Genomic DNA, 72,089 nt, shown 5'->3' on the forward strand with positions numbered 1-72,089 from the left:
TTGCCTGCCTGCAGCTAGCAAAACCTTTTCCAAACATGGAAGCCATTTTCATGGACGATATGTCTTCACTAGGAAACTTGGTGTGTCTTCACCTGTGGTAACAAATGCCTAATAAATTCCTAATGAAGACAGGCCACTTGCAGCTTTCACACATTACTAATTTGCCATAGCAGATTGTGCTGCAGAAAAGGTCCAGCTTCATCTCCGAATTCATGTTGAAATTATGAACTGGCTTACCTTCATTAGGACTTCACCTCATACTGATAATCTTAGTTATCATATGCTAGCTAAACTGAGTAATGAACACCTTGAGTTTTTGGAGAAAACAACATGTATGAGATAGCTCATCTGTTTACCTGAGGTCTAAATTAGGGCTCATTGGAAAACAAAGAAGTCTGCTAACGATTACATTGAGAATAGTCTGGTGATCTTTATCATCTTTGTGTTACAAAAGAAGGAAGTTTCTCAAACTGTTAGGATGCAAATAACCCATAATGACTGCTGGGGTTGGTGGACTATATGTGGGGATAGATACTTGTCCTTTGTCATGGACCATTCTTGGCAAAATTTGCTAATTAGACTGAATCATATAGGGGTTTTCAAATAAAATAATTTTTTCCCTGGCAAGAAATCTGCAGGTTTACGTTCTTTTAAAAATCTAGGCCAGGGTTCTGGTGATTTGCCCAGTCTTCCAAATGAAACATACACACGTAATGTTCCTAGAATCCTGTTTGGTTTGGTTTAGTTTGTTTTTCAGTGAAGGTAATTTCCTGCTTTATTATTTTAGAAAATGGTAATTTGAGAAGGATTGGGCTTTGTTGTTGTTTTTGCTTTGTTTTGTTTTTACATCCAGTGTTACAGACCTACACTGAAGTAAAAGCTTAGTAGAGGAAAGATTCTACAGTTTTGCCTTTAGGTAAAACAGATTAGGTCAGCAGTATGCCTTCAGGTCTCTCATATTTTTTATATTTATTTACCTGGTAGAAAAACTGAAGCTCCTTGTCACTGCATGCATTTTGTTGGTAGTAATTACCCTGAGGTAAAAGCTTACTTAATGAAAGCCAGTCTAACGTTTTTACAGTTATGTTTTTTGGGGTGGTGGCTGCATGGAGTTGGTAAGAGTAAGAAGTCTGATGCCTGCTCTGGTAATAGTCTGAAATTATTACTGTTTGGTAAATACTAACAAGTTCTCTTTTCCCTTCCAAGAGAATCTGACATTGAACCAAGTTAGCTTCTGTGTTGCTTTCAGATAAAATTTTTCTCAAGTCACGTATCTAGGTACATTATGACTAAAAGTTTAAAGCAACTCTGTACTTCGTGATACAGTACCACACCTTTACCATGGTTCCTGAACAGAGCAAGCAAAGTAAGTATAAACCTAGAAGAAAAACCTGCACATAAAAACTTGTACGCAGCACAGACTGGGATCCACCTGGCTGGAGAGCAGCTCTGTGGAAAGGGACCTGGGGGTCCTGGTGGACAGGAAGCTCAACATGAGCGAACAGTGTGCTGCTGCAGCCAAGAAGGCCAACAGGATGCTGGGTTGCGTCACAACGGGCATCGCCAGCAGAGATAAAGAAGTCATTATCCCGCTCTACTCAGCGCTTGTCAGGCCACACCTGGAGTACTGTGTGCGGTTCTGGTCCCCGCTATACAAAAAGGATGTGGACAGGCTGGAAGGGGTCCAGAGAAGGGCCACCAAGAACACCAAAGGACTGGGAAGCCTGCCTTACGAGGATAGGCTGGGAGAACTGGGTTTGTTCAGCCTTGAGGAAAGGAGGCTCAGAGGAGATCTCATCACCATGTACCAGTATTTAAGAGGCAGCTACAAAGAAGATGGAGACTCCCTTTTCACAAGGAGTCCTATAGAGAGAACAAGGGGAATGGACACAAATTGCTCTTGGGGAGATTCTGATTGGACATCAGAGGGAAATTTTTCACATCGAGGACAGTCACCCATTGGAATAATCTCCCCAGGGAAGTGGTTGACTTGGCCACGTTGGACACCTTTGAGTCGTCTGGACAGGATGCTGGGCCATCTTGTTTAGACTCTGCTCTTCCCAGAAAGGTTGGACTAGATGATCCCTGAGGTCCCTTCCAACCTGTGATTCTGTGATTCTGTGAATCTATGGTATTTGGCAAAAGAAGTTTTCAGCATCCTTGGTCTCACTCTGAATTCAGGTAGCACAGAAAGCCAACAGCTGGGAAACACTGTGTCAAAAGCGACATCAGTTCGGTTAAAGCAAGAAGAGGTTATTTTGTCTGACACTATAGATATATGATAAAATAAAATGAAAAAATAACAGAAATAAACTCAAAAGCAAAATTAAAAATACACTAGAAGAACTGTAAGCCATTCCCAGCATAACTTCTTCTTGGCAATTTTGTAGAGAAGTGGAGGAGATTGGACCAGTGCTCCTCATACAGCTCGAGGCTCCAGGAAACAATAAAGTAGTAAGGGATTTTAAAGCTCTGTTTTAATTCCCATAGAATCAAAGATTCTTAAAGCTCATAACAGCCTTTCATTATGTGTAATGGTTATGAATATGCTGTGATTCTGATAGTCTTCAAAATAATTACAGACTATCAATTTTTATGTCCAGGAAAAAAGCAGTTGGACAAGTTTGTAACACAGCAGAGGTAAGAGGTGAGAAATTATGCATTTTGAAATACCAAAAGATATGTAGTCAGGTTGAATCAGGAAACAGGAATAGGAGACTTTAGAAAAGATTATCACAGATATTGATTTGGAAGGGAAAAAATTAATAGTCATTAGCAGGATCTTGCAAGACATAGGCACAGAAATAGAAATCTTGTCCCATCCTTACAGTTACTGCCAGCTCAAAGCATCATAGACAGTATCACAACATTTCAGAGTTAGAGGTTCCCTCTAAAGTAGTGTTCTATTTCAGACAAAAAGTGTCCTTGTGAAGCAAGTCCCCCAGTTGTCTCCAATTACTACATGCTGGTTTGCGTTGAAGGGCACTCTCATAGTCCATTAATTCATTTTCTTTTGGTTGAGACCATTGAACACCATTTAAGGTCCAGTCTTCAGCTCTTTGTCTCTCATGTTAGACAAAAAAACCACAATACCTTAATGCAAGTGTTGAGTATTAAGGCAGCCAGCACACACAAAAAAATCTGGCTGTATGATTCAAGAAGCCCTTGCAGGCCCATAAGTACACCAGCAGAGTACATATGTCAGTCAGTCGCTATTATCAAACTTGGCCAGAAAAATAGCCTCTTTGCAGGAGATACTCAAAATTGTACCAAAGTAAATGAGGGTCAAGGCCAAAATGAACATATCCACAAAGGTTTATCATTTAGTCACAGCTAAACAAACCTGTAATTTGTCTTAATCCCAGTCATTTTAACAGGTCTTTTCTAAGTATTTTCCATTTGTCCACAAACAGATGTTCAGCATAGATTACTCGGTGAAAACATATTTACTTTTCCAGACAAAAAAAGACTGATATTGGCAAGTCTGTTTAAATGAGGAATCATCTAGACTATGGAACTCCTGAGGCAGCTACAAGATAGATAACATCTAGCTTTTGGAATAAGAGTAATGAGGAAATTGTTTCAACAAAGCAACAGTGAAACATATGGGGTTATTATAGACATCCACATAATAGCTGGGGACATGATAATTACAGTGTCAATCAAGGTGGAACATGATCAGAAACAGAAGAAATGGAAGGCAGAGATCCAAGTAGAAAAAATTAATTTAATTCAAGTGAAGGCTGAAAGATGGTAAATACAAAAGGAATCCAGGCAGATGACAGCAAAGATGAAGACTTCAGCAGTAGCGCAAATGAAAATTTTATAGTGCAAGAAGCTCTGCAAAAGATCCTGCAGATAATTAGACTAACCACAGAGGGCACCCAAGGGAAGACAGCTCTGCTGAGACAACAGAATAACTTGGCAGTGGTCAGAGAAACATGATGGAGCTCTGCAGCAGCTAGATACAGTGCTCTGCTATGTGAGACTCCAGTGCTTGCTGTCCAATAAATGGACATAAATTCATAGCTTTAACTCTCCTACTGTCTGAATTTCCAATCACCACATTGTTTTTCATGCACTCTATACTTTTCTAGACTCACCCCCCTGGGCCAGTCATGTGAAGATAGCTTATTGTCATGGTTTAGCCCCAGTCAGCAACTGAGCACCACACAGGGTGTTGCTCACCCTCCCCCACCCCAGTGGATGGGGGAGAGAATCTGAAAAGCAAAAGTAAGAAAACTCATGGGATGAGATTAGAACAGTTTAATAATTGAAATATAATAATAACAACAATAACAGCAACAACAACAATAATAGTAACAAAAAGGAAAACGAGAGAGACAGAAAAAAAACCCAGGAACAAAACGAGTGATGCAATTGCTTCACCACCTGCTGACCAATATCCAGCCTGTCCCCAAGCAGTGGTCACTGCCCCCTGGCCAAATCACCCCAGTTTTATGCCGAGCATGACGTCATATGGTATGGAATATCCCTTTGGCTAGTTTGGGTCAGCTGTCCCAGCTGTGTCCCCTCCCAGATTCTTGTGCACCTAGCAGATCGTGGGAAGCTGGAAAAGTCCTTGACTAGTGTAAGCGCTACTCAGCAACAACTAAAACATCAGTGTGTTATCAATATTATTCTCATGCTAAATCCAAAACACAGCACTATGCCAGCTACTAGGAAGAAAATTAACTCTATCCCAGCCTAAACCAGGACATTTAGGAACTTCTTCAATACAAGCAAAGTGAGCTTGCACTGAAAAAGAATGAAATCTTATAGAAACCAAGAAGGAAAACCAGGCTGCCATGTTTGCCAGTAGGAACTATAACACACAAAGCTTCAGTAACAGAAAATGGGGCAGATGTAATAAAGAGGTGCTTTACTATTACATTACCATGAATGGCATCTAATGGACTACTGTACAGGATGCTAAAAACATTGATCTATCTTAGGAACTTCAACTCTCGCACGGAGTACAAATTAAGTGAATATGTATAAGGGTGCACACATAAAAATCCTGCAACACAAGTCTTACGGAAAACTGAGGCCAGGTTAGAGCAGATTAACAGAGGAGCCTAAATTGCCTGGGCCTGTGGAAAATACTATTTTATTACAACACAGACTGTAGGTAGCAGATGACTATGTGCTTCATAATTTCCATAGTTATAGTAAGGCTTCCAAAGCACAATATCTTGTACCGGGCAGACAATGTATTGATTAAGCAGGTATAACTCAAGAAGCAAATCAATTTATTGCTACATCAGAAGTAGCAATAGAAAAATATGTTTTGTTACGATGAAATTTCTAATTAACAACTATATAAAGCAGTATGTTTTCCCAACATAAACAACTCTAGTGATTAGCTTTTGGGGAGAAGGTTGGAACACTGTTCCACATTTCAGTAAGTCCATTTTCTGTTGAATAAATTAACACATTCCATCATTGCTGAAAATCATATTTAAAAGACAAAAGATTCCTATGAGTTACAAAATATTTATAACTCAGTTTTGAATGTTTACCTTTTTGAAGTCATAGGGAATTAAATGTATTCATTCCAGGTCTGGGTAATGATAATTCCCAAAAAACTGGTAAGATGCCAAGCCAGTGCTTTGTGAGATGGATACATAACATAAACATTTTTGAAGCAGAGGACTGCATCACTGAGAAAAATTTATTGTTTTCCTGAAAATCTCTTCACAAGTAGGACATAAAGAATTACTTATTCTGTGTGACACACACTGCTATGATTCACAAGGTTTCAGTAAGTTTACCTGAAAGTAGAATATTCAAAGGTATAAAGAGGGTACTATGCCAAAAGAAGCAGTCAAATGGTTTATGCGATACAATATAAAGACCTGCATGACAATCTTAGGCAGGGCAGGTATTTACAACCAGACTGAGCCGGTGATAAAAAGTGAGCTCAGATGAGTTAAGTGTTAACAATCTCTAACCTACACAGGTATAATCAGCAGGTTGTCAGAAGTATGCCTCAGGCCTGATGATGAGGACATTATTTGTCTGAGATATTTTTAATGGGAAATGGTAGATGTAGTGTATTGTGATACTATCTTTTAAAATTAGTCATGTATAATCATCAGAAAGCTTCCATTTGGGAGAGGTCTCATATGTGACGCAGAAACTGGCTCAGAGTCTGCAAGACTGGCATATATGTATGAGCCATTGTCAACCAAAATCTCATAGAAGAGCTCTGCCTGGAATGCTGCATTCTTGATCTCACTGCATGTGTGGTGATGCAACAGTTAGGAAGAGCAATTAGAAAGTATGGAAACCAATGGATCACATCCTATTTCCATAAAGCTGAATGCACATGTCCTGAGGGAAATGGCAGAAGTTGTTGCTAAGTCACTATCGGTGTATTTGAGAAGTCATGGCAGCTTGGTGAAGTTCCCAGTGACTGGAGCAGGAGAAACATAACCCCCATTTTTTAAAAAGGGAAAAAAGGAAGACCTGGGGAACTACAGGGTAGTCAGTCTTATCTCTGTGCCTGGCAAGATCATGGAGCAGATCCTCCTGGAAACTATGCTAAGGCACATGGAAAATAAGGAGGTGATTAGTGACAACCAACAGGGCTTCACTAAGGGCAAATCATGCCTGACAAATATGGTGCCCTTCTATGACAGAGTTATAATATTGGTGGACAAGGGAAGAGCAACTGACATCATCTACCTGGACTTGTGCAAAGCATTTGACACTGTCCTGCACAATAGTCTCTCTAAATTGGAGAGACATGGATTTGACAGATGGAGCACTCAGTGGGTAAGAAATTGGCTGGATGGTTGCACTCAAAGAGTTGCAGTCAACAGCTCGATGTTGACGTACAGAGTAGTGATGAGTGGTGTTCCTCAGGGGTCGTTACTGGGACCAGGCCTGCTTAACATCTTTGTTGGTGATATGGACAGGGGGATTGAGTGCCCCCTCAGGAAGTTTGCTGATAATACCAAGCTGTGCGGTGCAACTGACACTGTGTACAGAAGGGATGCCCTCCAGAGGGACCTTGACAGGTGGGCCTGTGCAAACCTCATGAACTTCAACAAGGCCAAGTGCAAGGTCCTGCACAAAGGTCAGGGCAATCCCAAACACAAATACAGGCTGGGAGGAGAATGGATGGAGAGCAGTCCTGAGGAGAAGGACTTGGGAGTGCTGGTTGATGAGAAGCTCAACATGACCCAGCAATGTGCACCTGCAGCCCAGAAGGCCAACCGTATCCTGGGCTGAATGAAAAGAAGCATGAGCAGCAGGTTGAGGGAGGTGATTCTCCCTCTCTACTCCACTCTTGTGAGACACCACCTGGAGTGTGGCGCTCAGCTCTGGGGTCCTCAGGACAGGAAAGACATGGAAATATTGGAGGGAGTCCAGAGGAAGGCCAGAAAGATGACTGGAATGTTGGAGTACCTCTCCTAAGACAGGCTGAAGGGGCCCTGCAAGACAGCTGAGGAGAGACCTTTTCCAAGAGCATGTAGCGTTAGGATAAGGGGTAATAGCTTTAAACTGAAAGAAGGTAGATTTAGGTTAGATGTAAGGAAGAAATTCTTCACAGTGAGGGTGGTGAGGCACTGGAACATGTTGCCCAGAGAAGTTGTGGATGCCCTAACCCTGGAAACGTTCGAGGCCAGGTTAGATGGAGGTTTGAGCAACCTGTTCTAGTGGAAGGTGTCCCTGCCCATTCCAGGGGGTTGGAATGGGATGATATTTAAGGTCTCTTTTAATTCAAACCGTTCTATGGTTCTATGAATTACAAAACGTAGTGGACAGACTAAGGAGCAAGCCATGACAGCTGGAATGGGCACAGATGTAAATCAAAAGCAATCCACCACAGGCTAGGATCTAAAGTGGAGTTATAATTAAGACCCATTCCTATGCATTACTGCCACTTAGCATCAGAAAACTCTAACAAAGTTGTTGTGCTTATCCTTCACAATTATTTCTGATAATTAAAGCACAGTGGTGCAAATAAGATAAGCATTATGGTCCTATTATAGTCTCTTTTCTGTGTTTGGCACTGCTTGTGTATATTATAGTGTGCAGTGGTTTTGGTTTTATTTTGTGACAACAGGTTTTTTTTTGATATAACATGAATTTCAGATAGTTGCATTGTAATTGGTGTCATAATAGGAAGAAAGAAGACGGTTTTACTTTATTCATTTTATGTTTGTCTTTTATACGAAAAGGCCAAGGGAAGAGGCATAAGCACTGTTTCACATCTCAGGAAACAAGCTGCTTCCTTGGTCTTACTAGATCTGGAAATTTTCCATGCCAATAGAAAACTTTTTTTTCTAGCACTGAAAGAATATTTGTGATTCCTGTGCTTAATACAATAGTTTATTTTAACTGAGTCCACCTTTCTGAAATAGGTTTAATTTTGCAATCTCAGATAAAATTGTAACATTAGCTGGATTTTTCATTAAAATATATTCTATACAAAAATAACACAGATCTTAAAAGAGCTGAGACTGATAGTCTTCTTTTCCTAACATACAAATTAATTTCCTAACATACATATGATTTTCTGACACTAAGCTAAAGAAAGTGAAGTGTTAATATTTATGCTGTATTTTTATTTCTTTCATGTTGTCACAGACATCTTAGACTAAACAAAACTGTTCTATTTTAAAGTAAGAGACTTTGTATATTTATTTTAAAGAATTAACAGTGCTTTTAGAATATTTGCTTTTAAGGAGCCTTATGGGAGAAACAAATATTAAATAAATATAATAAAAGATAAATGTATCTATTATGTAAATAAAAAAGTTAGAAGAATAGTTTGGCTATATATTTATATAAACATTCATACATAGCAAAGATGTTAACTATTTAAAATAATAACTGTCCCCATTATTTTATTGTTCAACATATTGTTTTATTTCACTTCCATTTCCACATATTATTTGTAAGGAATAAGGGTGTGCTATTTATGTATCTATATTTCCCCTTCAGTGCCAGAAATTTAATCAATCATAACAGGAGAGATAAATACATTCTTAACCACTGAAGTGAACTGAAAGTCTATACTTATAGTACAAGTACCAATGTCAGACTCCACATTGGCTTTAGTAAGGTTCCAGAAAATGAGTTCAGGAAAGCACCATGGTGAAAGATGATCAACAGAAAAAGATTAAACTGTTATCTATTATTTAATATTACAATTTTTTGTAATTTAGATATTTAATTTGAAAACATTTTAGCTTTTGTCAGCATGTTTTATGTACATGTGTGGTTTCAAAGAATCCTAAGATGTATCACACTAGAAATATCAGAAAACTTTATGACAGTATTACTGACAAAGTAAAAGTGATTGAGCACATCACAGTTCAAAAACATTTCTGAATACTGAATTTTCTACTTTTTCTTCCCTTTAAAGGGATCTCTTTCATCTTATACCTGTTGGAAAGCAGCTGATAAGTGAAAGCTGGAAGGATCAGAAAGGTTAATTCTAATGACCAGCAGGTATGCTTAGAACAAAACTGGCGTATATAAAAAAATTCAAGTTTTCATAAAATCCAAAGTGTTTCCACTTTATTTAAAACCACAGCTATCACTGTGTATACCCCCTTCTTTTCTGATCTAGCTACCTCACATTTTTCTCAGCCTAACAGGTTTCAAACCCACATCACCTATCCTCCTATGCTTTTTTCAAGTAAGGCAACTTTCCTCACCTGTTGAAATTGTGGCACTGAAGAGAAATAAGTGAAAATTCATGGCACCAGGGACAGATGTATTTTCCTAGGAGTGAATGTTCTATATTAAATAGTCTTCAGATAAAACTTATTAACGAGCTTTGAAGCAGAGACTAAAACCGAGGATTCTACCCATTTATGTTAGAGCCCAAATCACTAAGCATAATCACTAATGAAACACACACTCAATTTCTCTGGTCTGAAAAGGACTTCAGATATTATCTCCTTTTTAAGACTTCACATGTCTGCAAAGGGGCTCAACAAAAGTGTCATGCCTCTTTCTTACAAGAGTAAGAATAATGTTCAGACATTTTTGTTCTTCTGCAGATAAAACTGAAGTTAGGAGGGCTCATTTACGCCATATGAGTGCTATGTTTTTCTCCTAAAAACATAAAAAGAATAAAAGTTCAGTCACTGTATATTGGGGCCTTTATGGGTCAGATTATCTACAATTTTAGATCCAAGCGTGAATTATGTTCATTGGTTTTGTATTTAGTTGGTGTCAATTCTATAATCTGTGTTAACAGGAAATGGTAAACAGGGGTCAACACATCTCTTCCTCAGTGGTGTTTGTATCACCTTTCTTGGGAGGACAGTGATCATTCAAATATCTATCACATTACTTCTCATGTATCGAGAGTACATAAACTAAATGGCAAGTTTATTGCCACATGTATTACATATAACTCTGTTCATTTATGGTGCAGAATATTGGCAGATACAGCAGTACCCAGGAAAATCAAGCTTATCTAACAATGAAACTGCAAACACTAAGTATTACTTTATAAGAGTTAACCTAGGCAATTCTATTACAGTTCATGGCTTTTGTCTCTTCCTTTCACATCTTTTCTATCCTCATATCACATATCAAAACATTTCCCTGCAAGTTCATCTCCCTGTTTTAACTTCATACTAGTTTATGTCTTATCGTATATTCTGTAGATATTTAGATCATGCTCCTGTATTTTCTTCATCATTATCATCATCACTATTATGCTTAATGCTAGATTAGTTACAGATCAGTGTACACATATGAAAATGTTATTAATTCACATACTATGACTGCATATATTATATAATATATAAAACAAAATATATAATGTATAGTATAATATATAATATATATCTTATGTAATATATATAATATGCATATGTTCTCAAAGGACTTCAATTTACAAGTAAATATTATACAAGAGCAGTTCCACTGAAATTAATAGAAACTGCTTACTTACTTAACTTTAAGCACACGTCTAAATGTTTGCAAGATCTGATCTTTAAAGGATTTCTTTAGAAGACGAATAGCTTTGTGTACTAATGTATATTAAGAAGACCCCTTGGCTTTGTTCCTGAGGCAAAAAAGGTTGTGACCTGTTACAATTACTTGACAAACCAGTCACAGTTTTCCAGTTTATAAATAAGACTGATTTCAGAGTTATTTGAGACCTGGAGATAAAAGAAGCATGAAGTCTTACATTCCCCTAATATTCTCATAGCACTTTGGGCATGTATAATGGATGTTTTATAAGAGTTTAACATAAGAACAAAAAATTCTGCTTCAGGATTTCTTGTGGCACATCTATTTCAACCCTGTGAAAATTTTTTAACCAAAAGGACTTAGCCAAATTCTGCCTAAAGAAGTGTAAATCTGGAATCTCTTTATTGAAGTCAATAGATATGTTCCAGATTTAAACAACTGCAGATAAGAATAGAGTCTAGCTTCACATCTTCAGTCACAATCAGACATTTTAAGAAGAGTAGGATATTCTGCCGACTATTTTATATAGTTTTCCTTTGGAAGGAAATATTTATAGCTGTTATGCTATCAGCTGGAAAAAGCTGGAAAAAGAATGATCATTTATTCTTACCCTTGAAAAATTCGGCCCATAGCTTTGCTGTATAGGATGAACACAAGACTGAGTCATGGTTACAGTATGCTGGGTGTGGCTGCAAAAGAAAGAAATATTCTTTACCCTGACAATATTTGTTGTTATGTGGGGGGGGGGCAAATATGGGTGATTTTATCAGTGAAAGGGTGTGTTCACAGCAAAATAGTTGGGTATGCCAGCTGAGTAGAATTTTCTGTGAACTTTTGGTACCAGAATAGTACTAGCAAAGACAAATAACAAATAATGTAATAAGAAATCACAGAAAATCTTGGAGTTATAGGAAACCCCTTAGAAGATATGCTAAGTTTGAAAGTCCCTAAAACTTCCAAGGGAGGGATGCAGTTTTCACAACACAAGCATTTTTCCAGGTTCCTGACAGCCAGGCTGCTGGGTACAAGGACAGGTACATCACATACAGTACCATATTTGCCCATCTATAACATCCAGGTTACCCACTAAACTCCAGGGCAGTTCAGCAGCTCTGTGGATTAAACATGTGTCTCTGTAGCATATGTGACAGCTTACAGCAGAGCTTTTTTGCTCTTGCCTCTGATCTGCAACAGCCTGTTGCTTTTCTTTCCTGGCATCCTCTGGCCCCTGTCTTCACATAGCCTTCCCTTTCCACCTTAACCTCCCCACTTCCCAATTTCCACAGCTCGCTCTCCTGCAACCACAGACATGCTTCTTGTCAGTACCTACCCACTCCTTTCCCCTTACAGAAGTTACCTGAACATGTGAGTTATCTGAGGACTTGTTCTCAAAGGTCAGAACTTTAAAAAGGCATGGATTACTAAATGCAATTATTTACTCATGAAAATAACACCCTGTGCTTGTGCATGTGAAGATCAGTTATCCTCACTGTCTTCAGACTCAATTTTTTGCCTCAGCCAAGCGCCGCAGAGCCTCTCCTGGCATCCATTCGGGCTGGGCCTAGTGGACAGGGCCTGTCCCACCACTCCAGCCAGGAAGCAAGGCAGGCTGGGGGCATCCAGGAGCAGCCCCTGCCCCTGGCATCAGGGAGGACTGTGGGGACAAGAGGCAGCCTGTGTGTCAGGCCCAAGTCCCAGGCCCATGGACAGATTCACTACTCAGGCTGGGCCCAAAGTGGCTCCCAAGGCCATGTCATGGCCTCTCCTCAGACCTCTGAGGCCACCTCTGCCCACAGCCCCTGGAAGGACAGGGCCATGCTCGGTGGCCTCTGGGATCTACTGACATTGAAACTGACTGGATACACATGCAGGGGTGAGGCACTCCCAAAGAGGGCATCATGGTGAGCTGAAGAGCCATTCCCACTTAGCCCAAGTGCCACAGGGATTGGTAAGGAGTGAAGGTCTTCCCTGGCTGGACAAAATACATGGCCCCTCAGTGGAAAAGCAGCATCAGATGGGGATGGACAGCCTCCACAGGCATATGGAAGCAACAGGGCAGTTATGAACAGTGGCTACTACCTTGAAAACAAATCATTTTTTTTCTTAAGTAATATCAGTGTTAGGGTCACTCCTTATTCTTCCCGCAACATCCAGCGGCTGGTGCGTACTGGCAATGTGGTACCTGCTTTCCACAGTCTCAGAGAAGTCCTAGCAGCAAGTAATCCGGTTGGTGGTGACTGCTTGGGTTTCTGGGGTGTTTTGGTCTAAATATTGCTACTGATCTGTTTAACCTACCTTAAACTGAAAAATTACTGATATTAAGATCCTAAGAATACCAAGACACTAAGAATACTAAGATACTAAGAAATGTTTGACATAGCTTGTGCTTTTATCTGAACAGTACATTCTGCATCAACCTGCCTTTTAAAAATCTGTTTGAAATAGGAAACTGTTTAGCAGCCCTCTAAACATTGTTGCAGGCTTGAAAACAGCTTTTTTTCTGCTTCGGAGCTTAACAGCTGGCAAGTTTGCCAAGATGATACACAGAGCACAAGGCAGGTGCTGGAGTTACAGCTTGTTCTTCCAAATCTCAGGGAAGAACAGGAAGCTCTTTAAAGTTTGTCTCTCTAACCTTTCCCTTATTAGCACACTTGTTCTATATTTGTTTTGCATTTGTCTCTGTCAGTAAACACCTTTCAGCATGACTCCTGGCAATAAATTACCTTGTGAATCAAGATACTTGGGATGGATTTTAAAGTGGAGGCTGCCATTTACCAAGAACTGACGATAATTTTCTTAACAGAAGATAATTTTCAGCCTGCATAGTGAACGTATCCCAGAGAAATGTCTGCATGCCAAAACTCAGACCTGGTGCTTTTCAAATGAAGTAATGTAATTTAGTTTCCCTGTGAAACTCCTCACTTCTCATGCGAGGAAGTGTAAGGGCACATGTGAGGGGAAACTCAGGCTAATCAGACTTCAAGTCTCTCTTATTTCCTTTAGGCTTTTGCATCCAACAAACTCTGCTAGGTCACATGAAACCCCTCAGAGCTCTTCCCAGAAGATTCTGGCCACACATTGCAGCAGAATCATTAATTTTCAGTCCTCTCTGTAATCTTTCTTACTCTTACTGATTCTTTTTAATGACACACACACAAAGAGAAAGACAGACAAAATATTATGCACCAGTCAACTTTGATGCAATGAAAAATTTCTTCTGGAGCCCAAAAAATTATTTTCAGGAACCCAATTCAGACTCTACTTCCATGGCACAGTCAGGAATATAAGACAGCAAGCACTATCATATGTGCTGGGTATTTCATCTACTGCCAATGAAGGGAACAGGAGTTATTCTGGACAAGCTTCTCCTCCTGCTTAAGACTGTGTTTCCCTCAGGTTCCACTTGATTTCCTTTCTGCCATGAATGTCCCTCCTTGTCCCATTTTAAGAGCAAAATTTTGATTTCATCATTAAAGTAGTACATTTTCTAAAACAGCATCTCTATTAAGGTGTGTGAGAAAACATTCTATACTTTCTTGATGTATGACAAATGCTGAATGTACTGCAGTTAACTGGAAGTACTTTTGAGTAAGCACCTGCATTTGAAAAAAAGGTATATAAAATTTTTAAAAGCACAGTAATAAAATGAACCCTTATTATGCATTTACAGCTTTAAGGACTTGTACAACCTGAAGTAAAGAGTGGAAGGAGTTACATGACTCAAGACTTTTTACTGGTTTATGTTGGATGATGCTAGCCAGTCTGCAGCAGAGAAAAGAGAAACATTACTTACATACTGTCAACATCCCATTTTTGCTCTGTTTATCTTTGTGGAGGGTCAAGTATCAGACAGAAGCCACAGTGTAGCACTGGGACTACATGAGGTGTCAACTTGGCAGCAGGAGAATTGGCGGCTACATGTCCTAGGCAAATGGTCTTCCTCCCCCTTAGTAAATTCACTTCTGTCTCTATGTGCACTAGAAACTCCAAATCCTTGCAGGAGATGTACACTGTTTTTCAATTTACTGCCCAGCAAATGCTTATTGAGTGAAGACTGAGCAATTTAAATTTATTTTCACCTACCATCTTTCCTTTGCTTCATTTCTTCTGCTCTCCCACTCTGGCTCCCAGTTTCTGTGAGAACAAGATTTCATCAGCTGATAATGCATGACCGAAAATGTTTGAAGTTCTATGGTTAGCTTCTCTTTTGCTGTTGAGTTTACTTTTACATTTTCAAAATATGTACAGAAGGCTATTAAAGCAACTACCAGCATGACTAATGAGTTGTCAGAAGAAAGCAGAAAAGAATTTAAATGCATTTCTTTTAATTTTTAATATAAAGTCCTATGGAAACAAAACAATGTGAATATGTTGTCAGTGTATCTTTTTCTGACTCTTTGGTTGCTCCTAATAGCTCTTGAAAAGTTTGGCAGCTTTTAAACAAATCTTGTAGAAGGGTGGAGGTGGTTTCCATGAAAATAAATAGCCAGAGAGAAAATCCAGACCATGCAGTTTTTCAGACTTTGAGAAAAGATGCAGAGTCAGTTCATATGTTATTAAACACAAACAAATCCGCATGGGAGAGACATCTTATAAATCTGCCTGCCATAGGAAAAGTTGCTATCATTTTTAGAAACCAAAACAAGTCAGATATGGGGCACACATTTCTAGCAAAACAGCCTAGTCCTTGTGATCATTGAGCTATCTGGACCAAGAAGACACAATATTTTTGAAAGAAAGTAAAAATATCTACCACTGGTTTTTGTGAAAACAGGCTTGTTGAAAATAATTTATTCCTTGCTGGACAAATCAAGTGTTATTACGTGCTGTTACTCTAAAAATTTTGTTGATCCTGGTAAGAATCTAAATTTATTTTGCTTCTTTAACAATTAGTTTATGCCCAACATAATGTTTGCTGGATTGTAAATCATCTAAGACAAAGATACAATTTAAATTTTAGAAAGTGCTATTCAGCTCTGAGTTACAAAAATATTACTAAGACCTCAATGATATGTTAACTCAGGAAAAGCTGGTAACTAAAAGACTTTAACCTTTATTTTCTTCCGGAAGAGCAGAGCAGAGGCTTTACCTGCAAGGAAACCATTACAGCATATGACAGTACATCTTATATCAGCCTACTACATAAAAAACAGGTGCTTTTAAGTTCATAACCCCTAATGTTCTTCTGCAATACAACTTGGGCAGAGCTCTAAATCTTTCAATAGTGACAGACAAAAGTAAATAATCTGTTGTAAGTGATGTAATTTTCAAAGCCTCTTTACTTTCTGTTTGCAAATGTCATAACAAAGCTTGATGGCAACTTTTATAGCTGACACCTCACAGAATCCCTATTGGCAAAAATAATTGGCCATTTAAAAAAATATGTGCTAATTAACTATAAATCCCAATGAAACCATGGTAAGATTCCCCTGGGTTCCAGTGAAATTTGGGTCAGGTCATCCACAGATTAATGAGTTTTAAGACTAGAAGGGACTATTGAGATGATCTGTTATGACCTGGTACACATGGCAGATTGGTGGTAAGTAAATGCTGCATCAAGTCAGCAAGTTGCTCTTGAATTGGAATATATAACGCTACAGAAGAATTCAGCTTCTATCAGTTAAATTTTAGGGCCTTAATGAGAATACGTGCTGGGGGTATATGCTGGGAAGAGAGCTTTGAAGAGAGTCTTTACACCTGAACCTTTGCTAATAAAAGCAACACAACATCAGACTTATTTGGTAAACCACATTTAAAGGGAAAAAATAATGGCCCTATAGAAGTACACCTATGGGGCTAGGCTTTCTGCTTCCTTTGGGCTATCCATCCTCACTCAGAGATGCAAATCCTTTTGTTTCAGGTGCAGGTGTACACTGGTCATCCTTGCAGGATGGCTGTGACTGCCTGAAGAACACTATACTAATAGTTAGCAGTATTCTTTTAACATCCAGTCCAAGATGCTTCAGGGCCAGCCTATATCTATTTGTTCTTGTGCCAACATTGTTCTTTAATTTAAACAGATCTGTTCCCTTGTGGTGTTTATCCCTGAGGAGAGCAATCTTATCCCCTCTCAGCCTTCCTTTTGAAAAGTTAAACAAGTCACACCCTTCCACCTCCTCTCATTAGTCAGGTTCTCCATTCCTCCTGTCACCCTAGTAGACTTCCCTGCAAATGAGCTAGTTTCGGTTCATTTTTCTCCCATGTCTGTGACTGGAATTTTGTCTATCCCAGATGACTGTACACCAAGGCCTAGCATCCTTGGCTGTCCTCCTGGAATTATCCTGGTGGGGATTTTTTCGAAGTCACGTTTGCCTTTTTTCACAGCTCCATCCCATTAGCAATTTACAAGCAAATTCCCAATCATACCCATGCCATGGTCATCAATATGCTTATATATCTCCTCCTTAACTACTTCCAACTGAGAAGATGCAATTTTTTTTGTTATCAGCCCCTAAATCACGTGCTCATAATCCTTGATGAAACTCCATGTAGATGACATTATGGACCAAATTTCTTCTAGACAGATCAAACAGTAGCAAGAGACATGCACGCTTGTGTAAGAACAGTTAAAGATGAAAGCAGAGAATGAAACTGCTAAATCTTCTCATTAAACCACAACAGGATTAAGCGTAATGCTTGCTCATACAATATATAAACATTGAGAGAGAGAGAGAGAGAGAGAAACCCCAAACTTAGCAGCATCCTAATGCAGAGAAATATAAACAAATACTGTAAATCAATCCACAGTGGCTAGATTCTTTTTCTCTGGTAAAATATTTTAAGTTTGGAAGGGGTTTTGTTAAATATAAAAATACTGAATACAGTGAACTTATTAAAAATTCTGCATGCTTTCATTCCTTAGAAATAAGGAAGCAGGAGCAGGGAGGTGACAGTGCCCCTGTACTTGGCACTGGTGAGGCTGCACCTCGAGTACTGTGTTCAGTTTTGGGCCCCTCACTACAAGAAGGACATTGAGTTGCTGGAGTGTGTCCAGAAAAGGGCAACAAAGTTGGTGAGGGTCTGGAGAACAAGTCTTATGAGAAGTGGCTGAGGGAGCTGGGGTTGTTTAGTCTGGAGAAGAGGAGGCTGAGGGGGAACCTTATCGCTCTGTACAGCTACCTGAAAGGAGGTTGTAGTGAGCCAGGGGTCAGTCTCTTCTCCCTAGTAACAAGCGATAAGATGAGAGGAAATGGCCTCAAGCTGTGCCAGGGGAAGTTTAGGTTGGATATTAGGAAAAACTTCTTCACCAAAACTGTTGTCAAACATTGGAACAGGCTGCCCAGGGAAGTGGTTGAGTCTCCATCCCTGGAGGTATTCAGAAGAAGGGTAGATGTGGTGCTTGAGGATATGGTTTAGTGGTGGACTTGGCAGTGATAGGTTGGCAGTTAGACTTGATGATCTTAAGGGTCTTTTCCAACCTTAACGATTCTGTGATTCTATGAAATATGAGTTTTTACTTCCCAAAATTTGAACACGTGAATAGCAAGCACCAGCCTGTGTAGAGAAGGCTGATTGAGATTCAAGTTGTGAAAAACTACTTGACAACTTGCTGACTATTTGTATCTCCCACCTTTTAATTCAATGCCCTTAGCAGTGGAAGGAGCACCTAACCTATCCGCACAAACAATAATAATTACAAAACTGCAGTGTTGGGAATGGCAACATGGGAATCAAGGTGCCTCATTTCTATAGTGAATGTCCCAATGACCAAATAGAGTCACTCTTCTCCTTCCTGTTTTTTGTGTCTCACAGTTTTCTCTCTGCAGTTTCCATAAGATGGACCATAACAGGAGTAGCTAAAACAGCCATTCAGCACCCAGGTAGTCAGGATGCTCCTTCAGGAGATAAAGGACATGATTTCAAAATCTCTCAGACAGAACAGAGCACCAGACCCCTGAGTCTACATCTGAATACCCTAGCCACCTGGCAAAAGGAAACATGACCTTTCACTGGTTTTGTGAATACACTCCTTCCTTTCTTTTGCTTTTCTGACAAAACCTGGAAAGCATTCCTTTTGAACAAAACATTTTGCTAAGGAGTGGAGGAGAAAAGTAAGGATCAAGCTCCTTTCCATACAGCACACAACAAAACATATTTTGATTCAATAGAAAACATATTTTTTTCTTTGAATGTTCTAGTTCAGCAGCCAAAACAGAGAACTTACTTTTTGCTTCCTTTTCCATATCTTAGTCACCACAACTTCTTGCAGCTGCATATTTTGACACTTTGACAGAAACCTCCAGGTCTGTCTAATGGCCGAGGAATGACTCTCTTTCTTGGAAGCACTGTCTGAGGCGTGGGGACACATAAATGCTTTTAAAAGGGGAACTCAGAGTTCAAGTCCGAGCTAAGTTTTCCCTTACTTTTTAGATTCTTACATGTATAACAGGGAAAGAACCATTCTGCGGTGCCTTGTTTCTTATATCCAAGTGTTCATTGCTACCACCAGGGAATACTGGTCTTTTGATCTGATTCTGTACGGAATTTTGTTGTTATGCTATTACCTGTTATGGTGCTATACCTCAGGCACTGCCTTTAGCTTTTTCAAAAGCTGCAGCTAATCAGCTACAACAGCAATTTAAGAGCAAGAAGACTGTGTTTCCTTGTGCATTCATGCAAATTTAAAGGCAAAATATATACCACACAAGGATGACTGCTTTTGACAATTTATACTAGATGAAGTTTACACGTTAGTCTCCCAGATCAAATCCTGGATCTTTTCTTCAGTTGCTTCATATCACTGAAGAAACATTCTGCATTTACATCAACCACACCTTCTGTGTTTACCATGGCTTTTTGTTCAAAGGCTTTTTGTTCAGAACTGTCACATCATTTTATTCAGAACTGTCACATCAATGTGTCTGGCTTCTTTAATATACAGCCCTTCAGTCCCTTTGGTTGTGGTCTGGGATGCCTTCAACCCAAAACATATCTTCTAACTTCAGACATTCCCCAAAGAAACACACTCCTAACTTCCTCAAAAAGGGTCACTGCTTTCTTTTTTGAAATGTTTATTATGAACATTTTCTCAGGCAGCAAGAACTGTGTTTTCAGTATTAGACAGTTTAGTTCCTGTTATTTTCTGTACAGTTCTGCAAGGTCTTGGAGGTTATCTGTCCTTTGTCCTAATCTAAAGAATGTGCTTTAGTAAGCAAATAGGTTTGGCTAGAAATGTAAAGCTGAAGTCAAAGTCAGTTCAGCCTTTTAAGAGTATGGGGTATATATGATTTTTAAATTCTTCTCTGTTGCATATTAAATCTGAATTTTCAACAGAGTAATGCCAGCCTGTCAAAGTAGTGACTAAATTTGTAATAGCAGAAAGTTTAAATTCTATAAAGAATGTTTCACAAGATTAATTTTTTTCAGACTAAATCTTTCCTTTGATTTGTGTAAGAACAGTGTAAGCATGAAGAAGAGTTTTCAATTACATCATTCAGCAGTGATTTTGTAGTTGTTTGTTTAATGCTAATTGGGTTTATTCAGGATTTCAGTTTATTTCCTGAAACATTTTTATAATTGTGGTTGTTATTTTCATTTTCACAATTAGAGGGTGGTGCATGAATTTACTTTGACTTGACAGCATGCAATTACATGATGCAGTGCATGCAATCGTGTATATGATTGTGTGAAAATAAGAAAAGGAGCTGCCAGGTTAAAAAAGTTAGATGAACACATCTTTTTAGGCCATTTTCATGGTCCCATCCACAGGATTAAAAAGAAGAGGCATATGTTGCTCAAAATACAATAAAAAAATTTCAATATGGGTTTTGTAGCAAAATTTAAAGGCTAATTCTGTCTGAGGCAGTTACTGTCTTGAACATTTCAGTGATGTCTGTCAGGGTTTTTTGGACTTTTTTTAACCTTGCATTGCTGCTGCCTGATGAAAGAAAGGAAGTAGCAACTGATGCATTACTGTTTTAACTTCTGAATGCACAGAAATGCCAGTTTGCTGGAAAAACAGAGAATATGACTCACTTTGGATTTTAAAACAACAACATTGACCAGGAAAATACGTCTACATACATTCTAGGAAACTTCTCATTTGTAATGCTAAAAGTTATAATTTTTCACTGCCTATGAAGTTTTATTGTCTTGTTCCAAAACTGCAGCAGAAGCTTCTCAAAATCACTTATTCATGACATTGTGCTCTTCCATAGACACTATTGGGACCATGTTGTTCTTCATCTGTTACAAACATACCACCTGAGTAAACTGTTCTTGTAGGACCTGTTCTTCTTCCAGTATGTTTTTATTTGTTTGATCCAAGAGGCAATGTCATCCTATGGGCAGTTGTTGGCATGGTAGGTGACCAGTTGTACTCCACCAACATAATCTCTGTACAGTAGTGCTCTTCTCATGGTACTATGGAGCCTGGCAACTGCCCTTTTTAACAAAAGAGACTATGGCAAACCTGTCACTGGAGGCAGCAGCAGCAACAAAGTCTATGCTATTCCCAAGAAGAAAGCATAACTGTGGTCAGCATCCACACACATTACATAGCCAAGTTCATGGCTCCGGGGTGTTTGCAATGATATTTTTGCTGCCTCTGAAAAGACTTGCTAAAGTCTGTTGAGCCATGCTGCTGGAATGAGCTGATGAAATCATGAGAAGCAACAGTAAGTGTTACATTCAGATAGCTGGCAGACACAGTGCTTGCCTCCTTTCACCTGAAGTAACCTTATGGGGCATATTTTTTCTGTGATTGTTTTAAATTTGCTTTATTATGTCTAATGTCCCTACCCTTTGGGGATCACAGCCAAAACATCTGCACAGCCGGCAAATTGTCATTGTACCATTCAATAGTGTCGGGTTCAAAAGCTGACAGAATTTAACAATTACCAGTGGAGAAGGTCTCTACCAAGTAATATGTCACTTGATCTCCTAGTAGGGAACTCCTCTGGCTAGGTGTTGTGAAAAAACCCTACATTTTTGCCAGAACTGAAAGCAGACCACTGTTACAGAATTAATTGGTAATCTCTGGAAAATGGCCAGGAACAGTTGAGACTTTGGAGAAGTTATCTCAGGTGATCCTAGACTGATTAGAGCTGCTCTTCTGCCACATCATTTACATTCTCAGAGTGATGGGCTGTGCCTCGAGGTCAGATTTTGGTTTAGGTTAATTCTTATTCACTGATTCTTGGGATTCATATTGCAAAACTTCAAGTTAGCTGTTCCACTTCCAGAAGTAGAGGACTCCTCTCTGTTTCTCCTTCTGAAGTACTGCTCAGAGGAATGCTGCCTGTGAACAGCCAGTACTGCTGTTCCTAGAATCATAAACACAGCTTGTGGCTTTGGGAACTGTGAGGTTGCCAGATCAAGCAGCAATATTGCATTATCAGAGATAGTTTTCTTTCTTTCTTGAGACTAGGAAAATTAATAACTCCCAATCCTCTTTTTCATCATTCAGAAAATATACTTATGTATGCAAACCACCTGCTCTTCTAGAGAATCCTCTTGGTGATGGCTGCTTCTACTTCTGTTCCTCTGGGCAGTCCCTTCTCTGCATGACTCTAAACAGGCACAGTTTCATATGGACAAACTCACAACTACAATAAGGGTCAGACTTCAAGTGTTATCTCAGTTTGCTACAGTGAACCAGATATATCATCAGTGAAATGACAAAGTCAAGAGGCATATGTAATAACATGTAACAGAAGTAGAACTTTCTGGTCAAACCAGAACGAAATAGTAAAGCCACAATGGTACCAAATAGGCAATACATTTTCCAATTAGCTCGAGCACAATACCAGAAATTTTTCTGAAGCCAATACAAATTGTGTGGCTTCAGTTTACCAGTATTTTCTGTGGAAAAATGCCATTCATTAAAAATTTGGGCCAACTTCAGTGAAAACTTCTTGCAAAGCACAGAATAGATTCATAAAAACTCAGAGATCTGATCTTCAGAGTATTCTCTGCCTGAAAAATCTACCCTCTATTTAGGGGTGATACAATGATGGTACTATTTAGGAATAAACTGAGGAGCTAAAATCCTGCTATAATCACGGAAGTGAATAGTCACTTAACTGTACTTGTGCAGTAAAGAATCTATACAGTAACTATTGCCATATAGTCACCACAGCTAAACGCTAGTAATGAATCTATTAAGTAAATTGAAATTAATAACAGACTGTCATGTGCCAGAGGCAACATTTTTTTAGATCTTCCAAACACAAATGTAATATCTTCTTGGAGTCATCCTGAGGTAATAATTCATTTCATACTCTAGCTGTAAACATCCTGGTATGACAGACAAAATATTTAAATTATTTTTGATTTATCACCTTATTTCATTCCATGGCTAGGATTCTTTTAGCATGAGTTGCTCTGAGGTGAGAGAGCACTAGGCTTAATCTAAAATTACCTAACAATGGATTGAGAATTAATCGTTTATAAGATCTCGAACATTTCACGCCACCATGAACTCGTTAACTCCTTGTTTCTACCTATGCATACGTATGGCACACATACACATGCACATATATGCTCTGCCACCCCAGCATAATTCTTGGATCTCAGGATTGTTAAGACTATCAACAGGATGTGACAGTCTTTATGCCACAGAGAAACTCATTTACTTACAGGAAATCTCTACTTGTTGCATTAGGACAGACTTGCATCTCAGGGTTACGTTCATGATTACGTTTTAACTGCTGCTTCAGAATATCTGGGTTTCTTGAATGCCCTATATCATATCTGTCAATGGGTATCTAAGACACATCTAGATTCCATTCCAAAATGATGTGGATGCCTATGTTTACACAGCAGAATCCTTTCCATTATTTCCTCTAAACTGAACTAAAGGGTATATTACGCAGTACAGTGCAGGTCAAAGACTTAGTTCAGTACCTGACATTTGAGCAATAACTATTTTGATGTTTTCTGTCAAAAAATATTAGGGAACAGAAGATCACACCAGAATATCCACTGTTCAAAAGTCAGGATATTGGCCGCATTCATTAGCACATGTAGACAGAAACCATGACATACTTTCTGTTGTCTCTAAACTGAAGGAAAAAAATAGTCATATAGTCATAAGAGGTAAATCTGCATTTTTACTGACTACTGTTTATTTGCCAATGACTGTATTAAAGACAATCTATAAATATACAAACTAAGATCTTACAATTTGAATGTGAAGCTGACATTTTCTGACATATCTGGATAGCCTAGTTTCTTAAACATCTGGGCACAAGACATGAATCTATTTTTCTTTGGAAATTTGGAAGAAACAGATGTTTAGTTGCAACTTCCCTGTCACAGGATACTCCATCTGTATTTCACCTTTATGACTTACTGAATTGTGGTTACCACATACTGTGTGTTTATTTCCTTTTCTCATTTTCTGTCTCTTTCTCTCTAGTTCTGGTTTTCTTATTCTACATTAATTCTGACTCCATGTGCCTTTCACAATTACAGCACTGAAAATTCAGATGGATTCTGTGACAAGAAAAAGTTGTCTAATTCCAGAAAAACAGAGAGCAGTTGTCTCAAAGTAGGCTGATACTCAGCTGTATTTATTTACCTCATTTTTTCCAAAAAAAAACCACCCCTTTTTAAACACTAGTCACAACTTGTTAATGTCATGATAACTGACATCTCCTGCTGATACTGCTTCTAGGTTAAATGAACAGCAACAATCCCAAATAAGAATTCAATAGACTCACAGATCTTTCTATTTTACTTTTGCATGTATCCCTCGTATTTCATTCTGTGCTCTTCCTGAAGACTATTTTAGCAATATCTAGATGCAATAATTAATTCCCGGTTATGACAAGATGGTTTTTCAATTTGGAGTTGATAATTCCAGGATTTGTTTTATTACCCACAAGGTGAGAAAGCAGCCTTTGCAAGGAATTATTTAGTTAGAGTTGAAATGAATAACGTTGTTATATTTTTTAACTTAAAAGCTTAAAAACAAACAACAAAAATACCTCACATAAGCCTGGCCATTTCTGCAGCTACATAAAATGATCATTTAGTTTAAAATACAGAGGCATACTTCATGAAGCACTATTTAAAGTGCCCTCGTTTCAAAAGAAGGGCAGTCCCCCATATTGAAACAGTATCACCGTACAGCCTCATAGCTGTGGTTAAGACACTTTCTAGAGAGGTGTATTTCAGATCGTTTTTTTTGTAGAAAGTCTTGAACCCCTTAGCCCCATATTCTGTGGGAATGCTCTAATCATTCAGGTAGTCCACAAAACAGAGGACAGCTCATCTCTCTTACCTACCCTGTAGATTTAAAGAAAGCGGCCAAAACAACCATATTTTGTCTGAAGTTAACGTCAGGCAGAACAGGTAAATATTTGAGCAGAGAAGTGTCGATTTTCAGACTGCCAATTAGATTTACATTTCAAACAGCTACAAATCTTAATCCTAAAAAGATGGCACTCACTGAAAAGAGTGGAATCTTCTGCATTAGAAGAGTTTTACTGCCAAAAATGTAGTCCCTGACACTGTTCAGCAGGGCTTTTGAGAACCAGTCTTGGATTTAGATGTTTAACCATCTACAGATCCACTCTGGGCACTTTAATATTCTTGTGGATCTTGGCCTGAAGCTCCCTGAGTCTTGATTTAAACTAGAGTAATTCTAATACTACAAGAAGCCGTAGAGGTCGACTACGGGAAAGTTACTACTACCTTTGACCCCCACGCTATCTGCAGTCAGGCATGCCAAGAGTTACTGGTGCTACTAGTACTGTACCAGCTACCAGGAGGAAAGATGTAGGGCAAAAGGCTAGTATAGACACATCTCTGATTGTTAGGCTGATTATTTGTTCTCAGAGCAATAGAAGGAAGCTATGCAATGAATTTGTGCAATAAATTAAATGTGTTAAGCAAAGTGTTTTCCCGGTTATGATATTTTCTCCAACTTTGCTGATTTCTCCAGCTCCCTCTCCCTTTTGAGTTTGCTACTGTGTTAGCTCTGCCTGATTAGTCATGCACCTAAGTGAATCAGCATGAAATAATTCATGTGTGTCAGCTTCATTGGATTACATTTAGTCATGCAATATTTGATTTGTTTTGATTTCTAGATTCCTAGTGTATGATTTTGAATTTGCACATAGTTACTCTCTAAATTTTTGGACATTTTTGCTGGCTTTTGAGACACCCTGTCTTGAACTCTCTCTGCTCCAGATGCCAGATGTGGTTAGTAACTTTGAGCTAGAGCCCAGAAACTAAAAAAAAAAAAGGTGAAAACAGGTATGGAAAAAGAACATATGGTGGTGCCAAGATCCACCCTCATTTTTCATGTGTAGAAGATACTCTGAAAACTTTGAGCACATAAATGCTCACAGAGGTCCAACGCTGTAATAAAATGACCTCAGAAAAACAGCCAAAAGGAAACCTGAAGGCTCCAGCCTGGCAGTACAATGGGCACTTACTAACCACCTCTGATTCAATATATAGAGAGTTGACTTTTGTGCCTTTTACCTGGGAAACCCTTACATAACCAATTTCAAGAGAACATATTTCTACCCTACAGAAGATAGACATGAATTAAATAAAAAGGAATAACCAGGTTTATTTGTAAAATCAAAAAGTCCAAAATAAAATAAATAATATATTCAGGAATATGCTATCCAGAGATAATAAGAGGGATTGTGCTATTCTTCTTCTTTATGAAGAATAGTCACTCTTATACATAATTCTAGTAGGTCAATAGGCATTGCAGAGGTAGGGCATATTTTTAACATATTTTTAATATGTTGTAACACTATAATTTGTGAAAATAACACATTTTATGAAAGTTTGCTCCAACTAGTGCTTTCTTTTCCTTCATCCCCTATAAACTATTGGTTGTCTGTTGTTTTAAACCATATTATAAACTTTGTAGTTGAATTGTCTTTATAACATAGGATCATGATCATAACAGATTCTCAGTCCTTAGAAGCATAAAAGCCACTAAATATCTCCAGCTTGTCAGAAATTAATTTAGAATCATACAGAAATTAGATTTTTAAGCTTGACCTCAATCTCATGAAATCCAGGAGGAGAAAGAACAAAAACTCTTACTGTAAAAGTGTTAAAAATATCACATATCAAAATTACTTTTTTCTCATTTAAGCAAGAATTCATTTTTTTTTAGGTATAGAATCAGATAAATTCATTAAAAGGCACTTTGAGATACATATATATGCTTTTCTTGGCACTGAACTCTATCAGCCCCGCCTAATGCCACCTAACCCATGAAGAAAAAACATAAACTCACTCTGTAAATACTGTTGCCCTTTTGCCAGGTTGTACCAGTTTGGGGAGTTTGTAATGGGCTAATTTATCTTTCAAATAGAAATTAGTGACATGGAGAACTGGACTATTTCCTAGGTGTAGAAAGGTACGGAGGCTATGTATATATGTACACACACACAAATATATTTTGATTATTGAATGCATATTGAGATAGAGAGAAGGACAGAATGGAATATACCTAAATTAGCTAAAAAAATTCAAACATTCTTCAAAAATAATCTCTTTTCTCTTGAAAAATATTCTGAAAAATGTGTGGAATAGATTTAGTTAACTGATTAGACATTATAGTACTGCCATAATAATGAAAACATGAACTGTACTCATTCTGAACAAAGATCCACATATTCTAAAATCGTATCTTTGATGGTAACCAGAACAGAACAGAAAAAAAAAATATATGTGTGTGTGTATATATGTATAGTCATTCTTCCACATTTTGCTCTCTCACCTTCAATGATGGTAATCTGGTGTCTAATTAAACTATATTTGGTTCATCATTTTTTGAACCCATGTAAAATTACCATGACCTCCTGTGGCAGTGGGTTCCACAGTCTAACTGCATTGTGCATGTTGTAATGACTCCACCCCCATTAACATCTGTCGTTTGAATAGCTAAATATTCCTTTCTAGTTAGACGTTGATGCTGAGAAGGGGATGCTGGAGCCAAATGAACAGAAGCCAAAAGCACAGGGCTCAGCCCTATGTAATCCTTAGCATTCTTATTCACAAGCTCTAAGCAGCTCAGGAGAAAAATTTCCCGTTTAGATCACCCACCTGATTCTCTCCACGAACTGTATTGAATGCTTATGTATAGAATGCCTCACTTAAGTGATCTGAATCAACCAGCTGGGACTAGGTGCCTCATATCTTAGCATTGCATCACTTACTTGGAGGTGGTTGAACAACAATTCTGTATTTTGGTCACTAACTGTAGATTTATACACATGATATGTGTATATATATATATATATATGCGTAACAATGCCAACTGGCATCATAAGCCTGAGAAAAAGTTCTGTCGATGTGGACTTCTTTAATTTCAGTGCTGGATTACGAATATCTTCAGATCACCAGAACACTTTAATTAAACTCTGTTGAAGACTTCTGCTGCAATACTGTAAATTGCCTTATAGGTTTTGCTGTCTCAGCTGCTTAGAAATGGATTACGTAGTTCTTCATACCTAGGCTGAAATTCACAAGCCAAGACAAAATTTCCCTCCAAAACTGGGAGGATGATTTTTTTATCATATCCTGGTATATCTAATAAATATTTGTACAGCACAGGCTTCAGTACCTTGTGGAAGCTTCATGTTTAAGAGTAAAAGGCAATAATTTGAAGACATTAAAAATTATGGGGTGGTTGAGTGGAAGGCTTCACGCATAGAAATATAGTCTAGTATTAGTATCTTTATTTGTTCTCTAGGCAGACAATCTGTCTAAACACATTTGTCTAATAAGCCTTAAAAAACCCTGACTAGAATTGCTGAGAATTTGAAGTTCAATTTTATGGAAAATTCTAGCATTTCACAACTACTTTTATCACTACAAAGGAATACATAGTCAGGAAATTTCACAGTTATTCATGGAATATGAAAATGGAAATTCTGGGAAAAAAAACTGCTAGGAATTTGAAAATGTATCAAGAAATATTATATATAACAGAAATTACACTGAGGCATAAGACATCCAACAGAATATAAAAGCCCAAATAAACAATAACAAAATAAATTCCGAATGAAACACACTCATTTTGCCAAATCTTATCATCACTAAAGAAATAAGACTTCTCTTGTTCTCATGATGTTTTTCTCTTTGAAACTTGTCAAAATAAATGTGGTTCCATAAAAGAGTTGGGCTTTCCTAATACTGAAACACTGAACACCCCTACTCAGGGAATAGTGACTTGAAACATGGGGTGGTAGAGGGAGCTAGAAAGGCGGAATGATCCAGCCTGATTCACTTCAACTTTACAGAAATACTTCGGTTGCCACCAGGACTCACCAGACTTCTGGTCTCACATGGTTCGCAGATTTTTCGCAGAGTACTTCCCTATGTTCATTCTCATATTCTTATTTTGGATTTTTAAGTTCTAAGTTTCCAGGCTCTTTTTTCACTTGTCTTTTGAAAAAAAAAAAAGAAAACAACTAAGAAGTGATCCTTAACATCTCTAACATTTTGCTGTTATTCAGTAATGTTACAGAGCATTAAATAATTCAAACAGGAGCAATATTTCTCTCTCAACTGATACAGCATTTTACAAAATTAGAAAAATGTATTTAATAGTATAATGCTAAGGTATCGACAATCACCATTCTAAGAAATGAAATTCAGTCACGTAAGGATGAAGGTCTAGATCCATAAAAAAAATGTCTGTATCTCAGCAGTTATGTATGTGTTTCATTTATATAGGCCTGTTAACTCCATCGACAGTGCATTATAAAATACACAGGGAAATTAGGTTTCCCAATAAACAGTCCGCTTAGCTTAATACGAGATTGTTCGGCTCGTTCACTGTGCAGCTTTCTAAATATGTTCAAAGGCAGTAAGTAGAAACAATAAAATGAAGGTATTTGCTGTGTCCCTGCCTTTATACTTCACTTCGTATCCGGCCCAATGAAATTTCATAGTTGCCCTGTATCACAAGAACATTAGAAGCACAAGCCCTAAAGCAGCTTAAATTTATGGGGGTAAAAAATGCCTCCCAAAAGAGAGAGATGTGAATTCAAACAGTCCTCCCTTTCTGATAGGAAAAAGAGAAGAAATCACAGAGTAGGCAAATATTTTGCCATGGAATTATTCTGAAAAGCAGGAGTTGCACAACAACATAATATACAAAGAGGAGCATTGCCATGGTGTTATGTACAAAGCCCAGATCAGTATCTGTGCCCACTGCTCACATAGCAGCATATAGGACCGGTCAGGAGACTGGAAGATTTAATACAAATATGATTATGCATGTACTAGGCAAAGATTAACACACACTTTACACATTAACACTGTCAGTGAGACAGTTTTTCTGGGAAAAACAAAAACATCCAAAGGGTGCAGCAGCTGAGCACTTGTTTGAAAACTAATGAAATCCTTTTGCAGATGTGGCTCTGCATGACATGGCCAAAGTACACAAGGCATGCAGCTGAGGGAGAAATACAATATGTATTTGTGTTTAAATCTACAAAAGGTCCCAAGAATTAGGAAATCTTAATCATCTTGTCATATGCTGCATTAACAGTTTGAGTATACTAGATAACATATTGAATCCATATGAACACGACTAGCAATTTCCTTACCAGCTCGCATATGTTCACGTTCTCCAAGGCAACCACTGCTTCATAATCTCAATGTTGATATATGCCTGACTTAATCCCACCATCAAAGCAAATGTTGTTGGGTTTAAATGGAATATCCCTGCGTTGAACTAATTTCTGTTCAAATGTCTTTATGTACATTAGTTCCATCTTCACCTTACCTGTCTTTATTTTTTAATTATTTTATTTTGATTCTCAACCTTTTAACGCACTCCTACATATGCAGTTTTAGCCCTAAACGTCACCTTTAAAATGCTAAATTAACAGAAAGCTTAGGAAATTAAATACTATTACATTATGCATTTTACCCCCAAAAGATAATTTCCTGATTTATTTGTTCAGATTCATCCAGATTTCTCAATGTTTCATTGAAATATTAATCAAAACAGAGCAGAACTGGAAAGTAAAACATAATTATAAATGCTGTATTGGAAAATTGAATTTTTTTATCAGATTTAATAAATATGAAAATTGAGTTAGCTGTCATAAAACACTTGTTGGTATCATGGAGAAAATATCCTTTGTAAGATGTTATTTATAGTTACTATAAAGCCTTTTTGCACGGCTGCTTAAGCATGGAAGGACATAGCTAGTATTGGGGCTGAGAGGGAGGAATGCGAAGGAAAGTGGAGCCTCTACTTTGGAGAAAAAGGTAATGACTCATTAATTGTTCCGGAACAGTGGAACAATGTGGACCATGAAACTCCCAAGGCTTCCCTTCCCTTCTTGTGGGAACTCCATGGCAGACCAGAGCTAAATCAAATTCCTGACTACTATTCAATGGACATAACCAAACGAATCTTACTAGTCGCAGTTCTTACTTGTCTGCACCTGCAGTTTTCCAATCTGAAGAAAACATCTGATATGAAAATGTCTTACCTGTGACATGGTAGGATTACGAAGAGTTTTAAGCGGACAAATTCTAAGGAGACAGGTGAGATAACTCCTTAGATTATGTTACCAACCCTGTTTATAGTTACCCACACATAATAACCTCTAAGCAAATGGTTTATGTTCTTTTGCATGAAGATCTATAATTGTGGAAGTTAAAAATAAAAAAATTTTTAGAAACACTAAATTTGAAGAAAATAGTTTGTGCACTGCAGTAATTTCAGTGTGTGAACAAAACCAAATATTTTCTGGAAATCTTGTTTATTGTCCCCAGTTCATAGACATACGTGACCTTAATCTTCTCATACCATTCTTTTTATGCATGTGCATATATAAGGTGAAATAAGGTTAAACTATTTTTGCTGCCAGCTGCTGCCTGATTTACCTCCAGACAGAATTAATCCAATAATCGTTGAGGGTTTTTTTTAAATTCTGTAATGTAACTAGTAATTGGAAAATATGAAAACATTAAAAACAGTGTATCCATTACTTTTCTGTCAGAAACTGTCTGACTCAGCTTCCAGGGAGGCGCACAGTATACATCAGGGACATATCTAGACAATACACAGAAATACACACTGGAAATCAAAGCAGCTTCCAAAATGACAAAGCCTCATATAGAGTTTTCATGTAATCCGGCATACATTGGTATTTGCAGGCTTTCTTCACCATTGCAATCAATTACTTTTCCAGTTTGAAGTGCATTGCTTTGTTGGACACTTTTAAGTTGCTGCAATGTGTGTTCAAAGGTTCCTCGTGCAGTTGTATTGCTTCAGTAAAAGCCATTTTCTGAAAAAGGGGGTAAAGTGATCTGCTTTCCTTCTTTGTTTTTGCAAAGTGACGCCCGGCTGCTCTGCAAATGTAAATGTATAAAGTCATGTTAATGAGCTGTAGGGAGAAATCACTTGTGTTTCTTATCGGATATTTATGGCCTTAACCCATTTTTGCACTGGAAGCATTTATAGTCTAAACATACCTCTATTCCTATTAAACATTAAACAATAAACAAAAAGTATTTATATGTATTTTAATCCACAAGTATCATCTAGTCCAACTCACCTGCTCAAAGCAGGGTCACCTAGAGCAGGTTACTCAACAATGTGTCCATTTAAATTTTGGCTATATTTAAGGATGGAGATTCCACAAGCTCTCTCGGCAATGTGCTCCAGAGCTCACACTCACCAGAGAAAAAGTTGTTTCTGGTGTTTAAGCGGGATTTCCTGAATTTCAGGTTTTGCCCATTGCCAATTGTATCTGGGCACCACTGACTCTGGCTGTGTCTTCTTTACACTTTCCTATCAGGTATTTACACATGTTAATGACATCCCCCTCAGCCTTCTCTTGTCCGGGCTGAACAGTCCCAGCTCTCGCAGCCTCTCTTCATCTGTTAGACGCTTCAGTCCCTTAGTCATATTAGTGGCTTTCCGCTGAACCTGCTGGACCTAGCACACCAAATGCATCTCACCAGGGCTGAGCAGAGGGGAAGGATCACCTCCCTCGACCTGCTGGTGATGCTCTGCCTAATGCAGCCCAGGAGGCTGTTTGCCACCTTTGCTGCAAGGGTACGGTTCTGCCATATATACAGGTTTTGTCCACCATTACTAAATTCATTGTGGGGAAAAAAAAACTTCACAGTCAACTACAATGGTGCTTTATATTAGTTAGAACCTGCTCTTGAATCTTAAATAAACTGTTTGATTTACTTCAGACCACAGTCTTAATGGTGTGTTATGCATCTCCATTTGCATATGACATTCTAAAATTCCAGGTCCTTACTTATTTTGCAATAATTTTTAATTAGGTTTTCTGTGTGGTCACTTAAAATTACGTACTGGTGACATTACTGACTACCTAAGTATGTTACTATATTTGATGTGGCTGTGCATTCTGTTTTTATATGATTTCTGAAATATCTTGGAAGACTTATTTATATGGCTTCACATAAAAATTTTTGCAATGCATTATAGGTTTACCAACCCAGCAGAAGTGTCAGGAGATTTCGAGTTTCATAACATAGTCAAAGATGTAAATTTTCCAGTAGCAAGAAAGGCTTTCAGATGTCTTTAATTCTGAAAATGGACGCTTATTTCTGCATGTTTGAATAGCAAAGATATAAAACAGAAGAAAGATATTTAGTTATTTATATCATCTTAGAGGAATGTACATTTTAGTAAGATTTCCAGATATTCTGGAATATAATGGCCAATTTGAACTTAGCTCAATAATTACATTGAGGATTTCAGTTTCTTCCTATTGGTCATATGAAGTAAACACTATCACACAAACGGGAACTAATTTGTACATCTCCGCAAATGAACTGAGCATGTGCAGAATCTCAAACATGTGCCTGATCTCCAGATAGATTTGTACTAAATATTTCAGTTAGAGCTTTTAATTTGGACAGAAGGATGAGTGTGGTTACATTCATAAAAAATAAATGTGCTTATGCCAGCATAACATGTTCTTTTTACCAAGCTGCATAGATGAGTTCTTTAAAACCCTAAGCGTTCCTTTGTAAGTCAAGATTAATCTGAGGATCTCAGCTAGAAAGCCCATAATACATTATTCTCAATTGACTAGCACATGCAGCTTATTTTGTAGCTGTAAACATTTTAAACGATGATAAATAATATGCAGTAATTGACTGTAAACTTCTAATGACCAAAATAATTCACAAACAGGCTACTGGCTTAAATTTTAAGTGTTATTTATGCTCTTCCCTTTGACATAGAACTACTTTATTACACATTTTATAGATTTTTTTAAAATAGCTACTCTTATTTTTAATATCTACATTTAAGTTCACATTGACCATGTCTAGAATAAAGATTTATGGGTTGTTTTTCCATTTTGACCAACTAATATCAGCAGTTACATTTCCTTAAGAAATAAACAACATGACTCTGGTAGTTTTATATCATTTGTGTTGTTGTTGTTACTCCCTTTCTGATTCAATTATTTCATAACACTAAGCATTAAAAAAAAGAATTTAAAAGCATGAACTTCTAATAAGCAAAAGTGCCATGGTGTTGACTTCTGAGATTTTCAACTCATTTCTTAATTTCATCTTAAGTGGTAAGTGTCATTTGTAGTAAGTACATCACTCATCAGTTCTTTTGCTTCTTTTTTCATACCTTTTCTTTGAGTTTCTGGTTCACTTTTCCTTATTATTTCTGAATGTCACCACACCATCCTTCTGACCAGCTGGTAATCTATAGCACATGAAAAGTATTCTGTAGCACTTCCAGGTTTTTGCACACAAGACAATGGTGGAAGTTCTCTGACTCCTGTAAACCATACATGTAACAATCACAAAATACTCTGCTCCACTGCAGAAAAGCTCTGTATGTGATACTTTTTTCCTAAACCAGAACACCCAGAAACTGATGTACCTAGACAGTGATTATTTGTAGAGAGAAAAAAAGGAGGGAGCCAAAACATTATCTTCAAAGACAACTATCACCATCAGACCCCACAGAAATTCGGAGAGCAGAATAAGCAGGATTCATTGGATTCAAGGTTCCTTGCTAATTCACTGTTTTTCAAAGTTGGAATGAAGGTTTTCTGGGGTTTCCTTTTTTTATGTTCTTATTTTTTGAAAATGTATTCCTTCTCCCTTCAACTAGATATTGGTCAAAGAAAGCACATTAGGAGCATTTCTCAAATAAGATAATTAATAAGAGTCCAGCATTTCAACAAATATCAAAAAGCATGAGTTTTATCTATGTGGTTATAATTCTTTAAGAAAGTAGGCAACAATTCAGTTCCACTAGAATTACACACTTCCAAGAAACTCAAGTTACTTTACTGGGAAGGTGGCCTGATTTTAATTGATCACACTAGCTTCTGGATAAGCCTTTTACAGCTTAAATCTACAATAATTTATTTCCAGATGTATAGATATTTGCACTGCTCAATGATTTGATGATCAAATGAATAGGGTAGATAGTCCTTCATACAGCGTGTTGCCAAAGTTGCAAGAGGCATGGGAGGGGTTCACATATTTTTGTTTTGTTTTTACTGCCAGCTGCCATACTGTTGTGGTGTTTAAAGACAGTGCCAAATACGGGCTTTTAAAGGTTCTCCTATAATTATATCAGATAGAGAAAGGGCAGGGCATGCTTTAACACTGAATCCTTCCTTATTCATTTAGAGCCTGGCTCGAGCCTTGAGAAGTTTAACACCTTGCAGAACTGCCTTCCTAGCAAGGCCTGTGTGGCCCTGGCCATACACACTCATGCTCATGTTCCCATTCTTCCAGCAGACTATAATTTTTTAAAATGTGTTATTAGTTCTCATGCATGGAATTAACCCCATATTCCTTAAGCTATCTAGTGGCTTTTAAAAAGTGATTTAAATAATAATACTCATATCCTCATTGAGCACTGTGTTTCCTTAATTGCTTTGAGTTTGTATTTTCTTTAAAAGCATTAAGTATTTAAGGTGAAACACTAGCAGCTTATTGTTCCCCAGTTGTTTGACCTATATGCAGGACAATGGATTGAAAAATTTACCATTGTGATGCCTAAGACACAGGCTATTGTAAGGTTTAGCATGACAGCAGGAATTTGGTCAAGGAAATCATGTTCATCAATGACCTGGACGAAGGGACAGAGTGTAACCTCAGCAAGTTTGCTGATGACACCAAGCTGGGAGGGGTGGCTGATACACCAGAAGGCTGTGCTGCCATCCAGTGAGACCTGGACAGGCTGGAGAGCTGGGCCAAGGGGAACCTCAAGGAATTCAACAAGAGCAAGTGTAAGGTCCTGCACCTGGGGAGGAACAACCAACCCATGAAGCAGTGCAGGCTGGGGGCTGAACTACTCGGAAGCAGCTCTGCTGAGAAGGACCTGGGAGTGCTGGTGGACAGCAAGCTGACCATGATCCAGCAATGTGCCTTTGTGGCCAAGAAGGCCAACGGTATCCTGGGGTGCATTAAAAGGAGCATAGCCAGCAGGTCAAGGGAGGTTATCCTCCCCCTCTATTCTGCTCTAGTGAGCCCACATCTGGAGTACTGTATCCAGTTTTGGGCCCTGCAGTTCAAGAAATTCAGGGAACTACTGGAGAGAGTCCAGTTGAGAGCTACCAAGATGATCAGGGGACAGGAACATCTCCCTTATGAGGAAAGGCTGAAAGACTTGGGTTTGTTCAGCCTGGAGAAGAGAAGGCTGAGGGGGGATCTTATCAATACCTATAAATATCTGAAGGGCAGGTGTCAAGAGGATGGGGCCAGACTCTTTTTAGTGGTGCCCAATGACAGGCCAAGGGGCGATGGGCACAAGTTGGAACACCGGAAGTTCCACCTGAATATGAGGAAACACTTCTTTCCTGTGAAGGTGACAGAGCAGTGGAACAGGCTGCCCAGGGAGGCTGTGGAGTCCCTTCCCTGGAGACATTCAAAACCCACCTGGATGCAGCCCTGTGCCCCCTGCTCTGGTGTGCTGGCTCAAGCAGGGGGGTTGGATGAGATGATCTCCAGAGGTCCCTTCCAACCCCTACCATTCTGTGATTCTGTGAAGGACATGCTGGAGAGCTAGAAGGCCTCTCTGAATAGGTATCCATGGCTGGATTCCTAAATCCCATTGTCCTTATCTTCCTAGGCAGCTATTTCCTACCCCTCTTCACTGGATATTTTCCACTAGACGTTTACTCCAAAACCTTTCTTTCAGTCATAGTAGATGTTTCCAAAGTGACAAGAAGCTCTCTAACTCTTAGCATTCCTTCTTCTCTAATGTCAGTTAAAGGCAATCTGAAAAACAGTGATCATCTCTGTTACCTCTCATTTACTGTAATCTCTTACATGCTCTGACAAATATTTTCACATAAACTGCGTACTTTCTAGGCACTCTTACAAATCAGGAAATGGAACTGTACAAGTTTCTCATTCCCTTTTTGAGTGTTTCAAGTGACTTCCCTTTTCTACTTTATATAGGCAAAGTGATCTAGTCATCGCTTTGTGATCCTCCTAAGCCACTAAACCAAGACTTTTTATTCTCATATACTGCTAAGGCGTTAACTTCCATTTCTATTCTGACAATACTACTAACTTGAATTGCTATTTCTTATCTTTTCAAAAAACACGTTATGCTTTCTCCTATCCTGCCTGCTATTTTTGAGAAGACAAACAGCCTCAGGGCTGTTTTCTTTAGCATCTTCCTTCAAATCTCGCCATGGAAGTCCTGACATCTTGAATAACCCATATAGTATGAGCTCTGGTAATAGATTTTTCATTACTATTTTCTTACACTTTGCTTTGATGTTCTCTTATTTTCCCCAAGTACATGACGTTTTTGTGCATGTACTGCCATTGTCCTGGACAAGCAAAATAACCTAGCCACTGACCTAGCATGAGCTGATATGATGTTTTGCTGTAAAAATGCATTTTGGCAAATCTCTGAGCCTGTTGTTCATTCAGTTTCTTGCCCCCTAAGTTAGTTTGACGTTTCTGGCAGCCGGTCTATCTGTCTTGAATTATTTTGTATACACAGCTAGGTATAATATCTCAAATAAAGGATAGCTGCATAACCTCATCTTCTTATGCAGTAATTGCTGCCTTTCTAACTCATTGCATACAGAGAGATCACACAGAAATCACGATATGAATAAAAAACTTCTTGGACATGTAAAACTGTCTTATTTTTGCTGAACACTTAAGTTTCTTGTTAAGGAAGGTTTGGTCACACCACATTAAATATGTGACCTGAAATCTGTCTTTTAATTACCCCATGCAAAACTAGACATTCGGGGCATTCCTCTAGTTTTGTTTTCCACCCATTCTTCTCAGTAGAAGTCAGGGAAATCCACTAAACTACACACCAAAGTAGACATGCTGCATAACTGTGTGTGGATGCCCTCCCAAATGCGTTGATACTGATAATCCATTCACAGGTGTGATATCACCTATTTAGTTTTCATCACAACATGAATAGCACCTTGTGGAGTATGAAGAGATGGTAAAAAAAAAAAAGAGGCATGGGTTGCTTTTTGAAAAACTATTTTTAAATTAATAGGGTGACATATGTCTGAGAGAGATCATATTCCTGTCTCCTTTTCAAAAACAGATTAAAACCACCTGGCGTCTCTTCATGCTTTGATGCCACTGCGGTCTATGCAGAAGAGTGGAGGATAAGCCATGATCTGTGGAAAATAATAATTATAAGTGGAGGAAAATCGAAGACCGTACCATAACCGTAAAAAAGAAAGCAAAAGAGACATTGTACTGCTAGCCAAAAGGTCTACCAGAAAATGGTACATGAAATCACATTCTGCACACAAACAACATGCAAATGTTAATATACGTTTGGCATTGCACTGTTAGCAGGGTGTGTGTGTGAATGATGTAATCTCAATGGCTCCAGCATCTAAGACAATATTTAGTATTATTGCTCTTTCTTAACTTTGAATAGAAAGTGCAGACTACCTATATGGAATTACTTGTCTCTCAAAGGACCCAAATCAAACATTCATGGAGTCATTTAATCTTTTCATGCTTGTGATTTCAGAGAATAGTTGTTTGGGGTATTTTTGAGTATAGCTAGCATATCGGATAACAAACTCCTAGGGTGAATTAGTGCACCTTTCAGTGAAAAAAAAAATCATAACCATGATACAATTTGGTTTGACTCTATCATTGAATAATGCAATATCATTTTTAACTATCTCACATTTTCTTAAAGAATCATATCAGCCTCTCTTGCACACAGAATAAGGTACTGAAAGAATATACTTAGTCTTCTGTAAGCTGGCCACTTGGGAAGATACATCCTTTATAATATGTTACTGCCCATTGTGACAGCTCCTCCAACTTTTTATGTGAAGTCAGGCACTGTTTTTTCTTAAGAATAGATTATGTAAAACGATGGACCACTGAAACATTAAAAAGAGGGAGTCCTCATGCTTCTATGAAAGCTTTCATAAAAATTAAAGGTCACGTTCAAAAACTGTCCACTTATGAACCACGGAGAAAAATATTTCACAACTACCCCTGCTCCTGCCCCAGGTTTCAGCAAGAAGACTGACGTGTTAACTGGATTCCTAACAAGGTAAATGTCTACAAAGAGCTTTTTCCTACAGGCAACATTTTAACTATTAGGCAGTTGGTCATATTACAGACTTGGGGAGGTAAAGGACTATGTTGTAACAAAGTTCTTATGAGTACCTGTAGTGAGTTAGTAGCAAATCCAGTGCGGTTTGGCGGAGCAGAGCACACATATCCCTTACAGGCAAGCAATCTCTGCTGTCTCCAGGGGTAAATCACGGAGCCATCCTTCTATTACTTCCTCCTCGATTTGGAGGATTGGCACATACTGTTCTAGCTAGGAACACTGTCTAATTTCAGATATATTTGCCAAGGCTATTGACGTGGAGCCTTTTTTTGCCATCTTGCAAGATGTGTCATTTAGATTCTTAAATGGAATAGTGGAAAGAGTCCATTTGGCCAACAAAACCAGAGTTAGAACCCCTGGGTTAGTTTATCACGATAGTTTTAAATTATTTCAACCTATGATACCCAGGATTATATTCAACCAAGCTGATTTTTGGGACACAGATTTGTAAGACTTGTTTTACAGAAACAGAGCATGCACTCAGATCGTAAAGCATTCCAGCATCTCTGAAGAGTCCAGATTGTTCTTAACGTTTGTGCCAAGTTATCAACAATTTAGAAAACAGTTGCCAAAGGTCGTTCCAACTACAGCTGTTTGGAAACACAGAGGGGTTTATTGATCTTTTCCTTTGCATAGCACTTTAAAAACATATTAATCCATTGTGGAAATAAAGACTATGACAGATCTTGATCATAACTTAGCCAAAGGTTGGGGGTGGGGGTGTTTATCAGGGTTGGGTTGAGGGTGAAAGGCTCCACTGTAATGCTATTGTTAGGTCCCTGTGTGGTAATACTCTTCTCATGATGTGCCTTTGACCTGGCACTGCATTTGACTCTCAACAAATTAGGGAAGCTGGCTCAGCTGGTTGGGAAAGAGCTCATTGGGCATGGCTGTTTAGGTGGCACAAATTTCACAGCTCCAAAGCAATCTGGAGCCCTCCCAGAAATACAGGTATCATATTCAAACAAATCACTAATCTCAGAGGCCAGCTCTGACTGTATGAAGTACTGTGAATCATGATCTTTAGGAAAACTAAATGACTGCTATCCAATTTAGCAGCTGGATTGTATTAGTTCACATTTTTAAGGACAAAGGTTATAATAACAAGGTCTTGTGTTACTCAATTTACTCAATTAGGTAACATAGTTACCTTAATGGTTCTGTAACAGTTTGCTGGTGTTAGGAGTGATATAATTTGTTTCTTCTAGGTAATACAAAAGAAGGGAATTCCATACATCAAGGAAGCCTAGTAGAAAATGGGCAGCTGGGATAAGAAACGGGGCAAAACAGGCACATTGTTGCTGAGAAGCAAGGAAAAATGACAACAGACATTAATGCTAGAAGCAAAGCCTGAGTACTTCAGGGCCTTGAAAGCACAAGCAAAAAAGTTTAAACCTGATACATCAAGCAAAGAAAACAGAGAACCCAAAAGACAAGCGTGTGCGTTAATACACACATGCACATACATGATGTACATATGTTTATAGAGCTTAGGGCTGGAACAATGGATTTTTCCTGTCTACTCAACACTCCACGATATTGTATTTTCTGTGGGATAACATTTGTGAATCTTGTAACAGGCTAATAAACAAGTAAAATTAATTTCATCTTTTAGATGATTAAGGTTGCTCTTATTTCTACTGTTCAGTTATATATCTTAGTATTGATAGGTTTTAGTTGCGTGTAATTCACATTGTGTAGCAGAATTTGGCTTATAAGCTGTAAAAGCAATTAAACATTTTTTAAGGTACAAGCTATGTTATCCACAGACCTGAAAATTTCTAGAAAGCACTTATGATACATCTAATATCCATAATGTTTAATAGCTGCTTTTTCATACAAACAGATTCTGCTTACTGGCAGAATGAGAGGGGAGACGGCTGGCAGGGTATTTTGAGGTGTGAAGAAAGGCTCTATGTTTGTTTTTTTCGAGACTGAACTTTTTTCGATTCCTCAGCCTGCTGTTCACGAGACTGGGGCCAACCAAAACGCACACACCCTTAGGAGCTGCCAAGAGCCCTTATCAATGCTTGTAGCCGCTTCTCACACCATTTACAGAGGCGCAAAGGCCCCCCTTTCCCCCCCTCCGAGGGGAGCTGTAGCTGCCCCGGGACCCCGTCCCCGGGACCCGCCGGGCAGGAGCCGCTCCTCGCCGGAAAGCCCGGGGGGCTGAAGAGAGGATGAAGCTGGGCTTCCCTCTGGCCTTTGGTCTCTGGGGTTCATCCAGGCGCTCGGGAGAACGATTTAATGACCTGCTCCACCCCGCTCCCCCCGCCCAGGCAGCTCCGGGCGGCTCTCGGTCACACGGGGGGGGGGGGGGGGAACGAGCGGCGGGAGGAGGAGGAGGAGGGAGGGAAGGAAGGAAGGCAGGAGAGAGGGAGGGAGCGAGGGAGGGAGGAAACCGGGCAGGTGACACCGCGCTAGGTTGCTCCGGCTCGGCGGGCACGGCGGCAGCGGCGCGGCGGCCATGCACGTCAATGGCAAGGTGGCCCTGGTCACCGGCGGGGCGCAGGGCATCGGCAGGGCCTTCGTCCAGGCGCTGCTGGGCAAGGGCGCCAAGGTAAGCCCCGGGCAGCGCCGCCGCCCGCCCGCCCGCCTCGCCCCTCCGGCCGGCACCCGCGGGCGCGGGTGCCGGCCGGAGGGGCGAGGCGGGCGGGCGGGCGGCGGCAGCCCCCGCGGGTCGGAGCGGAGCGGGAGCCGTCCCTCCCGCCGCCCCTCCGCCCGTCCCTCCGCCGCTCAGCCTTTCCCCCCACCCCACCCCACCCCCGCCCAGGTAGCCCTGCTGGACCGCAACTCCGAGGCCGGGCAGGAGAGCAAGGCGGCCCTGGACGAGCAGTTTGAAGCGCAGAGGACGGTGTTCATCCAATGCGACGTTACGGATCAGGAGCAGCTGAAAGGTAAGAAGGAAACTGTCCGCGCTGTGCGCCGGCTTAACATGCAGCAACCTGAAAGAGCCTGGGCTGCTGCACCAATAAGGGTGCAATTAAGGCTTCGGGAGGACAGCCTCCTCCCAATCGCTTCTGACAGTGACTCAAAAAGGATTTGTTTGTGAACCTGCAGATGTGAAATATTACCACCACCACGCGTGTATTTCACCGTGTTACTTGGCACATCGTAAAGAAAAGCCCAAGAAATCATTTCCATTGAGTGCTGTGTGTGATAGTTTTCCATGAAAGCTGCCTCTGCAGAAGATAATTGTTATTTTATGAGCAGTGTATATAAACTTTAAAGCATGGACTTGCTTTTTATGAGGTTTCTGTACAGACTCCAAGCTGTATTCCCTCATCACAGGAGCAATAACTTCTGCTCTGGGTTGCAGCGCTCTGTCCATACAGCACACTTACTTTCAACATGAGCTGCAGTAGCTGAAATCGGAATTGGGGAAAGATGGCACGTTGCTTTGTCACAGTGTTAAACACGGGTTGACAACGTTTCGCACCCGTTTTGCAGAGGCAGGGAATGGCAAGGAGCTTCCCTTGTGTATGATTTGCATTCATGTTTTCACTTCATGAATAAATCATGTTACCTACTGAGTTCTTAGAGTGTTGTATAATGCTGATGTACCCTTCACAATATTTCGTAACAGGCATGTCACTTCATCAAAGTTTCATTATTGAAGAAGTACATTCATACAGTGACTCAGATTCAGATTTTGACAGCACTTCTGTCTGTGCCTTTTCCCCAGATTCATTTGTGTCAGGCTAGATGTGAATGTTTGCAGTTCTGTTTTTATGTGCTACACTTCGCTGGCCACTTAGCAGTGGTGATTGGGCATATCCATTCCTCTGTCACAAAACGTTGCAGCTAGTCCAGAATTCAGCAATATTGTTCACTGCTCTGAACTAGCGTGATAATGCCTAATTCCGAAGCTTTACACTGTCTGTCTATAAGAGAGATGCTGGACTTTAAATTTGAGATCTGCTCTAATCAGCAAGCAAAGTTATCAGCTAGGTTGATCATTGACTTTTTCTCCAATTGGGAGGAGTAACCTAGGAGCAACAAAAGCATCCTAGGGGTAGGAATAGCATGTGCTGCAGCATCTGCCATGATTCCTCCCCTTATTAGTGCCAGGCTACCGCAGGACCAACAGGGTGTGCACTGGGAACTGGAGTGAGCAGGATGGGTCAGAGAGGGAGGATTTGGAACCAAGTTAATAGGAAAAGAGCAATCAGAGTGGGATTGGGATGGGCCGTCGCAAGGAGCAAGAGCAAGAATGTGCGGCTGCTGCTTATGCTTCTCTGATACTGCATTATTCCTGCTGCGGGTTTCTTAGCATAAATTTGCAAACATGTCTTACAATCCTTTGGGGTTTCTGGGGTACTTTTTAGTGGTTCTGTTGATTGGGGGTTTTTCTACTGCTTTATTTTCCTATTTTTCCATTTATAATTGCAAGCCACCACTTACTAGACTTAGATTAATTTCACGCCTAGTGTTTAAAGTTCTTAGTGGAGGCATCAAGTCCTGTGCTGGCTTTTTTATGTTAAAGGTCATGCGCATGAATGAAGTTCCTCTTATTTTAACTTTAGCCCTTTTGGTATGAAGCAAGCCATGGTACTAGAACTAGTATCTGTAGGTACATAAGGCTGATGGGTAGGAAACCAGCTGCTTTATCTACTTTCAAGTCTCGCTTGTGCTTTTTTCTCTGGTGGCTTTTTGACATAGTTCCCCACAAAAATCTTCTATCTTGTCCCACTTGTGAAAAATCACCACACGTTTACTTCTACTTTCCATGGATATTTAGGAAGCTCACATGTAACTTGTACTTACTTGTGTTTGTACTTACTTTCCACTCCTTTTCTGACCTCTCCTTTAAAAATGGATCCTCCTTCTCATTTTTCATTTTTCTCAATTCAATATTTCATATTTCACATGATCATGTGCTTTTTATGATTCCATAAGCACTAACTAGTGTGCAATGTAAACACAGAATTATTCTACATTTGAAAAGGGAAGAACAAGTCAGTTTACACTAACATATAACTTTATAAAGAATTTATAATGAGATTATTCTTTTTGTGGATAGCTAATGGATGGGACTACTGTAGGCAGGTAAACTTTTATCAGAAATATTCCAAATTTGAAATGTGATTGAAATGAGAAGTGTGAAATGAGAAGTGATTGGAGAGTTAAGTTGAGAAACCAGAGAATGAATTAGCCATGGACACACCAGAAGCCAAAAAAGCAGAAGGCCAAAAATAGAGGTTTTAGTAAAATTAAAATAGTCTAGCACTGAATAAGAATATTAGAAAAATCTGTACAGTAAAGGCAGTTGGACAAATAAAACCTTTCCCATCAGTTGCCCATGTCTTGTCCTGATGACAAGATGATGACTGTGATGGACCTGCAGCATTCAGGCAAAGAAAAGGCTGTAACAGTACTGACCATCTGGTGTAAACCCCTGCAACCACTGCAAAAAAGGTAGATCTCTTAAAGCTGCTGCTATGCTTGTGGTTGACACTAACAGCCAAAGACTAAAGATCAGAGAATTAAGATGGTCCTAGGATCATCTTTTAGTGAAGTTTTTTTATTAAGGCCTGTCAAGCATAATTTCAGTGTACCTGGAATACTCTAGATATTTAGTAAGTCACAAAACGATGCTTTTTAAAACAATATGGGGGGAGATGTCTTGGTTTGCATAATAGTAAACATTTAGCGATGAGGAACAATATTCAGAGGGAAAACCAAACAAGCTATGTATACATGTCAGATGATGTTTGCGGACATGGAAAATCTTAGTCTCGAATGAACATCTGGAGGTCATCTCATCCAACTTTCCCATCAAAGCAGAGCCAGCCTAGTCGAGTTTGCTCATCCCTATGACATCATCATGTTTTTTCCATACACATCTCTTATCTTAGTTCAAACACTGTCACCTGGGAGAACACAATGTTGTCGAAGTTTCCCAGTTCATTATTTTGAAATTCTTTGGAAGTCAGGTCACTATTTTCATCAACAGAAGGAAGAAGATTTGAATGTGAGAAACACACTATTGAAGTTACCTGACAAGTAGGATGTATAACAATTTATTCATAAATGGATAGGAACTATGATGAATTATTTGTAGTTGAAAGATTCATATTAGTTATATAACTGAATAAGAATTGTGTTCTTAGGTTAAATTCAGGCTCAACCAAGAAAATTGTTCTGCCAACACGAAGCTTTTATTTTTCATTTAAAATCGATGGTGCCAAATATTGAATTCACTAGCTATAGCAAACTGTTACAAATTAAGCTACAAATGCTTAATTTATATAACTAGGGTGCCGAACATCCTATCTAGTACAAAATGCATGCGTGCTAAGAACTTTCATTAGCTCCTGTTACAAGGCATTATAAAACTGAATAACAAGGTGACTGTGGTATCTTAATCCTTTCAGTTTTCCTGAATACGTTTAATATTGGTAAATGGTTAGATAAATAATTTAATTGCATGTTGCTCATTAGTGGTTAAGAAAACAGTGAAGACATTTTGGTAGACTAACAAAACATTAATTTGTATGCATGCAGTGTATTTTTATATCTTACTTTCCATAAGTGCTAAGAAATTTCACCCTTGGATCTTACTATAGGTGCTTTCAAAAAAGTAATTGAACATTTTGGAAGGCTGGATATCGTGGTTAATAATGCTGGTGTCAACAATGAGAAGGACTGGGAAAGCACTATACAAATTAACTTGGTAAGCTTTATCTCCTTTCACATGTTCATACTTTATTTAATGCTGGAATACACTTAACAGCCCTTGGCTTGTACAGGTTGTGCCATATGACAGAACATGAGTCATTGGGTTGGTAAACACAGCTTTTGAAGCAATAGCCATGTAGCTGCATATGTACTAACCAATAAATGTGTGTGGTGTGTCCTTTAAGTTGTCTGTCCAAGAGGTACAGCACTGTGTCGAGGTACTCAGGCTAACACCTAACAAAATTATCTTTCTATAAAACCCAATGAAATCCCAGGTAGGTGTAACAATTTGGTGCCCAAAGCAGCAGAGCTGCATCTACCGGAGGCCAGTTTGTTTATAAGAATATTTTAGAACATTTTAGTGACTTGTGAGACTCAGCTGCCCTGCATTAGAGAATAAGTTGCCATTTGTTGGTATTACAAGTAAACTTGTTCAACCAAGAGTTGCCCATTTTCTTTGCCGATGAAGCAAACATACTACCTGAGCTTTCAATATAGGCCATTTCACCATCGACACTGACAGAAGCACAGCACTTAACAGCATTTACTTGTTAAAACCCAGTATATTCAACAAGCCGATAAAATTCATTTTCCGACTATTATCAGTTCTTTGATATCATCTGATACCTCATCAGGTGAGACCATAATATCTGTTTCTCAGTTGAAAATTTTTTGACTACACTGCTAGGAGACCTATGCTTCAAAAGAAAGATCAGCTTTCTAGGTTAATAAAATTCTGACCAGCTCATATCCTACCACATGCAAAGTTCTAATTCGATGGTGATTCAGCGAGTCATACTTACAAAGTGTTATCCAGATCTGCAAAGAAAGTAGCAAAAGGAAACTTGGAAGAGTGCATGGCGGAGTTTTCTCCAATCGTTTGGAATTTGTCAATGCAACAAGAAAGCTCAGGATAAGAAAATTAATAGTTCTTTTTTTGTCAAAAGTTTTAAGGACAAAGGTACCCGAGTCTTTGAATCCTAACATCTCCATGAAAACAAACTAATGAAAAGGCAAGTAACACAAGGTGTATATGTGAAGCTATAGGACAATTAATGGGAAAATATGTATTTAAGAAAAAGTTAGGTTTAATAATACCTTTCTGATCTTCTATATCTATCCAAGGTCAATTTTTCTTCTTCTTGGAAGGGACTGAACTGAGACCAGAGCTTAAAATTTCTGCAATAAGAGAAATACATTTGTTCAATTTTCTTTGCCTTTTCTTTGCTTTTTCTTTAAGATTTAACTACACGTTATTTCTTCCTCCCTCTTTCATTTCTACAATATTCAGGAAACTTCATATTGTAAAGTAACAGGAGTGTGACATCCTCAGTGCTATGCAACATCAATACCTATTAGTACGGATCCCTTGAATTTGAAAGAACACTTTACCTGTATTCTAGATGAATTATTTCTGTTTATTTTGGTGCCTGGTTTAACACAGGATATAAGTTACTGTAGGTTCCCAACCACCTGTCAAATTTGAAAGCACAGATAGTTAGTCATCACCAGAAAAAACAAAGTCCATGTGAGAAACACATTTGCTTGTGGTTCACCTTTAAATTTAGCTCAAAAAATGAAGGCATTTCAGATCAGCAAATCTTGAAGATATTTAATGACCAGGATAGTATCCTAACTTAGATAAGATATTTAAAAGCAACAATTTTTCAATGCCAAGAACTTCAAACAGAAGACATTGAGAAACTCCTCCTACTATTCTTTTTGTCTTATTACCAGTCATTGGGCTGCAACAGACCCTAGGTGGGTTTGAACAGTCTCAAGTAGCAGAAAAACTGGAATACAAGTCTTACACATGGATACACTGAACTGTCAAGCTACTGCCCCTAAAACTTTAAAAAAAAAAAAAAAGGGAAGATTATATAGTTTACACATTATTGTACAGTTAAGTTCACCATAAATGTCCTAATGACTTAATTCATAGCTGAAAATTGAAGAATTTCATCACTACATGCTGATGACTGGAATATCTAAAATGATCAAGCAGAGTAGAAATATAGCCATGTGGGTCAAATCGAGGACACTCTAGCATCCAAATATCCTCATTTATCTTTTGATTTGAATATTCTTTCTCTCTCCAACCTTGAGCCAACTAACTAGTTTATTTCCATAGGGCTTTTCTATCTGGTCACCGTAATTTCCATGAACCAATACATAACATTTTGAACTTTTTGCTTTTTAACTTATAACAATGGAAGAATAAAAGCTGCTGCATGTAATACATTGTATTGACAGGTTCCATAAAATATCTTTTGCTTCTTGTAGAGAAAAGAGCAAAACCTGTTTGAAATACATGTTTTTAAAATGTTTCTAATTCCCCAACCTCAGACATTTTAAGTAGTCTTTGTATTATCCCTAAGAAGAGGAGTAACTTCTATGGCCACACATTTTCTACTTAAAAAGGGGGGAAAAAACCCTCTACACGCCAGTCTTTGTCTTAGTGATATCATTTATCTCTTCATACAACAAATATTCCCTGCCCCAGTTTAAAGTACAAAGTACAAAAGTAGAGCAGTACGGAGCAAGATAAATCAGAACAAACACATATGGGGTGTGTTCTTTATGGCTAAAACAGTTCACAGAACCGGTTGGTCTTCAGGAATATTTTTAAAGGAGTGAAAGGAAGTTCACTGATAGTATTGCTTGAGAAAGCACAAAGAACAGAAATGAAGAAACAGGTTAAAAAAGAGGGACTTAATTTAGAAGAAAAAAGAGGGAATAAAGCACAATTCCTATTTTTATACATTACAGTTTCCTGAGGGCAAGAAAGACATCTTCATAAAGGTGGGGGGCAAAAAGAGTATCAACTGCTAAAAGCATATTTCTGTTGCAGTTCTTTCCACCATTTTGTTATATTTTGTTCTAAACAACATCCACCTTTTGGTTACTTTATTAAATATTTGTATTAAATGTTTTAGTTAGCTATTCCAGCAATTACATCCATTCTTCACCTCAAAGCTCCAAAGCTGGTAGTGCTGACTTGGTCAATATCATCTTGATCAATGGCAGCTTCAACTACTCATACGCATACAAATGTACAGTCTTGTTACTACAGTGTATAAAAAAAGATCTCGGCAATCATATAGGAATTCAATTTTAAATGGGTATAACCAGTGCAGTTTCAGCAATCCACCATACACACTCATACCTATGCACAGAATAGCAAAAGGACACGACATATGCACTCTTATGAAAAGTCCTACCTACAGTCCTCCAGGATGACAAGAACAGTGTCTGTTGCATTCAACTTCCTAAGGATTTATGCCTAAGGAATCCAGAAATTTTATAATCTGACTTTTTTTCTCTTCAAGTCCCTAAAGAAAGAAAAGTGTCCACATCTTTCTGAGCCTTGAACATATATGTTAGCTAAACACAATTTGGTGTTCTATGAAGCTTCCCTAATTTTATCTTGTGTTGCTGATGTAGGCTTTCTGGAACCACTGTAATTATAAAGGCTGCCATAATTACAGTATCTTTTCTCTCTACAAATGCAGTTAGCACATTTTGTACTAGGACAATCCCAAAATTTACTTGGAGCTTCTTTTTTTTATGCTCATATCAGAGGTTTCTGAAAACTGGTATAGGTTGCAGTATACAGTAAAATGTAGCAGTACAGGGTATCAGATATGCTTACATTTAAATATTACCTGTATCAAAAGTACAGAAGCACTTGACATAACCTTCTATCTTACTGTTTTCTTATGCTAACAAATTAATTATTTTGTAAGTGTATTTAAAATGATTCCTGAAATGAAATTAAATAGACTCATGAAAGAATTTGACTGCAAAGCCACAATTATCTCCTGTTTATGTGAAAAGAAGATGGAGACTCCCTTTTTACAAGGAGTCACATGGAGAGGACAAGGGGGAATGGACACAAGTTGCTCTTGGGGAGATTCCGACTAGACACCAGAGGGAAATTTTTCCCAGTGAGGACAGTCACCCATTGGAATAATCTCCCCAGGGAAGGGGTTGACTCGGCCACATTGGACGCCTTCAAGATTTGGCTGGACAGGGTGCTGGGCCATCTTGTCTAGACTGTGCTCTTCCTAGAAAGGTTGGACTAGGTGATCCCTGAGGTCCCTCCCAATCTGGGGTTCTGTGATTCTGTGATTTTGCACATTTTAACACGTTATTCTGGTAAAACTTTAAATTGCAGGCCATAACTTGGACATGCCAAAAAACCCCAGTCATATGGGATCCAATTATTTACATGTTGCCCAGAGACAAATAGAATTCAAATACATATGTAAAATTTGTTCAGATACATGTCAGCCACATCCTTTATTACTAGGCAAAATGTGGCTGTACCAAACAATTCCAAGTTTTTACATTTTTCATGGGTTTGCATAATTTATTTCCATAAATGACAAAAGTGACAGGTTTCTGTGAACTTAGAAAAGCCTTTTTCTAAAATGAAGTCTACCTAACTTGGGGTTTGTCCCTGCAAAATACTTAGATTGTTACTATAAATAAGAAAATGCAACAGTATATATATGTGTGTGGCTCCATTCTATATAGCTTATGGTGAAATAAAAGTTCCAGCAACTAGAAAACCTTGCAAAATCAATTCATTTGCTCATCAGTAAGGAACTAGTCCTCAAAAGGCCAATTAAAGTCTTGGCAGAAACCAGAAGGCTAACTAGGCAAATTTCAGAAGTGCTTATTTATTTTTGGGACAAAGACTTCATGATTATCACAAGGCCGTTCCATTGTGCAAGCTATAAAAGGGATCTCCTGGGAGTATGCTGCAACCTTCTCCTGGTCCATACACCTTGCTCTCCTTTCACAGTCTACCAGGAGAAAGACTGAACTTTCATCTCAAAATAACGTGCCAGGACACATAGCTGGATTCAGCAGGTGGGAATTACCACCAAGTCCCACAGTACAGCAGCAAGCACTGTTTCTTAATGCTATCAACATAGAAACAAACTAAAGCAGGGTTGAGTATTTGCACAATTATTTTGCAGTTTACCGTGCTGTCAGGTACAAGGTTTTGGGTTTATTACTGTATGGTGCTTCAGAATGTCTGATCTCCTCTAATTTAAATCTGTAATTTATGGAAGATAATACTAGGAGGTATATCCACACTCACCATTATAACTTTATTGGAAAGGATCGCAAATTTTGTACCAGCAGTTGAAGAGTAAGATTGCCTGTCTTGCGAGCACACTCAGACCTGCAGTGCATCTTGATGGTCCATCTTCATTACATGCTATTGTAAAACACTATTTTGGTAAGAAAACAAACAGCAGTATCACTAAGATCACAGGTTTTTCAACAGCTAGGAGGACAACCGTTTAGATTATTTTCTGATTTTAATGATACTAGTTTTCAGTCGCCAGGAGAAAAAAAAACTAGGTGAGAGTCAGCTGTCCCAGATTTCACTTTACCTGCATTTAATTGCAAATTTTACTACTTTCCTACTCCTCTTCTTGACATGTTTATGGACAATATCCATGCAGCTGAACACAGCTGTAAAAAATTCAACTCTAAAATGCATCACACTTTGTTGTACAAAGTCTCGCAGCATATTTTCATCTTAAAACAAGTCAGACAGGGGTTTTTTTAATTAAGTAATTTTAAATGTTAACTTTCCCAGAATTTCTATTTGCAATAGACAAACTATGAATTATTGTTGGTTAAGAGCATAGGATTAAATTATTATTCTTAAAAGTATACATGGAGAACTCCACAATCTGAAGACACCTTTAGTTTCTCTCAGTTTATTGGAAGGCAAATTGCAGATATTTTTCATCATATCCCAAAACCAGGAAACCGGGCTGCACAAAATGCATCATTCTTTGCCTTTTTTACTTCCTAGTGTATATTTCATGGTATAGTGAAGTAACAGCTGACAAGCTCTCTTCTAGAATCCAGATTAAGTATTCTGACATCAACAAATAGGAATCCAAAGACACATTTCATATGAGAGGAGGCCTGAGGCTGCAATTTATGCACTTGCAGATGGATTTAATTAAAAAAAAACAAACCATAAACCAATATATTATTGTTCTTTGGAAAATGAGAGTCCAAAGACCATTGTTCTTTGGAAAACCTCTTTCCCATTTGAGTGTTTGGCACCCAGATATGACAGCCAGCTTCACTTTGTCAACTCAGCTGGATCGACAGGTTTGACAGGAAAGTGACACTAAGACTTGTAAGCACACCTTTTATGACTTTCATACTACAGTAAGTTCAGCCACTGTGTTGTTCTTTGGAGAACTATTAGGAGATTTTCTGGAAGAGAGGGGAATTCTGGCAAGAGAACGGGAGATCTCATACAACACCTTTCATCTGAAGTACCATCTGCTGAGCATGGAGACAGTTACGTTCTTCTCACCCTGTATGTTTGGTTCAGAGTTTAAATCCAGAATAATTCTTTATGTTACCAGCCCAAACATCAGAAATAGCCACGTCAGCTGAGATCAGACACAATTGATGAGTTTTTTGCAAGGATAATGGCAGGTGTAAGGGCAATATCTGAATGAAAGTCTGCCTTAGTTCTGAAGACAACCTCTCACAATGCCTACATGAAGAAGGCGGCTTCCCAGCCACCTGAAGAAAATCTAAGTTAATGGAGTCTAGAGAGAAAAAAGAGCAGTACAGTGATTTTGATAGGAGAGTCAAGCTACCCAGTTTTCCTTTGTCTTATAATTGTGGTTTGGCCAAAGACTCACCTAGCATTATTATCTATTTGAATGAGAAGCTGGAGGAATAGAAACATCATCAAGGACACCCAAGCTACTTCCTTCTCCAACTGATTTATTTCCCCTAGTCATCCTAAGTGGAATTCTCTTTTTCTGTTCAGCAGGCTGAGCCATGGCTCCAGGGTGTGATAGGACCTGCACCTGCTCTCCATAGACAGCATTAACCTCTTCCTTCCTAAAATGTTTTGGGTACAGCCTATCATGTCTATAAATTGAAAAACACCACCCACACTTAAGTCCAATTTCAGTTGAGCTGCCAATGAGTTCAGAATGAGTATACCTTACAGCAACACTACTAGGCATTAACGATCTTGTTTTTCAATAAATCCTTTAAAATTTACATGACATCAACATTAAACAGCACTTGACTACATTTATAATATCTCAGAAACTTTCCAAGGGAGAAATCAGATTTCGTTTGGTATTTTACAAGCTACTGAAGACAGTACTTTGGAAAGTTTCTGTTAAAACATTTAATCAATAATATTCTTCTGATATTAATCAGAACACTTTTAAAAGAATGTTACTTAAGACAAAACTTGCCATGAGTAAACAAAAAAGCTTTTTATGGGAATTTTTTGTTTAAGAAAAGTTTAAGATTAATTTGGAACTATTAATATTTTGTTATATTGTTTACATTATTCCACAAAATTAATATACTGAAAATATATAGATATTGAAAAAAAATCACATTAAAGACTGCAACTGTAGAAAATGAAGAATGCTGATTCTTTATCGAAATTCCAAAGCAAGCTTGGTAATGAGCTCTCAAGTGTTTTTATCTCTGTCAATGGGCAGCTTAACTTCATGTTACTTGGGCAACCAACAAGCAATATTAATAAAGCAGGATATGCAGTCTTCCAAATCTGATACCTGCTAAAACCTGTAAGTGCAAAGGACAACTGAACTTGAATTAGGGCTTTTACTTTATGTTTTATAACACGTACGTCTAAAACTATCAGCTAATAAAAATGAAAAGTAGTATATGCCTTTAAATTATTCCAGTTTTGGTTTGGGAATTTAGACAATGGTAAAAAATACTTAATGTTCTGATTTTAAATGTTTTTACTTTCCAGTACACTTAACCACTATCCATTAGGTTTTAGTCATATACATGGTTTTTTTTTTTACTACTTTTTTTTTTTTTTTTATTACTTTGGGTGATTCCTTCTCCATGATTCACAAATCTGTAGTCATTCCCTGGTCAAAACTCTCACTGAAATAATTGTGCACAGATGTAAACATATCCATAGGGCCACTTCATTTTTTAATATCTTAATCCACTTGGGTCAAATAAACAGCACCAAACAGTAATAAAATATAAATGGAGTTCTCATTTAAAAACTCAAACAATATTTCCAGAAAAAGAAATGTAAGTCAATACATTTGTACATTTTAAGTAGAAATTGTAAAGCAAATGTGAACTGATTATGGAGAGATCCAGCAAAATCAGTAAATAATTATGAAACTCATCACTAATGCAGTATAATTGCAACATCTCACTAAAGTTAGTATCTTCCTCTAGCAGCACTGTCTGCTGCCTTTCTATTATCACCTGTTCAAGTCTCTGGTAAAGTGACTTACTCCCTGGGAAAGACTCAACCACTTGATTCATTTGGGAGGCTGATAACCCCAGGCTGGGCATATCTTTAGGCATCTCAGTTTAATTGTCTGAAGTTTGATGAGTTGAATCCCAGCAGAAGTTCTAACTGCAGTAGATTGCAAAACCAGATCTTAACCAATCAAGATTATACAGGTGTCAGTAACATTTTCTTTCTCAAAGATCTTTCTTTAAAAAAAAATAATTTAAAATCACATGCTTCAGCTAATATTATGCTAACACCATGTTTCACAACTCTTCAAATGCTTTTTTACCTTATCTGTATTTGTTTGAGTTAACCTTCTTTTGAAAGGAATGGTAGAACTCTGTAATTTCAGTCAGAAAAGAATACAGATTTTTAATATCCTGGGACCAGAAATACAACATTTAACTTTATCCTAAAAAGGCATCTCATGCCTTCAACCAAATGGAGTTATAAGTATTAGTGTTATCTTCATATTCAGCCTGTACATTTTTTTATAATGTAGAGCAGTTCCTTTCAATAAAAATGATGGGAATTAGATCAATTCATCCACCGCTTATATCCTCAGAAAAAGTGTGTGTTTCATCTATAAATTATCTACTTGTTATGTATTTCATTTTCTTTACAGCATTTATTTCATGCTGTAACATTTTAGTTTGATTACTGATATCTTAATAAAAAAATAATTAAGCTGCTATTATTTCTATGCATTGCAGTTGTGCTTCTGAAGTTACGGAGTTGCATTACTGTGGAATGTCATCTGTGTTTCTAATCTTCTAAGTATAAATAAGATCACTGGTAAAGCAATGCAGGTTCTAGGCACCATGATTAAATCAAGATGCAGTTTTTAGGAGCACAAAAGTAACATCTTTTGAATATAATTATCCCTTTCCCCCTATATCAGACATCTGTGATTAGAGGAACCTACCTTGGCCTAGAATACATGAGAAAAGGCAATGGAGGCGACGGAGGAGTAATCATTAATATCTCATCTTTGGCAGGTAAGAATATTTTCTGTATAAACACTTTTTACTCACTGGTTTATTTCTAAAATAAATTAATTATACTGATCAGTCACACTTTTTCTTCTTTCTAGTGGCTCTTCCCGTTTATTCCCATTTTGACCTGGTTTTCTTCATAGCAACAAAATTAATATCAAAGGACCACAAATTTAATTTGCTTTTTTAAACTCAGTTCAATGAAAAATTCAGTAGTTTCCCTATCAGTCTCATACTTAATAATCTTCAGCGTGATGTAAATAGTTTTTTTCACATTTCACTACTGCCACACATTGAGCAAAACCTAACTAGCCTCAATTCATTATGCTCATTCAAAACTGTTCAATAACACTGCTACATTAAAAGATTATGTACACCAGACTGCGTGTAAGAAACAAAGTCTAATGTATAGACCTAATTAGAATTCAGGGTTTCTTATAATCTTATTATTTTTATATTGTAAAGTATATATCAGGCATCAAATACGGAAAATCAGATAATCTTTTCTCCCAGAGAGCAAGGAAGCAGTAGCAGGTCCTCCATGCAACTCCATAGGAGCACAGCTGTAGTAATATTTAAGATTAGACTGTATCTACTTTATTAATGATGATTGACACACACCAATTCTGTCCATGCTCCAGGTCCTCTCAGATGTGATATACCTCTGCTTGGGAAACCATAAAATTAACACTCATATTTCATTGAGCTTAAGCTAGCACATTCTTTGCTCACTACTTATCTATGCTATGACTGTATTTCAATTTAGTAGCATAAAAATAGAATTATATGGCTCCTAAGACAGTCAGGGTTATTGCTGCTCAGTTTTGAGGCAGAATCCTTCTCCCTTTCCTTTAGGTACACATGTTGCAGTGCCTGGACCCATAGCAAAAAAGCCCAACTGAAGGGAAAACAGTAAATAGAAAATTATGCCCCCTGACACCTTCCTCAGAAAATTTGTGGGGAAATACTTACATCCTCTCTTGTTTGTTTGAAGAGTTCATTCTCTCTTTCTACTGTCATGCTGTCTGGGAAAATACATATGCTGGCCTATGCTTGGATTGCCAGTGCTTTCTTTGGTGTCCATGCAGAATACCAAAGATAGATAGTCTTTTTATTCTAGGGTATTCCTATGTGTTTTAACAACAAAAAGCCAGTAAGACAGCAGTGGCCGTAGTTCCTAGGTATGAATGGGCATTAGTGCCCGGTAGGTGTGAATATTCTGAGTACTATTAAATTCTCCTGTAAACCTTGGCTTTTGTGATAAGAAGTCCAGTTCACCCTATTGACATAATGCATGGGCATCTTGGGGATCTGACTTAATACACACACATGCCTCATATGAGTGAGGGGTCTTTTAGTAAGTCTCCATGTACCTTTAAGTCAGCAGTTGCAATACTGCCTAACACATTGCCTACTGATGCCAGTAAGTTTATCTCCATTGGCTCAAATGGACATTGTATTGGGTCCAAATTAACCCAAAGCAAACTGCTATTGCAGTACAAAAGTTCATCAATGCAAGTAAAAGATTAAACATTTTCACAGAAGTGCGGATGCCCATGCAGTGCTTAAGAAAGAGCAGAGGTACCAAGTAGTTTGATTCTGTTTCTAACTAGTCTCAAATGAACACAAAATTATTTTGACTTTAAGACCTAACAGCTTGGCTTTTCTCCGCTTGGTAAGAGCTTATAAGTGCCATTTTAATTCTTTGATTAAAATCTGCAATTATTTCCTTACTTCAACATTAACATTGTGCCATAATGATTGTGGGAACCTGTCAAAAACAAAATGTTCTTTGTTTTCTTTGCTTTTACGTAGCACGTATTTATCAGTTTCCAAGGTCATAAGGAAAAACACTTTAGAAAGGCTGACATACACTATTTTTTATTGTTTATTTATTTACCACTATTTGTGCTATGTGACTCCAGTTTTGCTTTCCAGTCTGAAGGTCTAAGTCCTGCAGTTTATTCCCTATATGAAAGGCAAATTGCCATTGGCTTGTTTAACATTCTCTTCTAGTGTTTTCTTTTCTCAGAGCTAGCTTCTGTTGATCATTAAACTTCTGAGTGGTTTTGATCCCCCTGTCCCAGTTCTTTACAAGATTTTATCAGATACGCTCTGCAGACAGCAAATATCCTTGTGTCTTGCTGACCAGCAAGAAGAGTTACATTTAGTGCTTACGCAACATTCAATAATATTTGCTCCATCCACTAATTAGTTTCCAGTTCTTCACCATGGGAATTTTGCCAATGATTTGAACAAGGGACAGAATCAAGCCTTACTGTTTTATATTTCCAAACACCCACGGAACTACTTAAATGCTTCCTATGAAGTGGAGGCTTAAAGTGTTCATACAGCTGGATGACAGCCAGAGTGTCCACCCTTTCTTTCCAGTATTGAATCTTCCTTTCTTTAGTGTCTCCACAAGACAGGACTAAATATGAAAGGGAGAGAAATATGTAAGGACTTGCAGCAAGCACCCAATCCTAACCCACTGCATCTCAAAGCTAAAAACTTTCTTAATTTTATGGGATGTTTGCATCCATATCTGGAGGAAGTGATGCTGCTAAACAACTGAAATAATGGGAAATGTGTTTTACTGCCAGCTTGCCCCATAAAAGATAATGCCAATGGCTGCAGGTTTTTGCACTGTAATAAACTTCATTTCAAATGTAAACAGTAAAATGTTCTAAAATTTCCTCTGTTGGAAGCTACGTACATTATTTTTAGTTTTGTTTAACAGAATAGTTACAAGCAACAGAAAAAGCATACAAAACTAAATTTAACTCCTGAGATTATTTACATAAGTAAATTTAGCATTGTCTGTTTTGGTGGCTGGTACCTATATACTTGTATTAAGGGGGAAAAGGAATTCTTGTGTGTATGCACTTTTGTTTTGATAACCTTCATACTTTCAGGAAGGTATTCTGTAAAACTGAATTTGTATCTGTCTGGATCCTAGCAGATTAAAAAAAAAAATCGAAGTACTCATAGAGAGCTTAAAAACTAGTAAAACATCTAGCATCAGATCCCACTAGTTTTTTATGAGACATTATTCAATGTGTAGTGATCTGGATACCTTGTTGTTGTAAAACCACCATATCGGTGGTTTAATTACACTCAACTTCAAGCACTCAGGCTCCACAAGCAGCCAGTTTGTCCTCCTCCTATAGAAAGCTTCAGCCAAAAGAAATACTTAAAGTACCCCTCACAGCAGTCATCTTTAGGTCCTGATCCTATGTCTATGACAAGAACAAAGCTAAGCATATGCTTAACATCATCAAGTAAAGGCAAGACTTTATCACGGTCTTACAGTGGCGTAAAGGTGTCAATGGCTGTACAACTGGGACCTGCAGTTCAGCATCATGAAAGAGGTTCCGTTTCCTCCCCTTTGTAAAAAAAAAGAAGATGCTGAGCAGAATCCACAGGAATAAGGTTAGAAAATTTAGAAACTATTTCCTTAAGACTTCAGTTCAGTGTTTAAAATTTTCCTAGAAATGACACAGCTTAGAATTTTTGCTCGGATTTCTGTCTCTCCTTTGTTTTGACACAGATCACTGATGTAATGAATCTGATCTTGTACCCCCTCCCTATTCTTAAGAATGAGAGAATCAATTCTCTCATCACTGTGTAGGACCACCATGCCCCTAGCTCATTTCTCTAGTTACACACCCGCTTCTTCAAAAGAGGCTTTGGCCTTCAAAGAACATTGTAAGCATATTCCATACTATTTATCCAGACTTTTGCCTAAGGGCAACAAAGGAGATTTCTGTAATGTGGTTTGGAAAGACGTCTAATTTAAATAAATATGGCTAAATCTTATTATGTTATTTATTTGTAAGTATTCTATGTGTTGTGATAGGCTTTGATAAATATATTTTATAAAACAAGCCTAATACAGAAAGGAAAACAAATTACTTTGGCAATATTTCCCAAAATATGGAGATGCACACTTTTGGTTTGCTTTTAAATACGTTCCATTGGTTTGCCAAAACTTACCTTTCAGCATTTTCACATATCTTTTTCACAAACAATGAAAATTTAGAGTTTTAGGATGCCACACAATACTGTGATTACCACAGTACTGAGAGAAAATTAAAATATTTGATGGCATATTTAAATGTTTTAATAGTGAATATATTTGTCTAAAGTATAACTGACAATAAAGTTTAATCACTGCATAATCATAGTGTAGAAGTGCAGCTTTCTGATGAGCCCAAAGCCTCCATGAGATCGACAGCCATGTTAGAAAACAGACTTTAGTTCTTGTATTCTCTGTGCCACACTCATCCAAACATAAAGTACGCTACTCCAAGAATTAATGAATCTAGAAGATACTATCAAACAGAAATTACATTTGTCTCAAGCTGCCTAACAGTGCACCCATGGACAAAATATGGGGTGGAAAGATCATCTAAAGGCTAATAAGTCATATTCAAAGAAAGAGACTTGTTCAAATCTCTGAGGGCAACATGTGTTCATTGGGAAAGCATACCTGGGGAAAAATGCTTAATTCTGTATTCGTCAAAGCTCTTCAGTGGACTGAAAGGAAATACTGGATTCAACAAAGCTTACTGATACAATTCAAGCTTATTGATACAATCCTCTCCCTCCAATACTAATTTCTTAGAATGTGGATATTGAAGCTATTGACCATGACAAATAAGCAGTTGTAGTGCGAAGCCTGACACCATGTCTCAAATGGTAGAGCAGTCTTGACTCTAACAACAAGGGGCCTAGAGTATAACCAAGGGCAAGAGCTGTCTCTGACAGCCTCCCAGCAACAAAAACGGGAACAGGAAAACCAAAAAAAGAGCACAGTTAACACTGGCGCACAGGCTTACCGCTGGTCTCTTGGTTTTGGTAAACCAAAGGGCACCTGCAGTCGTCATTAAATCATTTGCAATTCACCAACTAGTTCTCAATGAAGATCTTTTGAGGGGAAAAAGAAGTTCCCTATCTACTTTCATGTAACAATTCAGGGACACAGCAACACCCAGAGAGAGGAAAATGTGGGCATAGTTGCCTCCCCTTGCTAAGAGAGATTGAAAACCACATGTAACACTTTCCAGGAGTACACTGCCCCATCATCATCCATTTCAAGACCCTCCCTTCCTTCCACTTTTGTGCATAATGTTCTCCAGTCTGTTTCGCTGCTATTCCACTTTGCATAAAATAATTAAATATTCATGGGAGAAGCAAATAGAATCTAGATTTTCTAACAAATGGATGCCTTAACTAGTATGATATGAAGTCATCTTTGCTCAGTGGTGGAATAAATAGTCAGGCAGAGCAGGATCAATGTCACATAATGGTTCATCCCAAAACATTTGCTAGCAGAGTCCCTAGGACACACAGCTAACAGACAGAGGTTCAGCGCTCCCCGGGGCAGGGGAGAGGCTCAGAGCTGGAACTCCCACACTGTGGGACTGAGTACCAAACTGAGGAACAAAAGTGAGACAGGACTGTCATTGTTTTGTGTGAGGGATGCTAGGATTAGTCTTCATTGTTACTGCTTTGGCTGAAAGTGAGTCAACTGATTTCTTCTTGGTTCTCCATTTCAGCAAAGGTAATAATTTCAGTTAGAAAAGAACTGGTTTTAATGTTTTGATTCAAAAAAGAGTAATTTGTTCCTCCCTTCCTGCCTAGTTATTCCTGATGTCTTTTGACATTTAAGTAAGTCTTTGAACCTTATTCCACTTCATTATTGTGAGCTGTGCCCTTCCTTTGTTTATTTCTCAACTTTGTTTCTCTTCCCTCTCAAGTAAGTAATTTATCTTACTACATTTGGAAAAAAATAAAATAAATAATTCCTCCTCTGTGATTCTCAGCAGATTTTGTCTTTTGTGTGTCTGTGAGCTGCAGCCTCACTGGGATTTGTTTTTTTCTTTAAAACATGTAAAACTACTCAGGAGTTTAAAAAAAAATCACAGAATCACAGAATGGCAGGGGTTGGAAGGGACCTCTGGAGATCATCTCATCCAACCCCACTGCTTGAGCAGGCACACCTAGAGCAGGGGGCACAGGAACGCATCCAGGTGGGTTTTGAATGTCTCCAGGGAAGGAGACTCCACAGCCTCCCTGGGCAGCCTGTGCCACTGCTCGGTCACCCTCACAGGAAAGAAGGTTTTCCTCATGTTGAGGTAGAACTTCCTGTGTTCCAACTTGTGCCCATTGCCCCTTGTCCTGTCATCACGCACTATTGAAAAGAGCCTAGTCCCGTTGTCCTGACACCCTCCCTTTAGATATTTATAGGTATTTATGAAATCCCCCCTCAGTCTTCTCTTCTCCAGGCTGAACAAACCCAAGTCTTTCAGCCTTTCCTCATAATATTTCTAATGTTCTAATATTCCAGTGTTTCCAATTATTTGTAGAATTGTGATGATCATCAAAAGTCACCAGACAGAGGACTATTACATTAAAAAATATATTATATATACATATATGTATATTATATACAAAAATATTATTATACAATAGGAATATATGAGGTCTGCATTGCAACCACAACCCAGAGGAGACAGCGCACAAACCATTTTTCATGAAGCAAGTTCTCAATCAGAAGCATTACACATTAATCCAAGCTAAGCAGATAAATACAAGTTTAAGAGAAAAACCACCCAGTAGGTTAAGTTCTCAATTTCCCACCACCGAACCATGCTAATAACAGTGTTGCTTTCTCTGGATCACCAATGTAGCATTTAAACCAGGCTAAAACCTTGAAGCTATCAGAGTTGTAATTAGAGCTTTGTGCCATCTTAGAAAGCTTTTTTTTTCAGACAAAATGGATTCAAGAGCAAAGACCCCATGCAAGTCTCTAGCACACATAATTTTCCTGGCAAATCCATACTTAAAGCTGGATAGTGTATTCTTCATCTCCACTGAGTAAAGTCACACCCTTTTTTTATTATATCACTTAAAGATATGAAATATGAAGAATGGAAAAACATATCTGAGATATTAATTGGGATGACTTCCCTTAGCGTCAGATATGAACACATTAAAATCAGTATCCAGTTTTACAATAACACATTCAGGAACAGAGAAGTAATTTAACCTCCAACTTTAGGACAGGCTGTGGTTTGCTACTCAAAAGACCTCAGCTTTCAGGTGGAACTACAGCATCCATGTGGTCCAGATCATCTGTCGTTGTATAGTGGAAATTGTTGGCATAATGGGCATAAATGTATGTACACTCATGGACTGTCATCTCTTCTTGACCAGCTTTTTGCCATCAAACTCGGTCTTACTAGAATTAAGTTCTTGATTTTCCTACAAAGCCTCTCTCCTCTCTTCTTCTTCTCCTACTATCAGTAATGATTTTATGCTCTCCCACTCCCACCATAGAGGTTCACAATGTTAGCAGTCATTTTTCCTTTTGCTTCTCCTTTCCCTTACAGAGGATAGCAATTATATTACCCAGGATTGTCACTTTTTTCCTGTTCCCTTCTGAAAATTTTTATCCTGGCTTTTTCGTTCCAGAACAGGGCCCACTGTAGGAGGTATCACACCGTGAAATCCTTTTCAGACAATCTAATTCAATCTAGAAAATCATTCAAGAAGCTTTTCTATCCACATGTCTGCTTTCTTTTCTTTCTGCTCACTGTCCGAGGTCTTCGTCTTATCATTCCATTCACAGTGTTTACTCACTTATCTTTATACTCTCTCTGCACTGAGGTCCTGCATTCACTTCTTGGTGCTTTTTTCACTTACTTATTGCAAAATGGCTTCCCTATTTCATTTAAATGTCTTCAAAAAAACCCCAAACCTACCACCTATTAAATATTACCAGAGTAGTATTGTAAGTAAGATAATTTTTACAATGCCTTAGATGGTGCATCAAGTCTGAGCTACTTTGTTTATAGTTGCTCCTTTGAGCAAAAACCACTATGCAAAAGAGTATGTATATGTTATAGTACTGACCACATTGTCAAATAAATAAACAGTAACAATATTGCACAAGCAGATGCTTTGGCTGACTCTGCTTCAGTCAGCTGTGCAAGACACTCATCTCTTGCATGAGGGCTAGAGCAAAAGTTTTATCTGAGGTTGAGTTTTGTCAATATCCCACAGAAGCAAGATAAGCAAGGGTTTGAAGCCAGACTTCATATTTATGTACAAAGATAATATTAAAGCAGTTACAGTAGTCAAAATGCATTTTGCTATTTCCCTTACCTTTTCCCACACTTTCTCCCTGAAATAATATTTTAAATGTTTGCAGGTGTCCAGTTTACATATCAGTAGCTAGGGTGTCAGCAACCCAAGTTTATCTAAAATATTTTACATACTTTATATACTTCAAATACTTCACAGAAGTCAGCTCAAAAATCTCATCCTTGAGTGTTTTCTTCCAGATCATGACCTCCATTTTAAGTCTTACTTCATAGATACAACTTTTCCTCTTAAAAGTCATACTTTTCCTTTTGCCTCCTCATGTTTTTATCCATCTCATATATTTTCCAGGTCTACCTCAGATTACAAAATATAATTTTCAAATTTTTACTAAGCCATTTTGTTGCATCTCTAAATCCGTTACGTATTTTTTACATTATAGACCTATATGTGTGTTTAAGGTAATCATAAATAGGTGTACCCAACATCTTTATTCAGCTACCTTTTTATTTTAAAGGACTCATGCCTGCTGCATTCCAACCTGTGTACTGTGCTACAAAGCATGGTGTAATTGGATTCACACGGTCAATAGCAGTAAGTATGTGTTTTTGAAAACAGTATCAGCAGCTCCTTGGGAACATGTTAAGTTTCTCGAGTTCCCTCTCTATTGTCACAGAGCTGGAACTAATTTTCTTAAAGAAAATGAAGTGTGTGAAGCAGCGGAGGTTCCCTCCTTTCACAAAGGGAATCCAAAGATGGAATAAGTAAGGCATGTGTGTGTTTATGACTGATTTGAGGTTTTGGGAGCATGGAAGAAAGATGTTGCAAAGTAATTTAAGGACAGTGGGAGGAGCCCAAAAGTCAAATTCGTATCCAAGCTTTAAAAATATTTTTCATAACTCCATCCCAGTCATTTAACATTTTGATTTCCTTATCTGTAAGTCAGGTTGAATAATTTTTTAAATGATAAATAGGCACTAAAGTGTACAAAAAGTGACCTGAACACAAAAATGTTCAACATTATTTATTCTTAACAACTTTTAATACACTGAAAATGCAAAACAACACATTCGGGATGTTAGATGTTATATGTCCATATAGTAAGTCTTAGCCTCTGACTACAAAACTTACTGCTTGTTCAGTATAACTAGAAAAATAAAATAACTTGGTGGGAGCAAATATGGTTACACTAAGCTTAAAGTTAGTCTACTCAGATAAGATTTCTAATCTAATTTCCAGAATTAAGTACCTGAAAATATCATTTGGATAGTTTATCTGTATTTTACTCCCCTGCTCCTAACTCACATAACTTCTTTTTTAGATTAACCTAAACAGACTAGTATGGATAAGTGTTGTGTATAACATATTAGCCACAGGATGAACCTGACACCTGGTTTTCCATTTTTGTTTTCTCATGTAATATAAACATCACCATCTAAGTTCAAAAATAAAGGGTCTGCTAGAAAATTAGAGGAAATGCTGTCTCTATGGAACATGAGAATGCCAAGGAGAAAAAGAATAATAAACATAGAAAATCACTTTATTTACCAGAAAAGGCAGTACAGCCTAATATTGGGCAGGCATGATACAAAACATCTAGGACTTCAGTTTCTCCTCTTCTCCGGACCAAAAGGGCAGGCTATCCTATCATGAAAATGACATGTGATTTACATAATAGATACATATCGGAAAGGATTCCTGTTAAATGTTAAAATAATTAGAACTAGCATTGAATGATTATTGTTATTCTTGGATATATCGTGTATAGTTCATAAGTTCTGTGCCGTCACTAAGAAAGTTCATCCAGCATTCAGCATATGTCTGGATGCTGATCAGAGTTCTTTGCTACACACATGCATTGATAGCACCACAAATGAAGGGTCTTACCATTCCCAGAACAATTTGTGCTTCTTGCTTTCATTAAGTTCCTGAATTGCATCCTGAAAAAAACTCCTGCTTCTTTCCTGGAGTTCACAGGCACTTTCCTGTGGAGATGTTCAGTGATAGATTAGTCCATTGGCAGGGACAACACAGCAGCTGGAAAGGTTTAGCATTACAGTTCTAGGGGCAGAGACCAAAACCTCTTTCTGTTGATGTGAGGGTAAATACAATCTTAGAGGTAAATCTTGATTTAATTTCAGAGACTCTTTTCTTAATAAGATTGGAAGCATACATTTGGGAGATTTTACTTGGTTTTGATTATTGGAGTTATATCGTCACCTCAGAATACTGTTAATGACATGCCAAGAGCACAAAACTCAAAAATATTAGAAAAAAATGAGCTACATGGACAGAAGAGTGTTGATTTCTTGTAGAATCGTTCTCCCAGCAAAACAAGAGGGTTTTTTCTAGTAACCTAGTACAATTACTAGAGAAAATGTGCTTCAAACTTGTTGAAACAAAAAAAAAAATCAGTAGTAACAAAATTTGCATACTAGGCAAGGCTGAGAAGTACTTAGTGGTAAATCTCATTCTTTGAAGACTTACTTACACAATACTGTTTTAAGATATTGATAATGAATGCCTAACTTTTTCTCTTTTCTAGTTAGCTGCTAATATGGAAAACTACGGTGTGAGACTCAACACAATTTGTCCAGGATTTGTCAACACACCAATTCTTCAGTCAATAGATAAAGAAGAGAATATGGGACAATATTATTCATATAAAGATGAGATCAAAAATATGATGCAGTTCTACGGCGTGATGGAGTAAGTCAAGTCAGATACAGTGGGTTTTTGCCCTTTGTTAATGGAGAACAAGGACACACAATAGCACTTCCAGCAAAATTAAACTAAAAGGAAAGTGCTGCCTCAGATAAAAGTCTATGAAATGTGTTATCCTATATACAAGGAACAAATGGCAGTTATCTAAGGCTATTTTAAGAGTATCACCTACATAGCGATATTTCCTTTTATGTATTCCTATTTCCCAGCAAAGGACAAATCAAATTTCCAAGTTAGAGATGGTGTGTTAGTTTTTATTAGCCTTCGGTGTTCTTCCATAAATGTGTTTAATCAAACTTGTTGTGAGATACAAGGTATATAATTTGTATTGAATTTCCACAAATTTTGCAAGTGAACCAAGACAGAAGTCAGACCGAGAACTGACACAGCTGGTCTAAGTTGATAAGAACACAGTAGCGACAGTGGTGGCTCAGACCAAAGAGTTACCTGGCCCATTGTTTGGCCAACAAAGGCCAAAAGCAGACAGCTAGGAAAGAGCGTGAGAACAAGAGAAGCATAAAGTGATTCGTGTTTACCACTTCCTCAGCCTCTAACTATTAGCTGCTCAGACAGTTCTGCACAAAGGAAATTGTATGACCGTATTGTTTTGCCCACACTTTTTCATGTGTGAAATATATTGCACCTACTGACCACAGCAAACTGCATTTGACAAAATTCTCCTTACACTAATTTGTATGTCAGTCCTGCTACATAAACAGGAGAAACCAACAGCAAAAAGCTGCAGAGGATGGTGTAAGGATTATTTCTGTCCATTGCCCTGACAGAGAAAACTCTGATAGGAAGCCCAGTGGCAGCTGGATGTCCACAGGGATTTAGCAGTAACTAGAGCAAACAAATGATGATTTGTAAAGTTGCCGTTTTACATTGTATGTCCTGACTGAGGAGACTGAATTTCTCTCCTGAAACACTCATACCACCTCTGCTTTTCTTGAAAATAAATTTGTTCAAATACCAGACTGTTTAATTTTCAGGTTATATAGATTTACATTGAATTTCCTTACTTCTCCTTTTCACATGCTCTGTTACACCATGATTCTGAAATAAGAACGTCTTTTTTTTCAGCCCATCAATAATTGCTGAAGGACTGATAACAATAATTGAAGATGATACTCTAAATGGAGAAGTTATGAAGATTACAGCATCCCAAGGGATTCATTTTCAACAATACAACCAAACACCTTTTACATCAAAGACATAAATAATTGTTTTATGTTAATTATTTTTGGCTTTTCTTAAATATAACAAATTCTGAAGAGTAATTTTTGGGAAAAAAGGTTTGTGTTCCATCTAGAGCAATGACAGTGTTCAAAACTTCACGTCCTAATAACAAAGAGATGGACAAGAAAATCTGGTGTGGGAAGATGTTACCATCCTCTTTTGATTCTATAAGCACTAATAATAGTATTTATTCAGTAGAATAAGCAGAGTGCTCTGAAGATTTTTTTATTATGTAGTAATAGGGGCCAGTTTTTTCCTTCTGGTATTTCTGATCTACGTACTCCAAGCATATTTTGGTGGACCTGACTTACTTCATATAATTCTTTTCACTGTAAAAGCGTCTATTTGTTTACATCTTGAATTCTTCAGACCAGGAATTCAGTTCAGGAATCCAGAACACAAGTATACCTATAAGGAGTTAAGAATTTACTTTTTCTTGGAAAATGTAATGTAGAACAAGAGGTAAAATTCTCTTTCCTCATTTATATATGCAACTGAATACGTTGCATATCACCCAAGAAAGTACAGGGTTTTTATCTTCTTGGATTTTAGCTATTTATAAAATAGGTCAGAATTATTTTTGTTTTCTTTTATAGATCTATGTATGTATGAATTTTCTCTTTCTGTATATACAAGGACAAATACTTTGGCATTGATTGAAATGTCTACTTTCTCATTAAATCTCGTTTTCTATATGTTTAAATCTAATATCTTGCCTTCATTGATTAAAACATCAGTTAAAACCTGAATAATCTGGGGGTTTTGTGTTTTATACATGCCATTTTGGTATCATGATGCATATTCTTAGACAGAGCATGTCATATAGCGGCAATGAGAATAAAATATGAGCTTCCTACCTCCTGAGCACCACTGGGCCTTCTGATTCCAGGTCAATCCCCAGCTACATTTATGAAACAAACCTTGGTACTCCATGAGTTACATGCCTGACAAAAATAAATTTTTACGTGGTAATTTATTTAGGTTCATAGCATAAGAAGATTTAATAACTCCTGGAAAAGCTGGGAAATTATAATACTTACCCTCCTTAGCAGTACTGACTTTAACTTCACTGATGTAAGCATTAGGTTTTTTCAGCATTGGAATTGAAAGAGTGGAAACACTAATATTTACCTTCTGTGGAAGTCAGGGAGTAATAAGATTGTGGGGAGAAGAAAAGAAGCAGACACACATACCTTGAATTACTCATCCTTCTCCCTCCACCTCCATTTTTGGCTACATAAACACTATTTTTAAAGCCTATTTTGAATGCACACATGATGCGAGCCACACCATCAGCACCCCTGAGAGCATCTGTATATCCCTCTGGCCTAATAACTACTATTTGATTTGATTGTATTAATTTCTACTTGTGCCTCATTAAGATCAGAGCATTTCCTAATACGTGGCAGAGTAGTACAAAAGATGTGATGTAAATTAAGGTCAGCATGCTGCTTTAGTCAGGCCCTAGCACTGATAATCATCTACCTCTGTTTCTCTCCTTGTTAAGCAGTATTTCAATGTAATTTATAAACAAGGGAAGGTGTAATAATAATGACAGTATATGCAAACCATGTAACTAGTAAACACCACACTAAGGTAGATAGTAACTCTGCAGATTCTCTTAATAACATACTTCAAATAACAATGGGAACACTGTAAATGTCAGTATGTGTATTGATGATATACTGTTGCCTTGACTGCTTTTGTTCATCTCTACTCCTTGCTGCTCCAGAAGAAATGCCTGTAAAACAGGGAGGGTTGAGTTTCCCGAGGGATCAGTGAAAGAATATACAATTTAAGAATGTTAGTAATAAAAGGCCAGAAGTCCGATGTATGCTCCCCAGAGGAAGAAAAACAGAAAGAAATTTAAAGTTAATTAGAGCCGATCACTTTAGACATTGCACAATTAACTTGTGGTGTTGCACTGGCACAAAATTCTAATTCTGTGAATTGGCAGTATTCTAAGAAAGGATACCATTTATGTGGTGTCTCAATAGTCACACATGACAAAATCAGATTAATAAAATATGCAGTTAGACTCCAGGACACCTGGAAAATCTGAGCCTATATCTGCGAAAGAATTAAAGCCGTATCTTTCTTACACGTATAGGTCTTTTCTTCTGGATTATTTTTGTAACTCAAAGACATATGTTTTCCAATCAAAGCCATACAGAAAACTTCATGAAAGGCAGAGACTGCATTCACTACCATCTGATAATCCGATAAGGAAATCTCAGAATGCAATACATGCTCATTTGATCAAATAACCATTTATACTAAGATAAATCTCAAATTATTAGACATCTGGAACTCACTGAAGGACACAAGGAAGTAACAATGACGTAAAACTCTTGATGCAAATTCTAAGAGGAAAAATAGCCATCAAATTTCTACCTTTTAATTAAAAAAAAAGTTGCCCCAAACCAAATATTACAGTTAGTCATCTGAGGGTTTTATCTGCACAGGAAGAACAAGTCCTAAATATGTTTTGGAAAGGTTTCCTGTAAGACTTCCCCCAACCTTTGGAAGTTTTCCAGAGAGCAAGAAAAAGAGCATATGTTTGATTTACAGATAGAAACACTCAGAGAAGCAGTAAGTAGAAAGATGAGTTGAAGGGAGAAAGTGAGTTCCATTTCTGCACAAAGATTGTTTTGAAACTTTGTCTTCAGTTAAAAGTCTTGACATAATGCCAAGACTTAATTTATTTTGCCCGGGAGATCATCGTTTTCAAGATGACTGTTCCAGTTTTGTAGGGAAACTCAGCCAAAAGGAAAAATAAATATTTTAAATGAGAGATACTAATTGCCAAGAACATAAAATGACAAGTAATAGTCTAGATTCATATAATGATCACTACTTGTAATGAACATTCGATTCCATGTGACATGAGTTTACTTTTCAGTGGGTCTTTACAGTTTCAAATAGGAATCTTTTAAGGGTAAAGAATAAATAGTACTAGTGAACTCCATTTTTTCAGTGTTTATGATCCTACATGAAAGCCCAAATCATAAGGTATTCCAACTGCATTGTGACATGACAGTGTTACTATATTTATATTACTTAATGCCTTGATTCAAGGAAATCTCTTTGAAACGGTACATAACCACAGTCAACAACATAATTATGTTCAGAAGGACCTGGAATTGATTTGTATTATGTGTATCATAAAATCATATGTGTATCCATTTTATTATTGAGGGGGTGATCCATGCAGTAACAACTCCTCCTCATAGTTTTCTTAAATTAAGGAAGTCCTGATAAGAGACTATGCCTCTTCCTCTTGTTTGGAAGATAAGTTTTGCAAATACTAAACCAAAAACAAACTTTAGTAAAACCAAAATCTGTTTTCCACTGAAATCCTGAATATGAGCCTAACCTTTAAAGGAAGGGCATTAGATATCTAATGCTATGGCTTTTGGGCAGGATGGGGCTCTACTGGCAGATGATTATTTCCTTCCTCCAGTGCTGAACTGCTCTAAACTTTCTACAGGATGATTGTTCAGCTTGAACTTCCCTTTTAGCTAAGTCTATTTGCTTTGCATCAAGAGATGTTGACAGTTTTCAGCTCTGGCTCCAGGAGTCCAGATGGTTCAATGAAAGTGAAGGATAATACCATATGACTTAGAATTTTTTTTTTTTTTTATCCCCTCCAGTACAAAAAGGAACAGCTTAATGTCAGGTCAAATTTGTAATTCAAACTGAGAGGGACAGTAAACACGACGAGTTATGCTCTTACTCTGAAGAGGACAGTAAACAGAAATGGAACAGGTCAGGTAAAAAATACATAAGATGCAAAAAGGCTAAACCTAAATCATCTTTGAAATAAGTAACTTGATCCCACTGTTTATGTGGAAGGCCATTATTGTGAACCATGGACCAAATTTAAACCTGAATGCTTTCTGACTTGTATACAGAGACAGTCTAACACACTATTCTCAGGGATTCAAGAATAAAATGACAGTGAAAATTAACCTTAATGAGAAAAAGTTAATCTATTTCAAGCAATCATGCTTTAAGCAGTGAAGCATTTGCAATGGTTTTGCATTCAGCTCCTTTTATTTTTCCACAAGCTCTGTGCTAATTCACTGCTGGCATCTGCTGGGCAAACCTTACAGAGATTATTACCACTGCAGAGGCAGAATTAATTTCTTGCTACAGAACTGCACTTACACAGCTCTTACTTTCATTAGAGGGTTTCTAGCCCCCCTGCTCTCACCCAGAAGAAAGGCCACACAGGACAGGATGATCATCTGGTGACAGGTCTGACATCTGGTCCAGGATTTCTGGAGGTTTTAAGGCTCTAGATTTAGCCTCATGAAGCAGAAATACATTGTAATAACATCCAAGAAGAATGCAAAAGATCTATCCCTTATCTATCACCCTGACATTGCCACCCCCTTCTCTGCATCTTTCCATTGGACTACCTTCAACACAAGCATTTCAGCAGTGAAGAACTCACCAGCCACACCAAAATACAACTGCACCTCTTCAGCAGTCACCAAGAACACATTCACTTAAGACA

The 72,089-nt window shown here is 38.0% G+C and overlaps 1 protein-coding gene and 2 long non-coding RNA genes across 4 annotated transcripts; 1 reads left to right on the forward strand and 2 right to left on the reverse strand.

Moving 5' to 3' along the window:
• Positions 1 to 1,772: 1,772 nt before the first annotated feature.
• LOC135313268 (uncharacterized) lies at positions 1,773 to 32,123 on the reverse strand. Its single transcript, XR_010372885.1, has 5 exons — positions 32,045 to 32,123; positions 15,037 to 15,087; positions 11,564 to 11,642; positions 4,104 to 4,220; positions 1,773 to 2,211 (listed from the first exon to the last, which is right to left on the reverse strand). It is a non-coding gene; the product is annotated as an uncharacterized LOC135313268 (long non-coding RNA).
• A 6,254-nt stretch (positions 32,124 to 38,377) lies between these two features.
• On the reverse strand, positions 38,378 to 42,128 carry LOC135313068 (uncharacterized). The gene is made up of 2 exons (XR_010372657.1): positions 40,656 to 42,128; positions 38,378 to 38,537 (listed from the first exon to the last, which is right to left on the reverse strand). It is a non-coding gene; the product is annotated as an uncharacterized LOC135313068 (long non-coding RNA).
• HPGD (15-hydroxyprostaglandin dehydrogenase) lies at positions 41,910 to 68,275 on the forward strand. Of its 2 annotated transcripts, XM_064449688.1 has the most exons (7): positions 41,911 to 42,065; positions 42,279 to 42,402; positions 46,075 to 46,181; positions 55,402 to 55,498; positions 64,122 to 64,198; positions 66,150 to 66,313; positions 67,412 to 68,275. In XM_064449688.1, the coding sequence occupies exons 1-7, from the start codon at positions 41,973 to 41,975 to the stop codon at positions 67,545 to 67,547; spliced, it is 798 nt and encodes a 265-aa protein (XP_064305758.1). In that variant the 5' UTR covers positions 41,911 to 41,972; the 3' UTR covers positions 67,548 to 68,275. The 2 variants fall into 2 exon arrangements, with proteins under 2 accessions (XP_064305759.1, XP_064305758.1); XM_064449689.1 differs by lacking the exons at positions 64,122 to 64,198; positions 67,412 to 68,275 and having other exon boundaries at positions 41,910 to 42,065; positions 66,150 to 66,253.
• Positions 68,276 to 72,089: the final 3,814 nt, after the last annotated feature.

Source organism: Phalacrocorax carbo, chromosome 4 (genome assembly GCF_963921805.1).
Source record: "Phalacrocorax carbo chromosome 4, bPhaCar2.1, whole genome shotgun sequence".
NCBI classification, from domain to species: domain Eukaryota; kingdom Metazoa; phylum Chordata; class Aves; order Suliformes; family Phalacrocoracidae; genus Phalacrocorax; species Phalacrocorax carbo.

Coding starts and splice junctions, on each gene's coding strand:
- HPGD (XM_064449688.1), top strand. CDS start 41,973: ATGCACGTCAATGGCAAGGTGGCCCTGGTCACCGGCGGGGCGCAGGGC. Junction 46,182..55,401: donor GCACTATACAAATTAACTTG/GTAAGCTTTATC, acceptor CCCCTATATCAG/ACATCTGTGATTAGAGGAAC. Junction 64,199..66,149: donor GATTCACACGGTCAATAGCA/GTAAGTATGTGT, acceptor TCTCTTTTCTAG/TTAGCTGCTAATATGGAAAA.